This window comes from Grampus griseus, assembly GCF_964374135.1.
Source record: "Grampus griseus genome assembly, chromosome: 3".
Lineage (NCBI taxonomy): Eukaryota > Metazoa > Chordata > Mammalia > Artiodactyla > Delphinidae > Grampus > Grampus griseus.
In genome coordinates this window covers 85241607-85313695 of record NC_139019.1, presented here as the reverse complement: position 1 = coordinate 85313695, position 72089 = coordinate 85241607, and positions in this window count along the sequence as shown.

Genomic DNA, 72089 nt, shown 5'->3' with positions numbered 1-72089 from the left:
AGAGCCATGAGATATCAACCCACACCTGTCAGAATGGCTATTATAAAAAAGTCTACAAATGACAACTGTTGGCAAGGATGTGGAGTAAAGGGAACCCTAATACACTGTTGATGGGACTATAATTGGTGCACACACTATGGAAAACAGTATGGAGGTTCCTCAAAATATTAAAAATAGAACTACCATGTGAACCAGCACTCCTACTTCTGGGTATATATCTGAAAAAAAACCCCACTAATTCTAAAAGATAGACGCACCCCAATGTTCATAGCAGCATTATTTACAATAGCCAAGATATGGAAGAAACCCAAGGTTCCGTTAATAGATGTATGGATAAAGAAGATGTGGCATGTATATACAATATACATAATATACTATATATCCAATTATCCCATATATTAATTATAATATAATTATATTGTATATAATTATATAATGAATTTAATTGTAATTATACTATATATATAAATTTTATACTTATATTTATACAGTATATACAATGGAATATTACTCAGCCATAAAAAAGAATGAAATTCTGCCATTTGAAACAACATGGTTGGACCTAGAGAGTGCTATGCTTACTGACATGTCAGACTGAGAAAGACAAATACTGTATGTTATCACTTACACGCGGAATCTAAAAAAATAACAATAATGAATGTATACAACACAACCAAAACAGGCTCACAGATATAAAAAACAAACTAGTGGATACCAGTGGGAAGAAGAAAGGGGGAAGGGCAAGATAGTGGTATGGGATTAAGAGATACAAACTACTATGGACAAAATAGGTAAGCAACAAAGATATATTGTACAGCACAGGGAAATATAGCCATTATTTTATAAGAACTTTAAGAGGAGCATGATCTATAAAAATATTGAATCACTATGCTGTACACCTGAAACTAATATAATATTGTAACTCAACTATACTGCATTAAAAAATAACTATTAGTCTATTAATTAATTTATTCAATAATCATTAAAAACAAACTTTGTTTACTAGCCTTGGTATTGGATAAAATATGGTCTCTTATTTTCAAAAACTTATCACCTAACAGAAAAGACAGAAAACTATATTTCAAGTTGACAATCACTATGCTAATTATAGTCTTGTATTCATAAGAAAGACGGGACATATGAGAATAAACACTGATAACTACTTGAGGTATTTATTGTTCTGTCACCTAAAATCAAAGAGATTACTTTTAATCAGTTTTTACTGATTGCTAATTTTCTCATCTAAACAGGAGTTTCAGCAAGAAATGGAGGAGAAAAATACAAATGAGGTCATCTCTTATTAAAATCAATTCTAAAAACTGTTTCTCTAGAAACCAAAACTTCATTGCAATTGGATAATTTTGTATATTTTTTCACTAGCTTTTTAATGTCTTTATCAAAATCATGCTGCTGTTTGATTTCTCAACACGGGGCCTTATTTCTAATGCTGAGTTTATACCTAGGTTGCATTGGAAAATAATGTCATAATTTTTCAAGAAACAGATTATTTAAAACATATTAAAATGCCAAGAATTTTTCTTCCTCTTTTCCCTCCACTTACTCTTTCTATTACCACACCCTTTATTTTTTTCCTTCTCATTCTTCTTACTCTTCCTTCTTCTTATTTTCCCTTTACAGAGGCAAAGTGTACACAAAAGAGACAAAAAGTGATAAAAAATTGGAGAGTTAATTCACTAGGAAAACGTAGGTGATCTAAAATTGCTGCTGTAAAGATCATTTTCCCCCAAATACTAAACAGCTGCTTTTCTGTGATGACTAGAGATGAAAGATATTTTCACTGATATTTCACAAAACCACTGAAGTACATATTTTGAAAGCTGATTGAGTGTTAGAAAGTAGTCCTTCATTTTACAGATGAGAAATGAGAAGCTCAATAAATATAAGTGATTTTCTCAATTTCAAAATGAATCCCAATGCTTCAGAGTTCACCTCTAAAAGTTAAGCCTTTTTATTAAAGACAAGGTACAAGGTGAGGATCAAGTGGTAGATGGCAAGTCCAGAATAGACCATTAGAATAGCCACATTCTGATAACTAAACATTTATTTAAATATTCATTTTGTGGGTATCTATATAGCTATGCATAAAAAGTAAAATAGCTAAATAATTGAAACCACATTTTAAACCAGTTGGAACTGTAGAAGCAAAACATTAATATGATCAGGTAAATTTTGTTTCTATTTGAGTTGCAAGCACTTCTCTTTCAATAATCTTATATGTTATAAATCTGTGTTGGGATGAAGATATTTTGTGAACTTGATCAATTTTATGTTTTAGACAATTGAAAAATCTAATCCCAATCCTGATCATTTTCCTTTACACCTTCTCTCTAGGGAAATGTCTGTGGGAGCTGCTTTCCTGTTTAAAACAAACACATAAACAAACTAAACTAAAAGTATTTATTTTCATTTTCAACAGAAGCTTATTTTTTTAACTTCCAGATGGGTCACCTCTATTTCACCTAGTTTCCTTGCGACTCTCTTTCTTATAAGGTAGGGTTTTTTTTTACTGTACTTCAATATGGGTGTTTTTATAAGATTGAAAATAAGTAAGTGATCAGACAGGTGAGTAAGAGAAATTTTCCAGAATGGGCTTCAGAAGTGTGACTTACTCAGGACATAACTGAAACCTTATCCATTCCCCAGTCCTATTGTCATGGAGACCCTAAAAGCAAGCAATATCTTTTCACAGTTGTTAATCCAGACTTTAGAAATAGGTTGAAAAATGCATATGACGTGTCATCTCAGAATGAGAGATGGAACTTGAAGAAACACACAGGCAAGATTCCTACAGAGATGTGGGGCTTCCCTGGTGGCGCAGTGGTTGAGAGTCCGCCTGCCGATGCAGGGGACACGGGTTCGTGCCCCGGTCCGGGAAGATCCCACATGCCGCGGAGCGGCTGGGCCCCTGAGCCATGGCTGCTGAGCCTGCGCGTCCGGAGCCTGTGCTCCGCAACGGGAGAGGCCACAACAGTGAGGGGCCTGCGTACCTCAAAAAAAAAAAAAAAAAAAAAAGACTCCTACAGAGATGAGCATCTCATGACCTCAGCCCAGTTGATACCTCCGTTGTTTAATTCTCACTAGTATCAGACATTATGACCTCAGCTCTGCATGCTGAAAAGACGGTGTGTGATTAATATAACAAATTCATCCCTTTCTTAAAGAAATTTTCTCCCTTTTCTTCTGGTTTGATTATATGCATATACACATTGCTGTTTTCCATTTTGGAAAATGAAAGTTTTAATGTATTCTGTAGAATAAGAGCTTTTAAAATGCAGACAGGAGAGGTATATGCTTTGTACTTTTCTTTCAACTATAAAAATATATCTTTCTATGTAAGGACAGATCCAAGTTTTGGGTCCTAACAGTCATACAGTTTGACCACCTTCTTTTAGGAAAAAAAGGACAGATGCTACAGGTATGTAATTGCATAGGAAACAATATTTATTTAGACTGGGAAAAGGTGAGCCTTAAAAGGAGCTTCTGAATGGGAGAAGCCAGAAAGTTAAGTTTTCATGAGCTTCCTAGTAAACACACCTCTATTTCGCTGATAAGTATACTTTTTAAAATCTTAAAAGTATTAGTGTCCTTAAAATTATTCATTTTATACTGCCCTCTGAGATGTCAGAGAGCCTAAATAGCTTTATTAATTCCTACATGTTTTCCATGATAGAAAATACTTAAGGTAGTAATGAATTCAAACCAGAAATGAAAAAGTTCTAATGTACTTATTTTGTCAGATTTTTGTCTGGAAAGTGTAGACAATTGTGCTAATAATTTTCCAACATATAAACTTCATTTTTAGAATAAGTAGAAATTTAAACATTATTCTTCTCCTTAGATATGTAGGTTTATCTCACAGTTGTTAGCTGAGCAAAGTAAAGGATGCCTGCTTTTGTTGAAAAAGAAATCTGGAATACTTGACAGTTTCACACTGTGCAAATCTGAAAAGTATCATCAAGAATTTTCCTTTGAGCGCTGAAACATATTATTCCCAAATTTTGAATTAAAAGTGTTATTTACTTTGAAATTTTAGTTGTAGAGAAATAAATTGTGCAACCAAGTCTCTATATTATAAGAATTGTCTGTACCACCACAAATCCCAATTTTCCCTATTAAAAAGGCAAAGGAATTATTAATGTTGAAAAAGCAAATACTCTTTTAAGGATGGACGGATTGTTTTTTAAGCTATAGCCTTCTTCTTTGTTGACTTTTCTCACTTCCCTGAAAGTAAATTATAAAATATTTCACATCATTTTAAAAGATATAAATATAACTAAAATATTACCACAGTGTATACATTTTAGGTATTAAAAATTGTTCCCATATAGTTTTTAGATGTTTGTGTGGCAGGATATTTTTTCTCCACCAAATGTGTTCAAATAAACACCTGCATCATAATTACTGGATTGCTTGTTATACTCGTGGTGCCAAAGTCTGCTTCCAAACCAATGAACTAGAACCTTTAGGGGTAGGTCGCATATCTACACTTTTTTAAACAAGATGTTCAGGGAATTCTTTTGCACACTGACGTTCATGAACCACCATTAAAACTATAATCCTCTTACATTTTATTAGTAAACACTTAAAAATAATTATTTAACTATTTCTTATGTTTGGCTATAGATAATGAAATGTGACAGTAACCTTAGTTTAAAAAAAGAAATAAATCTTTACCAAAGTGCTAAAGATGTTAGCCATGCCCCATCTTTATATTCTAATAGAGTCTTTAGAGAATTTTAAGATTCTTTATCACTTATATATTTGGATATAGAATCCAACAATCACTTAAACTTACTTTTTCAAGTGTTGTGACTGATATTTACTTAATATTGATTACTCAAAAATTATGAAGATCCCATAATTCCTATTCTAGAAAGTATGATTAAATTAATAGTATTACCATAGGAGAGTCAGTATGATTTCTAGACAAAGCAGAGGTAAGGCATAATATTTGACAAAATCTGCCAAGTGTTGATAACAAATTTAGCTATGTAATTTAGGAGAAAATTAAGTTTTGAGTTAGTTTATATGAACCATTAGTTTACCCAATGATAAACCACAAAAGTATGTGTTAGAGTGCTATTTTAAAACTCTCTAGGCAAGTTCAAAGCTACCTGCAAATAATGTATGATTCATAGAATTCAAGCAGAAATATATTTTCTTACTCATCCACATATTAGTAATCTAACCATCATTTCTGTTTCCATTTCTCCCTTGGCACTATTCGAGTAAATGTAGATCAAAGATAAAAGTTACCTAGATGTTATCCAATCACAAATATACATAGATCTAAAACATGAAGAGATCAGTGACCTCCTGGTGGGTCTGTGGTTCACATCTCAAGAGTGAGAAGCAGCACTGAATGTTTTTTGACAGTTTTAGGCCAGTGTATTCTGTCCCATTGCAGACCCTGGACACCCTTCCTTGGCCAGAGTGACTGCTTCTAAAAGTAATTTTGGATTGAATTAGAGCTTTCTAAGACAGACAAAACATACTTTACAGTAGGCAAATTGAATTTCTCTGGTTCAGTGACTTGCTGTGCCACGGCGCCTCTCAAGAAGATTTTCACATTATTGAGAGCTGGTAGATTTCCTTGTAAAATAGCCATAGGCAGCTCACACATACTATGCAGCCGATTCTTTGCCTGCCATTTCTCTCAGAAATATTTCTATTTTTCTTTCACACATATACAAAACTATTTAAATGAAGCATACAAAGAGATGACATAAGTTATTGTCTCTGTCTTTGAAAAGAGTACATTTCAAGTGGTTACTAATTCATGAAGAGGTCTCGAAGGAAATGTTTAGCTCAGTACCTGGCATTGTGGAAATTCAAAGTAAATTTAATGGAGTGAAATGGAAGGAATATTTATTTATCTCTCACACAGCTATGAATGCAAAGTGTAGGATAAATAGATCTCTCCAATGGCTGGTACCACATAGTATTCCTAATCAAAACACTGCAAATATTTCCAATTCGCCAAAGAAATGAGCCTCATCTTTTTCATTTTCCCTTTTGGAACATTCCTAAAAGTTATAGGCTGATAACTTACAGCGAAGATTTTACTTTCTAAATATTTTTGTTCAAATGAAACCAGACCTTTATGTTGAGGGTTCAAAATGTACAGGTATAAATAAAGAACACTTTACTGCATTAGTATCAGAGGAATTGGCAGCACTTATAAGAAATAACTCCACATGTTTCAAGTTTCATTTTCTACTCAAAAATATTTTTATGATTAAAATAATTCATCATACAGGAAACAATTGTTTTCATAGACAGGACAATCATTTTTATTCATTCTTAAGTTGTTGATATTGTCTTTACTGCTGAAGCACATCACCTTGTTGGTGATTTTGCAGTCACATTACCCCAGGAAAAATATGCCTATATATTTTTCTAAATGGCATGAAGTGCCACAGTCCAATTTATACCACTTTATCCTACACAAAATGTCATTTTATACATCTCAGGTAAAATTTCATGCTTGGAAAAAAATGTCAGGGTCATTAGGCAATGAGGAACATTCATTTTGACATAGGGGAGAAGATTGTATTTAACCAGAATATGCAAAGTTCTCTGTGGTGATTCTTCACTCAGAGGTCCCTTGGGCTTAGAGCCCTAGGAACAGATGTGTTCTCAAGCCTGGTCTAAAGAGAACAGAGCCATGGATGGAAACACCTCCCTCTATCAATGAGGAAGCTTCTGCCAGGAGCAGCTTTCTCACCAGGAGGACCCTAGAACCATTGCCAAATTAGAATCTGCCTGGAGAGAAGTCACTGGGCATAAAATCTCCAGTGATTTGGTGCTTGTTCATTGAGCAGATCAGAAAGCATATGTGAAGAATTCACAGAAGGGCTTGTGTGCATGTGCCTCAGCCATTGGGGGCGAGAGGGAGGATGTTATTGGCTTTCCTCCTGAAAGCACTTTCTCAGGGTCTGCTTTACTGTTCAAAACCTCTGGCAAAACTTGGGTATCTAGAACATGGAGGGTGGGAAGGTTGATACTGTGCACTTTTTCTTTATTTCTGTTTGTCTCAATAGTTTGGTTTGTTTTTGTTTTGCAGGGCAGGAGTAACAAAACCATCTGGTTTCTATTTTTCTTTTCTTTTTTCTTCTAAAAGTATAAATAAGACCTTAAGAAGAAATTTGAATGCAGATTGTAATAATGCTTAATATGTCTAGCAAGATTTTAAAAGTGTTCTGTAAATAAAAGCATTAAATAAGATTTATTATAGATATGTTTTAACACTCACTTTAAAGAGTAAGTAACGGAACATTCAGGAGTTTGCCCTAAAGACTTTGGTGTACTGCAGAATTAAAAGTGACACAAGGAACTTGAAAGTAATAAATGTATTGATAGACTATACTACACAGTGCTGTGAATACACATTAGCAACCTGACTTGTTAGCATCTTAGATGATACTCTGTCAGAAAGAATGGCTGGAGCATTTTATTTTGTTTTGTTTCAGCAGCTTTGAGATCCCATGCATTGGCCAATTTAACAGCAAAAGCTACATTTTTACTGCTTTGTATATGAATCAGTTATTTAACATTCCTGGTGAAAATGTCATAGCAACACCTCCATTTTAATGGGACAGTGCAAAGATACCCTGGAGAATCAATTACGATGAAGGCCTATGAAACCTGTTTTGCTTTTCATTATTTTATGGGGCTGGAAGTACAGTTGATGAGGTAATGAGATTTGAAACTTTTCCAATACTTTTCAAGGAAAATAGAATAAAATTCAGTTGGATCCAGAAGAATTATTGAAGAGTTACTAAGTTGAAAATGTTGGTCTCTATAACTCAGAAGGCCTAGAAGCAGACTCCTGTTCCACCATATTAACAAAACAATGTGGAACACCTCAGGTGATGGTAATGATGCATTGACTAAATTAGTAGTTAAGTTCTGCAAGTTTGTCTTCAGAAAAGGAATTAATAAATAAAATAGTGAGTGACCTCAATTTCAGAATTACACACAAAGGAAATTTTTATCAGAGCTAGCCTAAAGAAAGTGAGCAAATAGAAAGAAATTTTAAAATTATCTGCTCAGTGTTACTAATCAGAAATCTTCAGTCTGTAGTTAAGAATCCTATTTTAATATCCCTTAGTTGGGATGTATCCCTAAGTGACTAAGGCAGTGCAACTGTAAAATTATCACTGGGACTATTCCTGAAAATGTTTCCACTAAATGCAGGTAAGAAAAGAATGAGATAAAAAGTGTTTTCTGAATCAATTTTGCAAGACCAAATGCAAGAGAGTTCCTTTTTAGTCATGTCTCAATTTACGTGTCTCCCAGAAATCCTTCTTCTAACCCCTGCTATTGAATTGCATATAAATAATTTCTGCTCCTGAACCACACTTTAAACGTTCTTGACTTGGTGCCGTTCCTCTGCCCAAGAGTAGAGTTCCTTTCCTTTATTTCCACTTGCCCAACGCATGCACAGCTTTCAAATTTCAGTACTTGTTTTTGCTTAAAGGGTCCCTAATCCTCCAAGCTGGTAGTAATTGGCAAAGGCCACCATCAATGCTGTAATAGCAATTTGTAAAGCTCTCAGAATACTTAGTACTTTCTGTTTTGTGTTATAGATATGTTTATATCTCTCCTGAATTCTACTAGACTCTAAGATCCTTGAGGATAAAGATCCCATTGTATAGCTCATAATACATAACACAATACCTTAAACTTAGTAGACACTTAGTGTAAGTTTGCATTGAGTAACTAGACTAATGGTACATTGAAAACTGTATTAAAAAAACATTGCTCCATTTCAATTTACATATTTAAGGAAACTTTCTTCAGAAAACTCACAAAATTTAGAGAAGTTTTAATTAGTGGCTAATGCATATGTAGAAACATTTAAATTGCAGAACTTTTTCCTCAAAAATCTGTCTGGTCTCACAACATTGTAAAGCAACTATACTCCAATAAAAATTAATTTTAAAAAATCTGGTCAGATGAATGAAAGTATGTATATCAAGTATAAAGTACTAAATAAAGCAATTCCTTTTTGGCAAAATGCACATTCTTCACTGATATAAGAAAAAATATTATTGTGTAAATTGAATCACAAATGTTAACATTTAATTTTTATCATGCTTTCTGGAAATAAAATGAAAAGTAAAATGATACAAATAAAAGTAACCAATAATCCAAAATCTGACTGAATTAACAAATCTAGGATTCATTAATAAATTCTTAGCATAGTTGAGAGCCACATTTGGATGGTGGCTGGAATTAGACATGATATGTACCATTTATATAACACTGGACAAGAAGGTTATTTCTGTAAGACTCAGAGAAGGCGATATGATGCCTCTCGATTTTCAAAAACTATATTGGAACAATAATTCCATATTTTTGTAATTTGATTTATAGATTACTTTGTAATACACCATTTATATCTGTGTGGTATTTCATTGTACAAATTCTGTGTGGTATTTCATTGTACAAATTCTTCATCATTTATGACAAATTCCTAGGTACTGGACATTGAGTATGTGCATATATAGTATGTAGGAATATACTTCAGGTAGGCTGGAAGCCCAAGGTTCTTAGGGGCTAGAGCACGAAGAAGACTTACCCTAAGAGACTGACCTTCACTTTAGCCTCACATAAGCACTCAGGAATGTTTGTTTCGTTACCACTTACTTGAAGCAACAGGCTGGCACAAACATATCCAAAGACTCCAGAACCTTCTGATGAATATGAATCACTTCTCACTGCTCCCCTGACCCCTACACACAACTCATGCTTCTTGAAAAGATCTGAAAGAGTGTATTGGCTGTAGCAGAACAGAGCTGTGGCAACATGAAAGAGAAAGGAGGCTTTCTTCCAGCCATGGAGGACAATGTCCTTGAGTCTCTTGCTTTGTACAATTATCTTCATGCAATTACATTTATACACATATGCATATATTCTTGTATATTTATACACACACACAAGTATATTTGTACACACACCCATGTATATTTATACACACACCCACATATATTTACACACAAAGGTATATAGTAAAACTTTATCCATATTTTCCATTATATATATGGTACTATCATTCTTTTGATTTATTTTTCTACATTCTCTTAATTATTTCATTGGAATAGATTCCTAGATTTAAAGTAGGGATGTAGATGGGGGGGTGAAAGGGCATGTATGCATTGTTTTTTGTTCTATCTATCTTAGCTTTGGTTTATGATTTTATTAAGTATGCCTTCTATAATTTTTTAAACACAGTCTGAATAAAACTATTTTTCTCTGTATTTTTGGATTTATGTTTTCCTATTCCTTACTCTTGTGAATTTGTATCTTCTCTCTCTTCTTATTTGAGTATGCCAAAAATGTTTCAAATAATTTTTTTTTCAATACACAAACTATATATTATGTGGGATAAGCTCTATAGTTCACTGATGGACTTGTTGGCATTTTCCTGGAGATATGTCAGTGGCTAATTACTTTTCTGGTTTTACAGAGATGACCTCAAGAATGTTCTTGGATCAGGCTATATTTTTCCCAAGAGTCTGAAGCTGATGGATCAGAACATTCTTCCTCCTTGAGAGAGGATGTAGTGCCCCTAGGGGTTAGTATTTAAAAATCTAACCCTCTGGAGTCTTGGTGAGCCTTTGCTGAGTCATTCTATAAATATAGTTGTCTATAGTCATTTGTAAAGCCACTCTTTAATTGTTTTCTGATGCAGCGATTCCTAAATTCATCTCAATTATTTCCTGCATTTTATTCATTTTAGACTTTACTATTATTTTTCTAGCTTTTTGTCCAGTGGATTACTTTTATCTTTTTAACTTGGCTTATTCAATGCAAGTAGCTTAGTTATAAAATTTCCCCTATTTTACTAATTTTGTATTTAATATTCTTTCCCCCCCATCTTTCTAGAGTTTTATTTGCTCTAATCACTACCCTCCACCCTATCTCTTTCTCTCTCCTCACCAGTTTCTCTTGTTGTTTTCCATTAAAAGCAAAATCAGAATTCTCTCTTCCATGACCTCTTGTGTTTTAAGATTTCTGTGCCCTTGTTCCTGCAGTCTCACCACTTACGACTGGGTTTGGTAATGCGAATTAGCAAGACATTGTTGCTACCATCTGGGACTCAATATCTAGTGTGGGGGAGACATGTAAACAGAGAACAAATACTCTAGTGTACAATGCAGTATATTCATAAAAATTAAGAACCAAAACGTGCACTAGCTCCCCTTCTGTGCCTATTAGACTTGCAGAGTTCTTTTTTTTAAAATTATTTTTCACTGAGGTAACATTGTTTTATAAAATTATGTTTCCTGTGTACAATATTACATTTCTACTTCTGTATATACTACAGCATGCTCACCACCAAAAATTTCATTTCCATCTGGTACCATACAGTTGATTCCAATTACCCATTTTGCTCTCCCCTCCTTTTTTCTCTGGTAACCACTACTCTCTTCTTGCATCTGTGTGTTTATTTTTGTTTGATTTCATTTGTTCACTTATTCTTGTTTGTTTTTTTATGTTCCACGTATGAGTGAAATCACAAGATATTTGTCTTTCTCTGTATGACTTATTTCACTTAGCATAATACTCTCAAGATCCATCCACCTTGTCCCAAATGGCAACATTTCCTCTTTTTTTTAATGGCTGAGTAGTTTTAACATTTCTATTTTCATCATTTTCTAAATAGTTTTTAACTACCATTTGATTTTTTCCTTGACACAGGCAATTAACTGAGTTGTTTTCAAAGATTTCCCTTGGTTTGCTTATCCTTTTGTGTTAATACTTAACATAATTACATCGTAGTCAGATAATGTTGTGTGTAATATTCCTTTTTAATATCTTGAGGTAGCATTGAACTTAATACACTACAAGTTTTTTTAACACTCCACAGACATTTTGAAATAATGCATTCTGTTTCCTCTGTATGGAATGAAGGATCTCTAATCCTCACATATTGGTATTATTAATGCTAGTCTATGGATAGGCAACTGAGACTCACACACTTTGAACTTCCTGAAGTGAACACTGGTTATGTTTGACATAATTGGGACTAGATTCCCTGCTTGACTCCAGTGGTCTGCTATCATTACTATTTTATAGGATCTTCCTTTGGGGTCCAGGAGTTTACAATACATAAAGCACTTAAAGTGGATGGAAGAGAGACACATAGATCATTGCAATACAGTGTCAGGACGTATGAAAGAAACTAAAGAAAAGTATTCCAAAACATTGGTACTATTATTATGGAGCAAGGGCTCACTGCCTGATGTGCATAGCAGCCAATACAACGGCACTGGCTTTTGAGAGAAGAAAGAGCTTTATTGAGAGGTTGACTGGCAAAGAGATAGGAGGCAGAACTCAAATCTGTCTCTGTACTTCAGGTTTCAAGGCAAATGTAAGGAGTTTGGGAAATTTCAAACTTGGAACTGATTGATTGGTCTTGAATCAGTCCATATAAGCTACTCATGCTGCTGGAAGGCAGATTTTCCTCATTGAAAGACTTCTCATTTTTCAAAGGGCTCCAGCGGCAACATTTCTCTTCTGAGTTAATGAAGATTCGGTTCCAGGATTACCTTGGAGACATGGATTCCCGTCGTGCACATGTGCAGTACTGTCTATAAAATATCTCAAGGTTTGTTTAATCAGCAGCCGATTTAAGGAGGCAAACTAGTTTAAGCTGGTGCTGTTTCAATTTGATTAATCAACAAGCTATGTAAGGAGGCAAAATCAGTTTAAGCTGGTCAATGTTTTTTCATACTATTTCACATTATCCATGTGAATGTCAGAAGGGAAAGAACTGAGCTCTTCTGAAGGTAAGGAACTCTAAAAGAGAGAAAACAGAGTATAGCCCTGGCTTTTCATATCTATCTTACTTCCTGTGTGTTTGAGGAAATGGTGATATGTGGAAGGAGACAACAATCTAGAAAAACAAAAAAGCCATTGAGTACTGGGGGGAAAAAGTCTGTGGCAACCAGGTTATCTTCTAAAATACTTAAATATCTTCATCTTAGAGATAGTCAAAAGTAGCAGTGAGAAATTGAAATGTATTTAATCGTAGAACACTTTATTATAAATATATATTTTTGTTTTAGTAAAATTATTTTGAAAAGGAATTTTACTTTGTATTTTTATCTTGCTTTTTGCCCCCAAAATGGGTTTTTATTTATTTATTTTTATTTTATTTTTTGACCACAGAGATTTTTAGATCACATGGATTATATGAAGGTGAGGAAGAATTCTGAATACATAAATGTGAAAATAATTAACTTGAAGAGTAAACACATGGACATGCTAAAAAAGAAGTTAAATGATAAAAAATAGCATATAATGAGCAATAACAGGACAATTTTTTGCACCCTCGCAATTTCTAATTGCCTATGTATAAGACTGTATTTAGAATTTTGTATCTTTAAATATCAACAAGCCTATCCATTGTGGTGGACTATTATGCTTGTGGAAGGTGGACAAAATAGCTTCTCCAAAACAAAACAAAATCAAGCACTATGAGTGAGGGAGAAATGTGGGCAAAGGGCAGCATGAATACCAGTGTAAAAGATGAGACAGCAGAGAGAACCATTTAATTCACAGAGGCCTTCTCTCTGCAGGGCTGCCAGGATCCCACATAGTTCTGCTTATTCACTTCTTGGCTGGTATCCAGTTTGTTGGTTTGGGGACCATAGGGAATTTTGAAGGCCAGGAGCACCTACACCAATGAGGACTGTCCTACGTGATACAGGTCAGTGTTATTCTATGCATCTATTGTTAGTAACTTGGAAAATGCTTTATACCTCCATTGCTAATAATCAGTACCAAAGCTGCCCTGTAACATAGGATATCTTGTCCGATAGAATATGACTGGCTAGAAGAAACAGGAAGCACTTCCAAGGACAGCAGGAGTCTTCATACTCACCAGACATTAATTTATTTAGCAATCGCTGATAGCCCTTGCCATTTTTTTTTTTTTTTTTGCAGCTGAACACCTTTCTGGGATAACTGTTGCAACTGAGATCTAGAGTCTTCCTGACCCCTTTAATTCTCTGACTTTAGAATGAAAATTCATTAATAATGAATAGTGAATAAATTTTTGAGTTAACATCAATACACATAGTGTTGTAATCCTGAATGCATTAACTGAAGTATATTTCTGCCTCCCTGTATTTTGGTACGCCTGAATAGAGGAAGAGATTCTTCTTGGCTTAGAAATGAATTTATCACATAGCTTTGTTTGTATTCTACTGTAATGGCTATTAGTTCCTAGATTGCTGTTTCCCTGATGTTACAGGAGCTGGGGCTGTAGATATATATACTGAAGAAATCCCTAGAGCCATATGTATTCTTGTGTTATGATAATGTTACCATTAGTCTTGATTGTTTTTGACAATGGTTACAGAATTGCCCAAAGCAAGAAGTTTAGTTTTGCTCACATTTTCCCCCTTAATTTGGAAGAGTGTTTTTATTTCACTTGTATTTGAAATGAGTTCCTGTGCTGTTATTATGGCATTTTATGTGGCTTGTCATTGTAGTAATCAGTTTTACATTTTCTTCATGCCAGTTCAACATTCTGCTCTTGACGAGCACTTTGTCATATTTACTAGGGTTCTCGTCATACATAGGAAAACACTTCCTCTATTTGTCTCCTAAATTTTCTTTTTCCCTTGTTAGTAATTTTGCTATATCAGTGTTCTGGCTGGTTGCAATTACGTTTTCCCAGCTGGGAGCTTGTAGCATTTTCTCAGTCTCTGCAACACGCTGATCTATTCTGATGTGAGTTTCAATTGTTTCACCTCTGTTTTATGCATTTTTACCATGCTTTGTTGAAAAGGAACTGTCAAAATTTGAAGGGGTAGAAGTCTGAGAGGTTTTTTGTTGTTGTTGTTTGGTTGGCTTTTTTTTTTTTTTTTGGTGTATTTCAACTGAGACAAACTTTGTATTGCTTAGGTATCTTCCCAGTGAGATGAATTCTTTTAGGCTGAGGTCTTGGAATTGCTGCCTAGAGATTTGTATTCAAGTTTAATCTATAAAAATGTCAAACACAAAAAATGATTAGTTTTAAATTTTGGATGAGAAACTAATTGACCCTGGCCATTGCAACAAAAATTTAAAAATTCTTACTTGATATTCAGTAATTGTGAAGATCTCTGTTGTGTGTGTGTGTGTGTGTGTGTGTGTGTGTGTGTGTGCACGTGCACATGTGTGGGTATATGTTCTCCACTGAATCAGTATTAATAATTTTCACAGATTGCTACCATTTACTGGTCTGGTTTTTTCAAAAATAATTCTGTTGACAGTGGAGGTGTTCCTCTAGGAGAATGATTTTCAAACTGCAAATCAGAATCACCTGAATGGCTGGTTAAAGCACAGAGATTTTGAGTTAAGGGGTCTGGGGTAAATTTGCACTTCTAATAAGTTTCCAGGTAATGCCAATGTTGCTGGTCAGGGGACCAAACCTCTCTAAGTGATGGGGCATTTGATTCTAATGGGTCCTAAGTTTCTAAGTCAATACCTTTCATATTTTTTAGAGCATGTCAACTAAAAAAAATACACAATGTGAGAGTTGTGAGTTAAGTTTTCTTTGGGGCAAAATGAAGATTATAGCCTGGGAGACAGCATCTCAGATAGCTCTGAGGTACCAGCTCCAAAGAGGTAGGGGGAGAGGTCAGTATTATATATGATTTTAGTGAAGGGGGTATGTGCAGTCAAACACACATTTTGGCAGAGGCTTGAGGCTAGTCATGAGGAGCACTTATCACTGTTAATGACTAGTGCTTTTCTAGATATGAGAAGATGCAAAAATTTGGGCTCGTAAAATCTCCTGAAAATATCTGTTTGAAGGCCTATTCTGCCAGTTTTTCCCAGAGCACAGAGTGCCTCATTCCTGATCTCTACCCCGAACTTTTTTCAGGGTGTGTTGAAGGTTGGCAGCTGCAGTTGCTAGTGACTTAATCCTTGTAGAGGCAGATAGCAAGCGCCAATTTTTAGTTGGCAAATATTATTTGAATGCTCGTTTAGGCATGATGGCAACCTTGGGAAGGACAGTAACGGCCATTACTCATAAATTAAAAATCCTCTAAGAGTCCAAAATTCTAAATTACACACACACACTCCTATGAAAAGTTTATATATTTGGATGAGTTGTTGATTTGACTTTAAAATGTCTTTCTGATATAGCATATGTTGAAAAACATATAGCATATGTTTGAAAACGGTACTTCAAAAACCTTATATAAGAAAGCAAACACACAACAGTGGAAGGAAACTTTAAGTAATAGCCCAATTTGAAATAACACTGAGGCAAGTTTGATTTTCTAATCAATGTCACTTTTATTTTTCATGTTACTATAAATTGACTGATAATCCAGTTATAAATAGTTTTCAGATCTGGTTAGGAAAAGTCAAATGATAAAAAAGTGTTCTATATGAGTATATTTTGCAGACTAAAGAGAGAAGTAAAGGCAAAATCCTAGATTAATAAGAGATCTGCAATTAATCATTTTATCTAAGAAATTTAAACTAGTTTAAATCAGCCATTAAAATGTTGACATGAAATATAGGAACTGAAAAACAGTTATAAACACTGTATTCATGACAGTTTTATCTTGCCTTCAAATAACCTGTATTTTGATGATAATAGAAGCAAAATCTTGGGGATGCTGTGAAAATGGCATGAAAAGTCTGGAAACAATATTTACTAACAGAAGAGCATTAATTTTGTTTTCTGGTTTGGGTTGTTTCATACATCTCAAAAGTAGGCGTACAAAGTTTTTGTTAAAACTGTTTCTAATACCATTCTAATTGTTTTCAGTTCCTTATCTAATTTCATTTTAATGGCTTAACTGAGATAAAATTGACCTACAATAAACATACATATTTAAAGTGTACAATTTGATTAGTTTTGATGCATGTATGTCTGTGAAATTGACAAAACAATCACTGTAATTAACATAATCATCATCACCCAAAGTTTATCCTGTCCCCTTGTAATCCTTCCTTCTCACCTTCCCTAACACTCTTTCCTGTCCCAGGAAACCACAGATCTGCTTTCTGACAGTATATGTTAAATTAAAATTTTAGGAAATGTCATCTAATAATATCATATAGTATGTACACTTTTTCTGGATTTTTTAAATTCAGTTATTTGGAGCTTCATCGATGCTGTAACATTTATTCAGAAGCTCATTTAGTGCACCTTCCTATTCTCGCATCCTCCTCACCATAGAGCATAGAGGGGGAAAAAGAAAGTAGTACTTGTCTGCTATAGAAATCAAGTTTTCAGAAGTATCTACAAAAGTAATATAACAGAAGCTGATTTAAAACATCTCGGGCTTCCCTGGTGGCGCAGTGGTTGAGAGTCCGCCTGCCGATGCAGGGGACACGGGTTCGTGTCCCGGTTTGGGAAGATCCCACAGGCCGCGGAACGGTTAGGCCTGTGAGCCATGGCCGCTGAGCCGGCGCGTCCGGAGCCTGTGCTCCGCAACGGGAGAGGCCACAACAGTGAGAGGCCCGCGTACCGTAAAACGGTACGCGTACCGCTTCCTTAGGTCTTTGCTAAGAAAGAACTCTGACAAGGAGCATTGAAACCATGGGAGAGTTAGAGGGGGAATACCAGAAAATTCTGGTTGAGTTTCAGAGATGGAATAGAAACCCCTGGGACGGCTCTCTACACAATCCTAAATCATGCTTGTGTTCAGTGGCCCAAGATATTTTTTTAAAAAGTAAGATAAAAGTCCATCTAATATCTGGGTCAATATGTAGCTAAAGAGCTCTGCCTATTGTAAATTAAAATCCAATATCTCTATTTTAAAAATTAAAGTTTATTTTTCAAATAAGTTAAACATTTTCATAGAATTTTGCTCTTGTATGTTTGCGTTATTTTATGCATACAACTTTGTTTTTAGAAAACCATTTCATATGTATCATTGGTTAGTCCTAGTGAGAAAATAATCAAATTTATAGGTTAAATAATTTGTGGAGGAAGGAGGAAGAGGAAACAATTAATTCTGTGATTTTATATTTAGCTCATTGAGCTATGCATTTTCAGTTTTACTACATGTCTAGTGAGCACTTATGGTAATCACTGAGAACCAACATTCTTTATTCTAAGTCTATCCCTATCTATCAATCCATCAATCAATCAACTTACCTTTCAACTATCTATCATTTATCTATCATCTATTATTTCTATCATTTTTTCCTAAATGATAGGTTACTCATTTATTCCATTAGGAAAGTTTTAAAGCTTTTTAAGTTTTGGGATCAATCCCCTCTTTAATCCCCAGGTATAGTACTTTATTCCTGAAAGGCTCTAGGACAAACCTAAATCAAATAAGTAAAAAAGGATAGATTTTTTCCTGATTTCCTATTGAAACAGTTTGTTAAAGCCTGGGGATAGAACAGCTGAATCATGTAACTCTGAAGGGAGGAGGGAACCTTCACATTATACTTTGTGAGTTATGTGTCTAATTATATCCAAGAGTTTGACAGTGCACTACATGTGTGTGTCTCTGTAACAACCCTGCCTGAATTTTTATTCAGAACCACAATGTCAGGTTTTACTTGTATTACTATCAGCAGTCATTATATACTCTGACATGTTTAATCCAAATGACTCACTACTTCTCACAATCGAAGAGTAACAGAACAATATGAAACATCATAAAACATAACATCATCTCTTCCTATTTCATTACATATTCTCCTTGTAACAGGTTGGCCAAAACATCCCTTCAATACGATTAGATAAGTGAAGAAATTATATTAGATTCAGTTCCCTGAAAGACCATCTGCAGTAAATACAGCAGTGGGTTTCAATTTAAATTAAAATTGATTGTATGCTTATTGGTTCTTCTAAGCTTTGGAACTGGAAAATTAAAAATTCACACAGCAATTTTGATTTGCTTCTGAGAGAAAGTTCTTGATTTAGACACTCAGCAGGCTGCCAATAGGTAAATATAATACTGAGGAAAATATAAAAGTATTTATTTGGGAGGCTATAGTAATTTTATGGATAGAACTGAAAGCAGAGGGCTTTTTAAATAATTATATCATAAACTACTAGTTGTTGTTAGTGTTCAATGCATCATAGAAGAGTTAGCATACCTCCCACTTTCCTCACAATTGCCCCAGTTTACATTCGTTATCCCAGTGTAATTTTCCCAGGCTCCAAATTATCCAAGTTGAGTGATAATTTACATCATTATTTTACATATTAGAAACTATTCATAGGAGCAGCCCAGTAAAAGAGCCTCAACAACTTGAAGCTGGGTTATTACCCATTTCTGCAAAGGTAAGTTTTTTCAGTGGTATGCTAGGATGAAACACCCTGAAATTTAAATCATATATTGTAGAATTGTATTTGGATTTCATAAAGACAGGTTTCCAAATAGTATTTAAGACTCTGAAGTTCAGTGATTCTACAATAATTACAGTTTTGATCTAATTGTAAATTTATGTGAATAATGAATGAAAGTAAAAGTGTCTTCAAATTCAAATCTGTCCACTTTTTCTGACCACCTGTTTAAAACTAGGTTTTTGAAGATCTGTTCTATATATATATGTGTATATATGTATATATATACACATACACATATTTAAATATATATATCAATATATATTTTTTAAGGGTTTAAAAATGGATAGGAAGAAAAGTGAGAAGGAAAATAAGAGCTCTATCTGAGAGTAATGGGCAATTAATTAGAAACCAAAGATTAGAATTAGGAATACTAAAATTTAAAAAGTAAGTATCACATCTAGTCCATCTAGAGAAATCTAGAGGAACTTTATCAAAATATTTCATAATTCTGAAAAGTAACAATAAAAGCTAATACTTACTGGGTACTTATATGCCAGGAACTGTTTTAAATCTCACCAGAAAATTTAGTAGGTACCTTTATTGCTTTCACATTACAGATGATGAAACTGAGGGACTGATAGATTTATTGTTACTAGAGGTAATGCTTTTAGAAAGCAGTGGAGCAAGGTCTGGAATCCACATGGTCTGACTTCAGAGGCTGCATTTGAACCACTACCCTGTACTCAAAAAAAAAAAAAAAAAAAAAGCTGTCATGCCTTTTATAGGCTAATGAAAACCTAGAGATGTCAAAATTGACAATTATATAACTTTCATAATGTCAATTATATAGAGTCCATAAACCTTTCCATAATTTGGTGTGCATATCAGCAACAGATTCATTGGTGTATATTTACCAAATTTATCTTTTTCTCTTAAAAATCACAATGTTAACCCACATTCTGACATGAAATACCTCACCTATTCTTCATGATTTCTCAGAAATTATAGATAATGATTTATAAGTTATATTTGATAGTTTCCTAAATAGGGACTTCCCTGGTGGTGCAGTTTTCAAAAATCCACCTGCCAGTGCAGGGGACACAGGTTCGAGCCCTGGTCAGGGAACTAGATCCCACATACATGCCACAAGCCACAACTAAGGAGTCCTTGAGCCGCAACTAAGGAGCCCACCTGCCACAACTAAGACCTGGTGCAACCAAATAAATAAAGATTTAAAAAAAAATAGTTTCACTAAATAATACCAAGTAAGTTCTTATTGTGTCAGTGCTATTACCAGAACTTGACATGTATTATATCATACATTCTCACCAGAATCTCAGGAAGAGGTTACTATAGTTATCCTAATATTTACAGATAAATCACTTGTGGTTTCTGGGATTCATGGAGAATTTCTAGATTCTTATTTTTGTAACTGACATGAATGTTAAAACTCTTTAAAAAATTTATCTCACTTAAACACCAAAAGAAACCCATGATTTAGATAGTATTATTATGTTGTTTTGCACAGCATATATAAAATATGGACACACGGAGAAGTGCAGTATTTAAATTTTCAACTACCGTGAATATTTTTCCTCTGTTTCTAATATTAATTCCATAATTTAAAGTAAGACAACTATTACCATTCTCATAAATAACCAACACATGATATCAATTGAATCACCTTATTCTAATTTATATCATTTAATAGCATTATAACATTAGTCTTAAGCACCTGTCTAATCTACGCCTTCTTTTCTGTTATCTTCTTTTAATATAAACTTAAAAACTTACTTTATTTTCTTTCAACATTTATTTTGCCCCACAGAAATCACCATATTCTAGGCTTTATTTTTTTCTTCAGTCTTAATAATTGATATCATTTCTATGTTTCTCTGTTGTTAAAAACAATAATATTAGTGAGAGAAATGTCTTCTTTAATACCCACTCTAAGTCTGGTGCTCACAAGAAATGAAATGAAATAATCAAGTTACCAAGGCTGACAGGATGAAAGAGGTCACAATCCCTTATTTCAGGCATCCAAATATGTATGCCCCCTACTAGAGCCAAAGGTGCCTTCTTTAACCTATCTTACATTGTGATTCACTTAATCTTCACAACAGTCTTGTATACTATTAAACTCTCAACGGATTGAATGAGAAAACAGATGCTTTGAGAATAAGTAGCTTGCATAAGCCCATGCAATTATGTGTATAGAGATCCAGGATTCAAATCCACCTTTGCTGATTTCTAGAACCTGTACTCCACTGATATCACCATACTGACCATCCCTGCCCTGCCCGTTGCTCTCCTCTGCCTTTTTCCCTTAAGACCTTGCTTTGTCTATCTTTCTCATATTCTAGACAAGAGGAGTAAAGTAAGCTATACCAGAGGGAACAAAAGGTTGAGAACACAAGCTCCATGTCTGTACCTTCCTCTCCCCCAAAATCTTTTCTGAAAGGGAAATTTCTGAAGGCTAAGTGTGACTTCAATTCAATGTCAGAAAGTTTTGTTATTGTAGAGTATGAAGGGCCTATAAGAGTTCATTTTATAGATGGAAAAAATGAGACAAAGCAGAGAAAGGATTTGCCTCAAAAATCACACATCTAGTAAAGGATAGAATTGAGTAGAGGGCCTTGGTCTTCTGGATCTTGTATTCACACTATTGTTTCCCAGATTATGGGGATATTGGATGAGTTACAGTTCTCAAGGTGATTTTAGCTGTACATGGCAACAGCATTAGATAGGAGTAAATCACATACTGAGAAAGTTATTCCCATTTCAATTCCTTACAATCCTTCAGTGAAAAAGTTTCAGTTTAATGCTAGTATGTCTTTTAACCCCACTTAAACGTTCCTCAACCCTTGCTTTCTGGTATTGAAAACATATAGTAAATTGTACAACAAATATCTTTGTCTTTCCTTTCTCTTTGAAAAACAAAATATCATGTTGATGCATATGGCATTCATTCATTATTTCTGTATATTAGTCTACTTGTCCATTGCTCTATTAATAGGCATTTCCTTGTCACCACGTTATTTTATTATTTTTTTTAATATTGCAGGCAAAGCTACTTTGGATAGTAATGTTCATGATGAATTTTGTACAGGTGCACAAGTTATTGTAACTTTGTGAAAATAAGAGAGTAATTACCAAGAAAGTCTTATGTCTATACATTTACTATGATTATGCTAATTTTTCCCCAAAGCTGTGATCCCAGTTTTATACTCCAACAGCATAAAATGAGTATTGTTAATCCTTGTTATGGTCATACTTTTTTAATTTTTTTAGTCTGAAGTAGTAAGTAATTGTGTCTTTAGTTTGGATTTCTCTAATATTAGCAAATTTAAGCATCTTTAATATGTTTATCTGTCATTTGCATTTTCTCTTGTGTTAATGGCATTTTCTTATGCTTTACCTGCACCCCACAAATATCTTACTTTAGATATTTATGTCCTTATGACTTGTAGATTTTCTTTTTTATATTCTAGATATAAATTCCTTGTTGGTTTTATATGTTTCAGCTATATTCTTCCAGCACTGTACTAATTTTCTTGACTTTACTTATAGTTCTTTTAGATAAACAAAGTTATTCATTTTAGTGTAGTCAAGTTTATATATATTTTTTTAATTTCAAGAATATTACTTCTTAGTTAAGACACTCATTTATTAAAATCTGAAATGTATTCTACATTCTATTCAAAACTGATGCAATCTCTTATTAAACATATGGAGTTTTAAAAAATAAATTTATTTATTTATTTATGGCTGTATTGGGTCTTCATTGAGGTGCATGAGCTTCTCATTGTGGTGGCTTCTCTTGTTGCAGAGCGTGGGCTTTAGGTGCATGGGCTTCAGTAGTTGTAGCACATGGGCTCAGTAGTTGTGGCGCATGGGCTTAGTTGCTCCATGGCATGTGGGAATCTTCCCGGACCAGGGATAGAACTCGTGTCCCCTGCATTGGCAGGCAGATTCTTAACCACTGCATCACCAGAGAAATCCCACATATGGAGTTGTACAGATAATTGTATCATCTGGAAATAATCATTTAATTTTACTGAAAAATCATTCATGGTTCTGCATGTAAGGAGCTCAGAGTGCATCACTCCACCCTAATAACAAGTAAAGAGCTGAACAGACTGAAATATCAAAGACTCTTCTTATATCTGTAATAGAGGGCAAACCTCTGCCCCCAAAATTGAGGAGACAGGTAGCCAATACAGGGAGTCACAGGTTGCTGGAGCCAATTAACCTGGGAAACAGTGTAGGGGTAGAAAAACCTGAACTGTAATTGACAATAATTTGGAATCTGGACATTGTTGGTTTATGGGAATAAACATTTATTAACTAAACTACATACGTAGTTTTTTTTACATGAACTTTATCAAAATGTGAAATAATTTAATTAATGAAAACAAAACTTTATTTATAAGAAATATGGTAAGCCTTCCCCTAGTGTTTTCTTTAAACTGAGCAAACTATCTCAAAGTGATATTTACAAAGCTATAGAAATTTTAAATTTAGTTTTCCTTTAAAATCTTTTCAACATGTTAGAGAAAGCACAAGGTTGAAATTATTTAAATGTGATATTTTATCACAAACTGTATTTTTAAAAATTTACTATACTTCTCTTTTAATTTTTTCTTATATCTTAGCTCTTTGTTAGAGGACAAAGTCCAAATAACTCCTTTCCTTTAGCCATTCTTTTCCTGCTTAAGATAGACTGGAAATATTCCGTGAAAAGTGTCTGCAGCTGTGCCTGAGGAGGTCTGGGACTTGCTCAAACCTCTGCTTTCCAAGTGATGTTGAGCACCTTTTTCGTGATTATATGCCATTCCTATATCTATATCTTATTTTGTGACACATTTATTCAAATCTTTTGCTCAATAAATATGTCTTATCTGGTTGCTTTTATTACTGTGGAATTATAAAAGGTCTTTATATATCCTAGATGCATGTCCTTTATCATATACATATGCATATATAGTGCAAATATTTTCTTCCAGTGGTTTGCCTTTTTATTTTCTTAAGAGTGTATTTCAGAAAGCATTTTTATTGTACTAAAGGCAAATTTATCATTTTATTCTTATTGCGACTTATTTAAGAAATTTATGCCTAATTCAAGATCATAAAGAATTTCTTATTTTTTTTCAAAAGTTCTATACACCTATACACAAGTTCTGTACATTCTGTATACAGGTGCTTACATTTAGGTTTATGATGCACTTCATGTTAATTTGGGATTTCAGTTAGTAATGTTAGAAGTTAGAAGTTCACATTTTTGTTTGTTTGTATATGCATATCTAATTGTTCTAGTATAATTCATTGAAAAAACCATCTTTTACCCAATGAATTACCTTGGGACCTTTCTGAAAAATCAATTGACCATATATGTGTTCATCTATTTCTGGAATCCCTAATCTATTCCAGTGATCTATTTGTTCATCCTTATACAATACTACACTCTCTAAATTTTTGTGGCTTTATTGTAAGTCTTGATAGCAGATAGTATGAATCATCTATCTTTCTTCCTTTCCAAAGTTGTTCGGCTCTCTGAGATCCTCTGTCTTTTCATAAAAATTTTAGAAGCAGTTTGTCAATTTTATAGAAAAGAGCCTGCTGGGATTTTGATTGAGATTTCATCCTGTCTGATCTATGAGCATAATATTTCTCTCCATTTATTTGGGTCCTCTATAATATTTCTGAGCAATATTTTATAGTCTTCAATATACAGGTTATATTCATATTTCATTACATTCATCCCTAAGTACTTGGTGTTTTTGATGCTCTTATAAATGCTCCTTTTAGAATTTCAATTTCCAAGTATTCATTTCTAGAAATGGAAATACAACTAATCTTTGCACATTGACTGTGAATCCTGCAACTTTCCTAAATGCACTTCTAAGTTACAGTAGTTTTTCTAGATTCCTTAGGACTTTCTAAATAGGTGATCATGTTGTTGGAAAGTCAACAATGTTTATTTCTTCTGCACAATCTGTATGCATTTGTTTATTTCTTATCTATTGTACTGACTAGTACCTCCATTACAAGGTGAGTAGAAATAGTGAGAGCAAGCTTCCTACTCTCATTCCTGAGTGTATAGAAAAGTGTACAGTCTTTCATTTCTTAAAGTTAAGGTTAAATGTAGGTTTTACAAAGATGCCTTTTATCAATTTGAGTCATTTTCTTCTAAATTATGGAGATTTTGAAAAATCATGAATGGTCACTGAATTTTGTTGAAGGTTTTTTTTCTTATTTACTAAAAATTGTCACATGAATTCTCTTATTTAATCCATTTATATAATAATTTAATTTTTTCATATGTCAATGACAATTTTCCAACCTAAGATGAGCCTTAATTGCTGATGGGATATTATCTGTCTAATGTGTTGTGGGATTAAGGACATTTGCCCAGAGGGATATTAGTCAATAGTTATATTTTCTTGTAATGTCTTTGAAAGGTTTTGTTGTCAGGATAATGCTGGCATCATCAAAGTATTTTTTAGTGATCCTCTTTTATTCTATGGTCGAGTTTGTATAGAATTGGAATTTTTCTTTCTTAAATGTTTGATAAATTTGTACTATGAGGCAACTGGACATAAATAACGTTGTTGTTTTAATGGGAAAGTTTCAGTTCCTTTAACAGATAACAGATACAGGCCCATTCTCGTTGTCTATTAGTTTTTTAATGAATGTTGGCAATTTGTGTTTTTCTTCAAAGATCTCAAATATATAGGCAATAATTTTTCATAATATTGACTTAGTATTCTAATGTCTATAGGCTTTGTAATTCTCTTATTCTTTTCTGACATTGGTAAGTTTTGTTCTCTCTTTTGTTTCATGATCAGTTTTCATGATGGAATTTATTAATTTTATTTGTCCTTTGAAAGAAGCTATTTTTGGTTTTATTGTTTTTCTCTATTTTTATTGTTTTTTATTTTCTTTAGTTTTCTTTATTCTCTCTATATATTTGTATATATTATATATAATGTAATATATACTTACTTTATAAATATATGTAAGCTTAATATTTTTCTTAATTTCTAATTTCTTTAAATAAAAATTTGAGCATTTATTTGAATTCTTTCCTTTTTCTAACATAAGCATTTTATGTTATAATGTCATTCTAAGCATGACTTTAATGGCATTTCCCAAATTTTGACGTTATATTTTCAGTTTTCAGTTCAATTTTTTAAAAACAATTTTCTTGCGACGTTATTTGACTCATGGCTTATTAAAATGTATAGTTTATTTCCAAATATATGGACAATTTTCAGATATCTTTCCATAATTGATTTTCAGTTTAATTCCATTGTGGCCAAAGAATAGACATATTTTTCCAAGTTTGAACTTACTGAAGGTTTTTTATGTAAAATATTTTCTGTCTTAGAGAGTGATCTGTGTGTCATTGAAAAGAATGTATATTTTGTTATTTTCATGAGTGTTTTCTAAGTATCAATTAGTTGAAGTTAGTTGATAAAGTTCTTCAAGTCTTCTATATTCTTACTGATTTTCTACTTGTTATAATAATTATTCGTACTGCAGTGCAGCAAAATCCAAGTATACCTGTAAATTTGTCTGTCTCTTTCATTTCTATCAGATTTTGCATATTGAAATTATTTATTTCCCAAAATATTTAAGATTGTTATGTCCTCTTAATGAATAGAATTGATTATTGCTATGAAATTCCTTCTTTATCCTGGTAATATTTCTTTTTCTGACTTTTACATTGCCTTTTATTAAAAAGTCACCTCAGCATTCTTTGGACTAGTATTTGTATTATGTATTTTTATTCTATTCTTTTATTTTTCAAGCACTTTTCAGGTAACGGATATTTTAATGTCTGTTTTAAATATGCCTTTCTATTGTCTTTTGGTTTGAATATTTTCTGACATTATGTACTTGGATCCATTTCTGGGTTATATATTTTGTTCCCACTGGTCTTGTGGCTATTCATGTGCCAATACTACACTATTTTAATTATAGAAGCTTAGTATGTTTTAAAGTTTGGCGGGGATAGTCTTTATTATTATTTTTTCTTTCTTTATAGTGGTTCCCGCTACCTCCACTCTACTCCCAGTAATTCCTTGGCCATTCTTTTTTTTTTTTGGCCATTCTTATATGTTTGTCTACCATATGAATTTTACAATCAATATGTCTAACTCCATAACAAAGTGTGGTAGTTTCTTTACTAGAATGATATTAAATTTACAAATTAACTCAAGGAGAACTGGCATCTTTATAATGTTGAACCATCCTATCCAAGAACAGGACATGTCTTTTCATTTGTCTAAGACTTTAGAGAGTTTTAAACTTTTAAAGTTTCCCTACATAGGTTTTACACATTTCTTATTAAAGGTTAAGAATTTTTTTGTGTGTAGTATTCGTTTAAATGATATTTTTCATACACTTAGATTCTTTGATAATTTATTGTTTAATATAAGAAAGCTATTGGTATTTATTGACTTTATATGTTGGAACTTTACTGAATTATTTTATTGATTGAGCTAATTCTTTCATTGATGTCCTATATATTTCTAGGTATACTATCATATCATGTATAAATAAAGATAATTTCTCTTCTGTGTTACAAATTTGTATGCCTTAGATTGATTTCTTTCACCAAATTGGATTAGCTAATACCTCTAGTACAATATTTGATAGTAACACAGTTAAGTGTGCATTCTTGCCTTGTCTCCCTGATCTTAGTGGATATATTTCTTGTTTCCCATTGTGCCTTGGAAGTTTAAATATGTATTTGTATAAATTTAATATATTTAACAAGTATATTTACATATTGTATTTATTTATATTTTTATATTTGCATTTATATATTAATTTAAGAAATTATCACTCAATTTCTCTCCTAATATCCAAATGGCTGTTGAATTTTTTTTGAAGGCTTAGCATCTATGGAGGTAACCATATAATATAGATGAAACTTGTTTTTTACATTTATTAACATTGTAATGATATGAATAAATTAGTCTTGGAATAAAATCCACTTGATCATATCATATTCTATTTTTAATGTATTGTTAGATTCTGTTTGCTGATATATATATATATATTTTTTGTGGTACGCGGGCCTCTCACTGCTGTGGCCTCTCCCACTGTGGAGCACAGGCTCCGGACGTGCAGGCTCAGCGGCCATGGCTCACGGGCCCAGCCGCTCCGCGGTATGTGGGATCTTCCCGGACCGGGGCACGAACTAGCGCCCCCTGCATCGGCAGGCGGACTCTCAACCACTGCACCACCAGGGAAGCCCTGCTGATATTTTATGTAATATTTTTGAATCAGTATTATTGAGTGATTTATATCTGTGTTTTTCTTTTTTCTCCTTTCTTTAGCAGATTTAGGTATAATGCTATTCCTATTTTATAAAAGTATTTAGGATGGTTTCTTTCATTTTCAGTGCTATGGAATAATTTATAGTACATTGGGACAGTACCATATTTGAAGACTTGGTAGAATCCCTGTTGAAAATATTTGAACCTGGTTGTTTTTTGTAGGGCAGTTTCTTCATACTTTCTCCATTGATAGTATAGCAGTTTCTCTGTTTAAGATGTCTAAATTTACCAGGATCAGTATGGTTATCTGTGTTTCTCTAGGAAAGTGTTCAGTTCCTAAATGTTTTCAAATGTATTTGCCTAGTTTTCTGCAGATTAACTTTTCTGATTTCCTCTGTTTTAGTGATTATTTGTGCCTGATAATTCTTATTTAGATCCAAATTTTTATCTTATATTATTTCTCTTCTACCTGAAGACATTCTCTTAAAAATTTCTTGTAGTGCATTTCTGCCAGTAATGAAGACTTTCAGCTCTTACATGTATCAAAACCTTTAATTTGGTTTTTTGAACTATTAACTATTTGTAATTATAAAATAGAAAAATAGGATAATTTCTTTTTATTTTGCCTTTTCAGTTTATGAAAGATATTTTATCTTCCAGATCATATTGTATTTGATGAGAATGCTATTGTTATTATAAGCTGTGTTCCTTTGTCATTTTTCTATGGCTGCTTTTAAAGTAATCTCTTATTGGTTTTTAATAATTTGGTTGCATTGTAATTTGGGGTAACTTTCTGTTTGTACTACTTGGTGTTTGTTTAGCATCTTGAATCTGTGAAATAATAGTTTTTATTAAATTCAGAATTTTTTTTACTATTATTTCTTCAAATATTGTATTCAACAATTTCTTCTGCCCATTCTTTGTTTTTAGGTCTTTATTCACAGATTTGTTAGACTTTTTGATATTTTTAAGTCTTTTCTCTATATATTGAATATGATTCTTTTTGGATAGTTTATACCACCATGTCTTCAAGTACACTTATCTTTTCTTATCTGTACTGTCTAATCAGCTGTTAATCCCAGTTTGTGCATTTTTTTCCTTAATATATTTTAATTTTTGTCTCTACAAGTCTTATGGTCTTCAAGAAATAGTTCCATTTTATATTTTCTATTTCCTATTTTTTTTCGACACCTTTTCCTGGAATATTACTTTGCACCTCTTCACATTTCTCCAACATGAGGCTTTTTTTTTTTCAGAAACATATTTGATCTTTGATTCTTATTTAGCTTTCCAAGTTCCTGTGCAGTCTTCCAAGATGCTTAGAATTGTTTAGATTCTTGTTGCCTAACTTACTTGCCTATCAGTTTTTTTCTCTGTGCACACTCCCCCTATAATCTTTTTACTTTCTTCTCTGTGATTCATGACAAATTTCCAGGTTTGTTCTCCAAATTATGATTAAAACTTCTATAATGTCAATATTACTCCTTATTGCCTTTTATTTAACTTTATTATTGTAATTTAAGTTCTTTACTTTTTGTATTTTATTCAATTTAATTCTATTATAATTAATTTTCTTAGCTTGCAAGACACTGTAGTTTGGTTAGAGTAATTTAAATTTCTACCCACCTTATGCTTTATGTGCTCTTACTATAGAAACTGGATAAGTTAGATTAATCTGTTTTCTTTGTAGCTAGATGTGACCATAGGGTACAATCTTAACCAGTGAGGTGATGGCAGAAGTCTATTGTTGCTTCTTGATGTGCAAGGAAAAATGAATCTGCATCAATCAGGGTGAGAAATTAATCAGGAAACAAAAATTACGGCACATATTTTAAAACATATAGAGAAGTAAAATTAATTTATTAACTAGATATAAGTCTTTGTTAACTGGTCATCAAAAAACAAAAAAAGCCAAAATGTTTTCATGGAGGTATTAGCCTAAAGCAAGTAGCTACCATCCCTATGGGTGAGGAAGTAAAGGGAATAACCTTGAAAAGCTGAAATTCAGCCTACTTGGGTGATTCTGTTGTCTCTAAGGGGACACAGGGAAGTTGGTTCTGTTTGTAAAGACAAAGTCTGCTCTCTTCACCCACTGCTACAGGAACAAATGGCTACTCTCAGATTAATAATAATAATAATTTTAAAAGATCTGAAGTAATGCTGAGAGGAAAGAGAAAATCTCTTCTTTCTCAGCCATTCAGTCTCTCTTTAATGCCCTCATTGGTAGATTATGATAGGGAACCAGTTGACAAATTAGAAATATGTTTTGCAGAGTTCTGGTCCAGCATCACAATGCTGACTAGATAAGTGAAGTTTTGGAGCTGTGAAAAAAAAAAAACACCTTATTAACTGGCACATCAATAAAAATTATTGAAAATGGCAGGGTGCTTTTTCTCATCCAGATGTAAAATTCAGAGCAAGCTTCTATGTAGTAACTAAATCTATATCTATATATGTACACATCTATACATCTATCAATCTTAATTTCAAAGCAAAAACATGTAGTTAATATTTTTATATGAATTGGAAATAAAATAATACTTTTTTTCCTCATAGAATTTCAGTATAATATTGTTGATTTGTATGACAGTATTTACTGACTTTGCCAGTTAATTTTTATGGCAGATACTTTCTTTAACTTGAGTAAACTAAATCTGCAGAACTGAAGTTAGTTTTAATATAGGTATACACACACACACATGTTTACAACATTTTCTAAATATATCAGGGTAAAAAAGTTGCCTTTAAGTGAAAGAGTAATAGAATCAATATATACTTGTTAAAAGCTTTTTTTGTTTGTTTCCAAAAACTCAGAAAATTAATGAATACAATGACTGGTAATAAATTGTTCTGAAAGTCAGTTTTCTTCCAATGGTTTAATTTTAACAGAATTGAAAGAGGATCTAATTGAGTTTGCAGCAGATATATTTGAGACTATTTTTTGGTCAGATAGGTCACTATGTGAATTTTGGGCTCTAACTTATTATGGCTTTAAAGAATTTTATGACAAAGATTTTTTTTATTCCACAAAACCACAATTTCCATCCAGTTATTACTGTGCAAGAATTCTTAGAACTTATACTTGTCACATGAAAAATTAAGGATCAAAAAATGGACTCTTATGGTGGTGCCAAACTCTGCTTGATGGTCAGTTTTATGTGTCCACTTGTTTAGGCTAGTCTCCTGTTATTCAAAAGCTAATTTGGGTTTTGCTGTGAAAGTGTTTTATAGATGTGTTTAAGGTCTATAATCAGTTAACCTTAAGTATGGGAAATTATCTAGATAGTCTGGGTGGACCTGATTCAATCAACTAAAAGGCTTTAAGAACAGAGCCTCTCTGAAGAAGAAAATTTGCCCAGGATAGCAGCTTCAGCTCCTGTCTGAGTCCCAGGCTGTCTTTCCTGAGAGCCGGCCTTTCAGAATGGAATTCCCACTTGCCTAGTCAGTCCCCACGATCCTGAAACCAATTCCTTGCATTTAATCTCAATATATGTTGTCTGTTGTGCTTGTTTCTCTGGTTGAACACTAACTAACACATCCTATCTCCTTTGAAAAAGAAGTGATTTTACCCGTGGATATAGAAATTCACTGAAAAAAAATAGCCACTTTTATCTCATTAAGAATTATTTTCCAATTAAGAAGTTACCATTATTTCAAAAATGTGTAATGTGTTTTTTATTATTATATTTTAATACTTATAAATATGACTAATTAAGACATTTTTACATTTGTTCAAGTTATAGGGAACATTAAAAAATTCAATATAAAAATACTTTATACGTATTTATCTATTAATACAACAGATAAAGAAGCAAAGATCATGAAAGCACAACTTGCCAAAAATGAAATTAAATATGAGAATAAACTACCTTTTTAACTAAAATTAAAGATGCACAAATCAGTGCAATACATATATAGTATTTATATATATATTAAATTGATAAAAATATTTCCATTTCTGCAAAGTATGATAGTGAGGTATAAACATAATGGGCCTAGATAGGCTAATGGTATTTAGACATGTATTTCAATGGCCTAAAAAAACTCTGACCCTGCCAACACCTTGATCTTGCATCTCAGGCCTCCAGAACCGTGAGACAACAAATTTCTATCATTTAATTTACCCAGTTTGTGGTACTTTGTGGTGGCACCTCTATCAAACTTATAAACCAATGAATGTGAAATGTTTATATTTTTTTGTGGATGGTCAGCAATATATGGTTTAATCTAATTCCTGATTTTTGTTCAAATAGTAAAAAACTTTGATTACTTATTTATAATACTAATTAAAAACTGTTTATTAAGCTAAAACCATACTATTTTATATTTCAATACACAAGATACTGAACATAATATATAATACTGCAATATTTCAAATTCAGAATTGTTTACTGATAACCACATTGTCATGGATCAATTCAGAACACCAATAAATGGTCTTCCTATATTTTGTAATTGTTATTACTTGCACACTGAGATGCAGAAGTAATCAGAAAAACAGTAGGCAAATTATGAATGATTGTGGTGTACTTAATCAATGAGTGAGAATAATTTGAATCTTTTGGAGTAGAAAACTGAATACATCTCTGGAGGAGACTAAGAGATATAGTTTAGGAAAAAATGTGAAAAGAATTCCTGTTTCAGGCGTTTGGAAACTAACTGCTTGGAGTCAGGCAAAGGTAAAGTGAATGGTTAATATCACGCAGTTTGTATGGAGTGCTTACAACTTAAAATCTAAAGTTCACATTTAGTATCAAATATATATAGTCATACTAAAATGCTGATGAGATGAAAATAATGCAATCAGTCTGTATTATCATAAAATATATCTGTTTAATTTAAAGGGAGGATACCATCCTTAAATGTGTATATGAAGGCATTACAGCTTAAATTAATGAAATAAGTATAGACAGATAATTTAGCACCTATATTTGATGAAGAATTGATGAAGTGTTATGGTAAATTACAGGTAAGAATTTAAGAAAATACTTAGCAATGTATTTGGAGGTAATGAAAATAGATGTGTAAATTTTAATTATATAAAGAAGTAACATTTAACATGAAGTTAAGCTTCTTAGCTATAATATTATACATTATTATAAAAGACAATTTTTGTTCATATTCCTGTTGATTTGCATAACAACATTTTCGTCAAGTTTGGAGCCAAATGAAATCCAAACATCTGTCTTATGGCAAAATTTGGTCTTACTGTGATTCCAACCAAACCACAAAGTTTCTGTTGAGTTTTGCACCTAACCACAGAAGAGTTTTGAAAATGTCAGGTTCTATTGTAACCTGAACTAAGTTTATTCAAAAGGTGTATGAAATTTGGCCTAAATTTTTTCCAATTTGAGAATGGATTTTATATGGTACATTGCAAATCAAACAAGAATCCTTGTTCAAGACTCTCCATTATGCCTTCTTCTCATGAAAGTTTAGCATAGGGTTAAAAATTGGAAGAAAGGGACAAATGTAACAGACATGACCTGTCATCTTCATCTCCAGTAAGTGACGTATTTCTCTTAGGTCAGAGCCCAGATGTCACCATTCATCATACAGTTATAGAGGCTATGCCTTTAAAAAGTGCAGAAAATGACTCATGAGACTTCTACTGGCATGAGCATAAAAATAACCTACTCTCTAGAGTGGCAAAACAGTTGGGATTTTTAACTTCCACTTCCAACTTTAAAGAGGAATACAAAAGAGTTGAATGCGGAAATTTACATAAATTTAAAAAATCAGTATGTTTTTAAAAACATTAATAGTGCCACGAGAAGGGAAAAAAAAGGCTAAAATGATGCCCCTTCAAGAATTCCAGTATCTTAAAGCAAATGCAAGTCTGAATGTAAAATAAACATCCATCCTTTTACTCTTCTTTTGTTACAATAGTAATCTCCTGACACACAGTAAGGAATATACACTTGTTAAAAGTGGTTATATATTAGGCCTCTCACTCAACCTCATTACCATTAAATGGCCTTTGCTGATGTTCCATTCTAAAAAAGAAAATAGGAGTTAATTAAGGCAACAGATTCAAAACACCCCTGTTTTGTCTCCATGATGCCTCTTTTAATTAGTGAGACATTAAATTTACCATTGTGTACCCATTTTACTTCAAAATTACTCTGAATTTTATTTTTTAATTTTTTTTGATTATTTGCCCATGCATTTGTTCAATTTTTTTAGCCTTTGAAGACCATAACAATTCTCTACCTTTTGTTAAGAACTACTATTTACACATACTATTAGATAAGAAATTAATTTTATTTTTGTTTTACATTCTTCTCTCAAGAGTGAAATACAGAATCTTATTTTTAATTATATTAAATGATATTGAGAATTTTCTTTGGGGAGTGTAGAGTATGCAAAAGCAATTTATTGCAAAGTCTTGTGTTAATACAAACACATATTCATACAGTCACAAGTGCTCTGGTTAAAATTAACATATAATGATTATATCATGTCTTATGATTCATAGCTTTCCTGTAGTTAATGATGAAATCATAAGGCTAAAAAGAAACATTTTATGGAGAAATCAATCATCCTTAATCCAATGTGTTTTTATATCTTCTAGTTTGTAGTCTAATATACCTACAAAAAGCATCTTACTAGCTTCACTCCCATTATTGTAATAACAATAATAATCTATCTGTGTATGAATTATTATTAGCAGACCATTAATCATACATAACCATTTTATTTAATTCTTATAATAAACATGTTATAAGTATTGTTATTTCCCTTTTTAAGGGGAGAACTGAAACATAAGGTAGTTAATTAATGGCCCCTTCTATGCCCTCCTCCTTCTATGACATTTTTAAATTCATGCATTCATCATTTGTTCAACAAAAATTGCTGAAGTATTTAGTATCTGCCAACCATTATTCTAAGTGTTTGGCATTTATGTCTGAATCATGTAGGTGTTCTTTCTGAAATGAAAAGGAGGTGAATGTGCTTGATAAAATGAAAAAGATCCTTGGTATTATAGTGCATTAAACAGTAAATTTATTTATTTCTGGCTGTGTTGGGTCTTTGTTGTTGCATGCAGGCTTTCTCTAGTTGTGGTGAGTGGAGACTACTCTTTGTTGTGGTGCATGGGCTTCTCATTGCAGTGGCTTCTCTTGTTGCGGAGCAAGGGCTCTAGGTGCCTGGGCTTCAGTAGTTGTGGTGTACGAGCTCAGTGGTTGTGGTTCGCAGCCTCTAAAGCTCAGGCTTAGTAGCTGTGGCACGCGGGTTTAGTTGTTCTATGGCATGTGGAATCTTCCCAGACCAGGGATCAAACCTGTGTCCCCTGCATTGGCAGGCGTGTTCTTATCCACTGTGCCACCAGGGAAGTCCCATATATTAGTTTTATACTCATATTTAATTTGCATAGTACTCATGAAACAACTGAGGGAAAGTAAGAGTGAAGAGCAGAGGCTCCTTCTGGGTTGGAATCTCAGTCATTCTTTCAGTGATTTTGGATTCTGAGTCTCATTTTTGCCATGTTTCAAGAGCGAATAATGATAGTAGGTTTTATGAGGCTGAAAATTGCTTGACTATGCCTGGCTTTTCCTACACATTGGGAAAACCTGTACCTCATCCCCAAAAGAGACATTCTCCTTCTGTATTCCCTAATATATTAAATACGGCCTTCTTTATCAAGTTACTCAAGCTACATTGAACGTTTTCAGCCAACTTTTATCTCTCAGTCCTCCATTAAGCAGTCAGTCATCAAGTCTGGCCAATCCTACTTTCTATATTTCTCTTAAATAGAATCTTTACTTTATTTTCTCATGGCCATTGACTTAATATAGATCCTTGCCACTTTTAATTGGACAATTTATTTAAATTAACCAATCAATAAACATTTATTTAACATCAACTAAAAAACTTAGTCTCTAGGATTATATGGGAAAGGAAGAATTTGAAGCTACCATTTCTACTCTCTTGGAGCTTAACATAAAATTGGAGAAACTTGATACAAATGTTTGAAGTTGCAAATAATAGTGTTTTAAAAATAATCTTCAATGTATTGCTGCATTAGATTTCACAAGACATGTATGATTAATTGACAAATAGACAACACAGACCATAATTAACACAGGAGTCTTGAAAATCAGAGATAACCATTGATTAAAGGATTTTAGGAGGGCTTACAAGTTAGTAGAGATCCGATTTAGTTATCTTTTGATCAGCCAAGAAAGGTGAGCATGTTATTACTAATTGTAGAACTAAATGAGTTAAAGTAGCATTGCTTGATATATTTAAAATTTACATCTTTTTGAGATCTTCTTCCTTCAACCCTAGGCAATGAGGGCTTCATTTCTTTGGCTTTGGTATTTTTTGTGTCCTCTGAAGCAGTTTCCAGGAAATACCCACAGTTTTGGCAGCTGGCATGATGCATAGCCTTCAAAGTCTAGCTTAATCCATTGTACAGGATAATGGACTGTACCAGAAGTTATTTGAAATCATCTATCTGTTTGTCCCCTGTGTAAACATATGTTTCAAATAACTGAGTTTAATAAGATTTGAAATATATATTTTGTGTACCTGATAAGTTAATTAAATAAAATTTGAAACTAAAAAATATATATATACTGATGCTGGAGAACAGAATACTAGACTGTCTTGATTGCTAATTAGTTCTGTGACTGAGTGAAACTGGGGAGCCAGCTCAGAAGTGTTATCTCACGGAGGTCTTTCCTATCACTTCCAAGGCACTGTTGGCCATTCCCTCTTACACGGTACACTATACCTAGAATATACCTAGTTTTCAGTCTTGACACTAAATAGTATATATTTGTTAATATGCCTACCTTCCCAATTTAAAAAACAGGTGTGTAAAGTCAGCAGCACGTTTGTATTGTTTTATTTCAGTTTTATTGAGATATAATTGACATAGAGCACTGTATAAGTTTAAGGTGTACAGCATAATGATTCGACTTACATACATCATGAAATGATTCTCACAGTAAGTTTAGTGAACATCCATGATCTCATATAGATACAAAATAATAGAAAAATTTGTTTCCTTGTGATGAGAAAAACTCTTAGGATTTACTCTTAACTTTCATATATAACATACAGCAGTGTTAATTATATTTATCATGCTGTACATTACATCCCTAGTTATATATAAGATAAATAACTTATATTTATCTTATAACTAGAAGTTTGTACCTTTTGACTACCTGCTGGTTTTGGTTTTAATTTAGCACCAGGAAGCATGCATTAGTAATCACTCAGTAAGAGACTTTGACCACATAACTTTACATTGTTCATCACTCATATTTGCTTTATCTAGATGACAATATAGCAAAAAAATGCCTTTTTTTTTTACTGGACTGATTTTTTTATTGAATTGAATTGATGTGTGTGTATTTACTAGGTATAGCTCTATTTTGAGTAATAGCTATACTAAGTTGGTTTCAACTGATAGCTGTTTTCCATGTCCTATAAGCATTTTGATTGATTTTTACAATACTTGGGTTCTTTAAATTTGCCTGAACACAATTCTTTCTCTACACACATCAAAGAACACACACAAAGAACTAGGCTTAGTTCCTTTTAGTGAAAAAATATACTCAGAACTATGATCTGAATGCTAGGTATCCCTATTTCTTTTTTTGGGGCAGTGCTTCTATTACCTCTCAGTCTACCTCTCAGAGCTAGTAAATTACCTCTCAGTCTACCTCTCAGAGCTAGTAAATACATGCACACACACAAAAATATACACATATATACATCTATATTTATTCATTTATCTATCATTCTGTTTAAAATAGATCTTACATGAAATTAACAAATTTCTTGAAATATACAACAAACTGAAGCTGTGAGAAGAAGAAATTGAAAAGCTGGATAGTTCCAAACCTATTAAAGAATATGCATTTATTATAAAAAATTTTCTATAAAGAGAACTCTAGATACAAATAGCATTCTTGGTGAAAGCTTCTTAAAATGTAATGAAAATAACTCAACTTAATCTTAAACTCTTTCAAATATAAAAGAATGGGATATTTTCCAATTTGCTTTTTGAGGCCAGAATAACCTTTATTCTATACTATAAAAGACCTAACAAAAAAAGATCAAGAATGCTGATAAACTTAAATAGTAATAAATTTAATAAAAGGAAAAGTTAAAATTTTGTACGTAATTATATTATCAAATCAAGTTTTATATATATTATATGTATGTAATATATATATTATATATATATAAAACTCAGAGTTCTCAAGAAGCACAAAATTACATGTAAAATCTATGCTCATGGCTATTTTCTATAGAAATTCTAATTGGATTTTAGCCAACATGCTTGTTTTATTTATACAGCTCTGTTCCTTCAATATTGTTTGTCTTTCTGATTTTATGCCTTAAATAATTAAAATATATATTATTTTCAAAATGTCTATTTTTTCATTATTTAGTGTGTCAATTAACTTTTTTGTTAAATTTGTTGATTCTCCCTCAAAGTAATGCTTTTGTTGGATGTCTACTGTTGTATTTCCTCTCTGTTGAAGTCCAGTGTGCTCTGGGCTCTGAAGATGTTGCTAGGTAACAGTTTTGAATTGGTTGGTACTTCTCTGGTTTCAGAATCTTTTTTTGTTTCTGGAACTTGGGAGTTTCTCCTTTTGTCTATTGAGATCTGTTTTCTATCTATACATCCATCTATCCATCCATCCATCTATCCATCTATCAATAGATAGCCTCAGTATTTGTAACTAATTGTATTGGAAAGGGACTCATCTTTACCAGCCCAGCATACAATTTTGCATTTCCAATTTTGAAATTATAATTAGAATTTTAAAACCCATAAATTCTAGATACTATTCTAGGCACATTGTTCGTACTGATTTAATGTGACAAAAGTCCTACTTATGAGATACTTACCAATATTATCTCATATTTAAAAAAATTTCCTCCTTTGCTCAATAAGGAATCTGAAGCAAAGAGGGGTTTGATAACTTGTCCCATATGACATTATGTATTAGAAGCAGAGACAGAATTTTGGACTTACATATTCAGATTATAGAGCTTATACCATTAATATACCATACCTGTTTTCTAATTTTTTTTTAACTTTCTTCCCTTCAATTAGATTAACTGATTCTTATGGATAGAATTTTAATTGGAATTTTAAAATACACGTTACGTTTAAAAGAACTGAAATTTGAAATTTTCACTTTGTCTTCTCGGATTTCTAGGAAGTCTTTGGTGATAGATTTTGAATATTTTTCTTGTTTATGTAAAGTAGTATGATTATCACCATCTTGGTGCTACAAAGTTCAGATTTTGTTGCCAAATAATTCTATTTGTTATTTGCAAATGAACAAAAATTTATTTCATCTTCTTTCTTACAATGACACCTATTTCCTCCTTCACTGGACAGCTCTGACCACTATCTCTCACACAAGTAAGACTGTCTTATATCTGTTGATATTTTTAAAAATGTCTGAAGAGGAAAACCTGTACTTAGCACTTTCTCATATATGTCTACCTTAAATACTTTTTTAAGTGTGAATTCTGAAAGTAAGTTCAAACAATATATTGAGTTTGTTATACAGAGTCATACATCCCTAAGTTGCTGAGAATGACTTAATCAACAGGAACAGGTTAATAGAACATTGCAGAGCATGTCCACAGAGGAAAGACATGCTTAAAAACAGCAACAAACACAAACTTATCCAGCATTTAAAAAGTTTATTAATCAACTATTTATTTTCCATCTATTCATTAATTTGCTAATTCATTTATATATAAACTACTACCTACTACTACATGCCAGGGAATATTTTAAGCAGTAGGGATACAATGATGATCAAGAACCATAGAACATAGAATCTGGGCACACATGTTGTAAACATTTCTAGGAAGAAAACCAAATAAATGAAAAGTATATTTATAAATGATCACTACTGGAAGAAAATTCTCCATGGATTTCTTGGCTTTGTGTACAGGTCAAGTCTGAGCAGAAGATAACTTGGAAGAGCAATCAGCCTTGGAAGCTAGAGGGAATGTTTCCCTCTGGAGAGATTTAGAGATATACTCGCATGGAGATGTCCATGGTAGTAAAAATAAAGCTCTCTCTGTCTTCTTCCCCGAGACATTTGCTTATATTCCAGAATGGTAAATCTAGAGTGCTTTTCCTCTCCCTCCAGAATATATGTATATATCCCTGTGTGTGTGTGTGTGTGTGTGTGTGTGTATCTGTATCTGTAACATTCTGGCTGGCTAACTAGTTAGCAAGTAGGTTAAAAACTCAGTTCCTTTATGGTTGCTGATTTAACGATCATATGTGCTAGATAGAAATGATATAGGGTAAGATAAAGGAAATATATGGCTATTTGGGTGGGGATGAACATATTTAAAGGAGGTAAGAATACAGAAATACTGAGTGGGTTCAATTCCTTGGAAGTTTTTTTTTTTTTCCTATGAAAAGGTGCAAAGAGAGAAGTTGAGTGATATATAAGTTCAAGTGATTTCCTTCACATATTACTTTTTTTCAAGTTAGGGTTTTTAAAGAGGAGAAGGGACAATCATTGGGTGGTAATCTTTGACTGTTAAAAATCTTCTGGCTGTTAAAGGAGATGTAAATCTATGCAGTGGAAAAACACTGAACAATATGTCCAGAGTCCTAAACTTAGTTCTGGATCTTCTACTCATTAGCAGTGTTACCTTGGACTAGTTATGACCTATCTAATACTCAATTTCTTCATCTGTGACATCAGAAAATATTTTGTACCTGCATAGATACTTGTTGTAAGATTAAAATGTGTTTAATGATGAAAACACATTTTCAAAACCAGTAGAACCTATATAAATATAAAGATTTATTTCACCAGTTTATGCAAAAACAAAAGAAAAAGTAAAACTACTTGATATAATTAATAATGCATCAAATAAAACCATAATATGCAATAGAATGTGCTTATTGAAGTTTTTAAAATATAATTCATTATCTTATTTTAGTATAGAAAAACGCAAAAATTATATAAGAATAAGGGCAATGCTATCAGCTCTTAGCCCATCTTCATTGTATCTCCATGTTGGTGTATCTCCATGCTTGTCCAAGAAATTGGACAAAATACTGATTTAGCAACTATAATCTCTCTTAGATATGAAACATCAGAGATTCATAGTAGTTAAAATAGTTGAGAAAAGTGTAATGAATTGTGTTATTATATTTTTATACTAGGATAGAAAGGGTACTATTATTTTGATATTCAAACAAACAACTTTCTAGGCTACAAGTGTGCTTTATGAAAACCTGATGTTATATTTTACCTAAGTTTTTAAATGGCTTGCTATCCCTTTAAAGTGAATAAATTGCAAAGCATTTTAGAGAAAATGGTACGAAGTACTTTTGGTAAAGCTGACTCTAACAAAAATAAATGACGACAGCAATCCATAGATTTGGAAATATCTAAATATTTAACTATGTCTTTCAATATTGTTTAGTATTTTCTAGATGTAGGCATCATCTAGAAAATTGTAGCAACCAAGAGCTTCTCAAATTTCATTGTGGGGTTATTGGTTCTTGAGCTTATCAAATTCAATCACATATGTTAATGAGAAGTTCCCAAACAAAAAGTAAAGAGAAAATATTTTTCTCTCTTTTTCCAATTTCAGATTACTGTCCTTTCCCATTTAATTCTGGAAATAGAGCACTGGTTTGGGATGAGTGGGAAAGGAGATTTTTCATATTTCCAAACTCTTTGGGCATATTTTGTTTCGTATCCATACAGAAAAAGGGCACAAATGTTCTTCCTCCATGAATTTATTCAAATGTCACCATTCTTTTCTTACTAATTTATAAAATCTTATTATTTTACAGTTTTTAAAGATGTGGGGTTAAGCCATACATTTTGCATATCTGTAAGGACAGTATATCAACTCGCCTTTGGCATTGCTTTTCTCTCTCTTGCTATCAGTCTGCCCCTCCCCACTTTACTCTTTCTAAGATTTCTAAGATTCCTCCATAGTGGTGATAATAGCTGCAAAGTTTTCCCTTCAGAGACTCTATAATCAACACCCTTCCCCACTGCTCATTGAACAAGAAAAAGGGAAAAGTAAAGGACCTATTACAAGAAGAGATTTTAGGCATCTAATGTAAGTCATGCAGTTGTGTATTTTTTTAAAATACTTTGAAATCATTGATTGAATTGTTATAGTTCTAATCATGTATATGACAGAATATTTTGTTTCATTCTTCTACACAAAAATTAGGTAGCCCAAGCTAAACCTCAGGATTTTACTCTGTCAGAATTTTCAGAATCTATTACGTCTATATTCACTGGTTTAAGGATAATACATTGGTCCCTATGGCCTGCTAGTCATCAAATTGTTCTTTTTTTATTTCTGTCACACTTCTTCTGAGATACTAGATATTATATATTTGATTAAATACAGTTTTGGAGAAATAGAATATCTATTTGATGGAACTAAGAGACAGCTGTTAAATGTTTCCTCTCAAATAGCTACTCTAACTTCTTTACTTAGTACTCAAAATTTTATACATGGAATACAACAGAATTTATTACGGGTCAAGTTTGTGATTATAAAAAAAAAATTTTCCCAATTGAAGGATATTAAGTGTCTAACATAAACATGGAAGGTTTACATCTTTTATCTGCCATTAATTTTACTGCTGGTATAAATGGAAGTATGTTTTTCTTTAAATTCATGAATGTACTTGGCAAGGAAGGAGTTAAAGTGTCTGACCTGAGATCCATTTATTCACTTCACCAGCATACAACCCCAGGGGAAAAGAAAAGAAAAGATGGCAGGTGACCTGGCCTAATCTCCTTGTCAACTGGACTTCTGGGTAAATAGACTAATGATATTTGCTAGGAGGAAGAGGCCTTATCTATAGAACCCCTTAGCAGAATGTCCCCAGCCGAAGGATTACTTATAGTAAATAAAATTGCAATCACCAGATTTATGAGGAATCGTTCCTGGAGAATATCATCTAAGTCATACAACTCTGTGGGAATAAAATAGAGATGCTATTTAACTTATATGCCTCCTGCTATGTTAGGTAAAACCACAAAAACTCCTTTGGAAACCTCATCTATTATTCTGGGTGAAAGAGTGTGTCTAATACTGGAAGAAAGGATCTAGTTGGGTTGCCAGATTTAGCAAATACAAATAGAGATGCCCAGTTAAATTTGAATTGGAGAAAAACAGTGAAATCTGTGTGTTTGAAAGTATGTCCCATGCAGTATTGGGGAGTTATTTATACTAAAAAATGTGTTTGTGTCTCTGCAACTTAAAACATGGGATGCCCAGTTTAATTTAATTTGTAACCCCATTCTGGAGAAACAGTTGGGATGTCTCAGACATTTAATGTTTATCTTCTTCTTTATCTTTGTTCCTGAATTACCTACACATTTTTGAAATCATTAGTAAGTTTGATTCTGGGTGACATCTCTGATTCATGTCTTATTTGACAATTTGATCCTGTGTATAAGCACAGCAGAATATATATACAGATACATATAAATCAGTTTTACTCAGTGCGTCACTACTATTTTTTTTTTTTTTGCGTACGCGGGCCTCTCACTGTTGTGGCCTCTCCCGTTGTGGAGCACAGGCTCCGGACGCACAGGCTCAGCAGCCGTGGCTCACGGGCCTAGCCGCTCCGCGGCATGTGGGATCCCCCCGGACCGTGGCACGAACCCACGTCCCCTGCACCGGCAGGCGGACTCTCAACCACTGCGCCACCAGGGAAGCCCCCCATCACTACTATTTTTAATTTGCTGACGTAATTGTTCATGAACCACTCACACATTACTCTGCTTACATATCAACCAGGAGCCATACTTGTGCTTATGTTCCTGCTACACAGATTTACAAAACTTGCATCCATATCGACTCACATGTTATTTTCACTTACGGAAATAAAAATATGTCCACATAGAAAAATATTATCTAACACTTAGAGGAAAATATGAATGCTTATTTCTTCACTGTCACACTGGAATATTATTATTAACATCTTTATTGGAGTGTAATTGCTTAACAATTGTGTGTTAGTTTCTGCTTTATAATAAAGTGAATCACCTATGCATATACATATATCCCCATATCTCCTCCCTCTTGCGTTTCCCTCCCACCCTCCCTATCCCACCTCTCTAAGTGGTCACAAAACACCCAGCTGATCTCCCTGTGCTATGTGGCTGCTTCCCACTAGCTATCTATTTTATATTTAGTAGTGTATATAAGTCCATGCCACTCTCTCACTTCGTCCCAGCTTACCATTCCCCCCTCCCCGTGTCCTTAAGTCCATTGTCTATGTCTGCGTCTTTATTCCTGTCCTGCCCTGAGGTTCTTCATAACCATTTTTTTTCTTAGATTGCATATATATGTGTTAGCATATGGTATTTGTTTTTCTCTTTCTGACTTACTTCACTCTGTATGGCAGTCTCTGGATCCATCCATGACTCTACAAATGACTCAATTTCATTCCTTTTTATGGCTGAGTAATATTCCATTGTATATATGTACCACATCTTCTTTATCCATTCATCTGTCAATGGGTATTTAGTTGCTTTCATGACCTGGCTATTGTAAGTAGTGCTGCAATGAACATTGGGGTGCATGTGTCCTTTTGAATTATGGTTTTCTCTGGGCATATGCCCAGTAGAGGGATTGCTGGGTCATATGGTAATTCTACTTTAAGCTTTTTAAGGAACCTCCATTATGTTCTCCATAGTGGCTGTATCAATTTACATTCCCACCAAGAGTGCAAGATGGTTCCCTTTTCTCCACACGCTCTCCAGCATTTGTTGTTTGTAGATTTTTTGATGATGCCCATTCTAACTGGTGTGAGGTGACACCTCATTGTAGTTTTGATTTGCATTTCTCTAATAATTAGTGATGTTGAGCAGCTTTTTGTGTGCTTCTTGGCCATCTGTATGTCTTCTTTGGAGAAATGTCTATTTAGGTCTTCTGCTCATTCTTGCATTGGGTTGTTTGTTGTTTTAATATTGAGCTGTATGTGCTGTTTATATATTTTGGAGATTAACCCTTGGTCCGTTGATTTGTTTGCAAATATTTTCTTCCATTCTGAGGGTTGTCTTTTCATCTTGTTTGGAGTTTCCTTTGCTGTGCAAAAGCTTTTAAGTTTCCTTAGGTCTCATTTGTTTATTTTTGTTTTTATTTCCATTACCCTAGGAGGTGGATCAAAAAAGATCTTGTTGTGATTTATGTCAAAGAGTGTTCTTCCTATGTTTTCCCCTAAGAGTTTTATAGTGTCCGGTCTTAGATTTAGGTCTCTAATCCATTTTCAGTTTATTTCTGTGTTAGGGAGTGTTCTAATTTCATTCATTTACATGTAGCTGTCCAGTTTTCCCAGCACCACTTATTGAAGAGACTTTTCTCCATTGTATATCCTTGCCTCCTTTGTTATAGATTAGTTGACCATAGGTGTGTGGGTTTATCTCTGGGCTTTCTGTCCTATTCCATTGATGTATATTTCTGTTTTTGTGCCAGTACCATATTGTCTTGATTACTGTAGCTGTGTAGAGTGGTCTGAAGTCAGTGAGTCTGATTCCTCCAGCTCCGTTTTTTTCCCTCAAGACCGCCTTGTCTATTTGGGGTCTTTTCTGTCTCCATACAAATTTTAAGATTTTTTGTTCTAGTTCTGTGAAAAATACCATTGGTAATTTGACAGGGATTGCATTGAATCTGTAGATTGCTTTGGGTAGTATAGTCATTTTCACAATGTTGATTCTTCCAATCCAAGAACATGGTATATCTCTCCATCTGTTGGTATCATCTTTAATTTCTTTCAGAAGTGTCTTATAGTTTTCTGCATACAGATCTTCTGTCTCCTTAGGTAGGTTTATTCCTAGGTATTTGATTCTTTTTGTTGCAGTGGTAAATGGGAGTGTTTCCTTAATTACTCTTTCAGATTTTTCATCATTAGTGTATAGGAATGCAAGAGATTTCTGTGCATTAATTTTGTATCCTGCTACTTTAACAAATTCATTGATTAGCTCTTGTAGTTCTCTGGTAGAGTCCTTAGGATTCTCTATGTATAGTATCATGTCATCTGAAAACAATAATAGCATTACTTCTTCTTTTCTGATTTGGATTCTTCATTTCTTTTTCTTTTCTGATTGCTGTGGCTAACACTTCCAAACCTTGTTGAATAATAGTGGTGAGAGTGGGCAACCTTGTCTTGTTCCTGATCTTAGTGGAAATGGTTTCAGTTTTTCACCATTGAGAACAATGTTGGCTGTGGGTTTGTCATATATGGCCTTTATTATGTTGAGGTAAGTTCCCTCTATGCCTACTTTCTGGAGGGCTTTTATCATAAATCGTTGAATTTTGTCAAAAGCTTTTTCTGCATCTGTTGAGATGATCATATGGTTTTTATCCTTCAATTTGTTAATATGGTTTATCGCATTGATTGATTTGCATATACTGAAGAATCCTTGCATTCCTGGGATAAACCCCACTTGATCCTGGTGTATGATCCTTTAAATGTGCTGTCGGATTCTGTTTGCTAGTGTTCTGTTGAGGATTTCTACATCTACATTCAACAGTGATATTGGCCTATAGTTTTCTTTCTTTGTGACATCTTGGTCTGCTTTTGGTGTCAGGGTGATAGTGGCCTCATAAAATGAGTTTGGGAGTGTTCTTCCCTCTGCTATATTTTGGAAGAGTTTGAGGGGATAGGTGTTAGCTCTTCTCTAAATGTTTCATAGAATTTGCCTGTGAAGCCATCTGGTCCTGGGCTTTTGTGTGTTGGAAGATTTTTAATCCCAGTCTCAATTTCAGTGCTTGTGATTGGTCTGTTTACATTTTCTCTTTCTTATTGGTTCAGTCTTGGAAAGTTGTGCATTTCTAAGAATTTGTCCATTTCTTCCAGGTTGTCCATTTTATTGGCATATAGCTGCTTGTAGTAATTTCTCATGATCCTTTGTATTTCTGCAGTATCAGTTATTACTTTTCCTTTTGCATTTGTAGTTCTATTGATTTGTCTTCTCCCTTTTTTTCTTGATGAGTCTGGCTAATGGTTTACAAATTTTGTTTATCTTCTCAAAGAATGAGCTTTTAGTTTTATTGATTTTTGTTATAATTTCCTTCATTTCTTTTTCATTTATTTCTGATCTGATCTTTATGATTTCTTTCCTTCTGCTAACTTTGGGGTTTTTTTCTTCTTTCTCTAATTGCTTTAAGTGTAAGGTTAGGTTGTTTATTTGAGATGTTTCTTGTTTCTTGAGGTAGGATTGTATTGCTCTAAACTTTCCTCTTGGAACTGCTTTTGCTGTATCCCATAGGTTTTGGGTCATCGTGTTTTCATTATCATTTGTTTCTAGGTATTTTTTGGTTTCCTCTTTGATTTCTTCAGTGATCTCTTGGTTATAAAGTAGTGTATTGTTTAGCCTCCATGTGTTTGTATTTTTTACAGTTTTTTTCCTGTATTTGATATCTAGTCTCATAGCATTGTGCTCGGTAAATATATTCGATATGATTTCAATTTTCTTAAATTTACCAAGGCTTGATTTGTGACCCCAAAATATGATCTATCCTGGAGAATGTTCCATGAGCACTTGAGAAGAATGTGTATTCTGTTGTTTTTGGATGGAATGTCCTATAAATATCAATTAAGTCCATCTTGTTTAATGTATCATTTAACGCTTGTGTTTCCTTATTTATTTTCATTTTGGATTATCTGTCCATTGGTGAAAGTGGGGTGTTAAAGTCCCCCACTATGATTGTGTTACTGTCAATTTCCCCTTTTATGGCTGTTAGTATTTGCCTTATGTATTGAGGTGCTCCTATGTTGGGGGCATAAATATTTATAATTGTTAGGGCTTCCCTGGTGGCGCAGTGGTTGAAAGTCCGCCTGCCGATGCAGGGGACATGGGTTCGCGCCCCGGTTCGGGAGGATCCCACATGCCACGGAGCGGCTGGGCCCGTGAGCCATGGCTGCTGAGCCTGTGCGTCCGGAGCCTGTGCTCCCCAATGGGAGAGGCCACAAGAGTGAGAGGCCCACGTACCACCAAAAAAAAAAAAAATTTATAATTGTTATATCTTCTTCTTGGATTGATCCCTTGATCATTACGTAGTGCCCTTCTTTGTCTCTTGTGATAGTCTTTATTTTAATGTATATTTTGTCTGATATGAGAATTGCAACTCCAGCTTTCTTTTGATATCCATTAGCATGGAATATCTTTTTCCATCCCCTCACTTTCAGTGTGTATATGTCCCTAGGTCTAAAGTGGGTCTGTTGTAGACAGCATATATACGGGTCTTGTTTTTACATCCATTCAGCCAGTCTATGTCTTTTGGTTGGAGCATTTAATCCATTTACATTTAAGGTAATTATTGACATGTATGTTCCTATTCCCATTTTCTTAATTGTTTTGGGTTTGTTATTGTAAGTCTTTTCCTTGTCTTATGTTTCCTGCCTAGAGAAGTTCCTTTAGCATTTGTTGTAAAGCTGGTTTGGTGATGCTGAATTCTCTTAGGTTTTGCTTGTCTGTAAAGGTTTTAATTTCTCCATCGAATCTAAATGAGATCCTTGCTGGGTAGAGTAATCTTGGTTGTACATTTTTCCCTTTCATCACTTTAAATATGTCCTGCCACTCCCTTCTGTCTTGCAGAGTTTCTGCTGAAAGAACAGTTGTTAACCTTATGGGGATTCTCTTGTATGCTCTTTGTTGTTTTTCCCTTGTTGCTTTTAATATTTTTTCTTTGCATTGAATTTTTGTTAGTTTAATTAATATGTGTCTTGGCATGTTTCTCCTTGTATATTTCCTGTATGGGACTCTGTGCTTCCTGGACTTGATTAACTATTTCCTTTCTCATATTAGGGAAGTTTTCAACTATAATCTCTTCAAATATTTTCTCAGTCCCTTTCTTTTTCTCCTCTTCTTCTGGGACCCCTATCATTCAAATGTTGGTGTATTTAATATTGTCCCAGAGGTCTCTGAGACTGTCCTCAATTCTTTTCATTCTTTTTTCTTTATTCTGCTCTGCAGTAGTTATTTCCACTATTTTATCTTCCAGGTTACTTATCTGTTCTTCTGCCTTAGTTATTCTGTTATTGATTCCTTCTAGAGAAATTTTAGTTTCATTTATTATGTTGTTCATCATTGTTTGTTTGCTCTTTCATTCTTCTAGGTCCTTGTTAAACTTTTCTTGTTTTTTCTCCATTCTGTTTCCAAGATTTTGGATCATCTTTACTATCATTATTCTGAATTATTTTTCAGGTAGACTGCCTATTTCCACTTCATTCGTTTGGTGAGGTGGGTTTTTACCTTGCTCCTTCATCTGCTGTGTGTTTCTCTGTCTTCTCATTTTGCTTAACTTACTGTGTTTGGGGTCTCCTTTTTGTAGGCTGCAGGTTTGTAGTTCCCGTTTTTTCTGGTGTCTGCCCCCAGTGGCTAAGGTAGGTTCAGTGGGTTGTGTAGGCTTCCTGGTGGAGGGGACTAGTGCCTGTGTTCTGGTGGATGAGTCTGGATCTTGTCTTTCAGGTGGGCAGGACTGAGTCCAGTGGTATGTTTTGGAGTGTCTGTGAACTTATTACGATTTTAGGCAGCCTCTCTTCTAATGGGTGGGGTTGTGTTCCCATCTTGCTAGTTGTTTGGCATAGGGTATCTAGCACTGCAGCTTGCTGGTTGTTGAGTGAAGCTGGATGTTATCATTGAGATGGAGATCTCTGGGATAGCTTTCACCTTTTGATATTATGTGGAGCTGGGTGGTCTGTGGTGTACCAGTGTCCTGAAGTTGGCTCTCCCACCTCAGAAGCACGGGCCTGACACCTGGTTAGAGCACCAAGACCCTGTCAGCCACATGCCTCAGAAAAAAAATGGGAAAAGAAAGCAAGCAAGAAAGAAAAAAATTAAAATAAAGTTATTAAAATAAAAAATAATTATTAAAAAGTAATAAAAAAAGAAAAAAAGGAAAGAAAGAAGAGAGCAACCAAACCAAAAAAGAAACTCACCAATGATAACAAGCGCTAAAAACTATACTAAAAAAAAAAAAAAAAAAAATGGACAGACAGAACCCTAGGACAAATGGTAAAACGAAGCTATACAGACAAAATCACACAAAGAAGCATACTCATACAAACTCACAAAAAGAGAAAAAGGAAAAAAAAAATACATATCGTTGCTCCCAAAGTCTACCATCTCAATTTTGGGATGGTTCGTTGTCTGTTCAGATATTCCATTGTTGCAGGGTACATCAAGCTGATTGTGAAGTTCTCATTCCTCGCTCCTGAGGCTGCCGGGAGAGATTTCCCTTTCTCTTCTTTGTTCACACAGCTCCTGGGGTTCAGCTTTGGATTTGGCCCCACCTCTGCATATAGGTCGCCTGAGGGCATCTGTTCTTCGCTCAGACAGGACGGGGTTAAGGGAGCCGCTGATTCATGGGCTCTGGCTCACTCAGGCCGGGGGCAGGGAGGGGTACAGAGTTTGGGGTGAGCCTGCAGTGGCAGAGGCTGACCTGATGTTACAACAGCCTGAGCACGCCGTGTGTTCTCCCAGGGAAGTTGTCCCTGGATCACGGGATCCTGGCAGTGGCGGGCTGCACAGACTTCCAGGAGGGGAGGTATGGATAGTGACCTGTGCTCGCACACAGGCTTCTTGGTGGCTGCAGCAGCAGCCTTAGCGTCTCATGCTCATCTCTGGTGTCAGTGCTGATTGCCGCTGCTCGGGCCCATCTCCAGTGCTCGTTTAGGCAGTGCTCTGAAACCCTTCTCCTCGCACCCTGAAACAATGGTCTCTTGCCTCTTAGGCAGGTCCAGACATTTTCCCAGACTCCCTCCCGGCTAGCTGTGGCACACCAGCCCCCTACAGTCTGTGTTCACGCCGCCAACCCCAGTCCTCTCCCTGCGATCCGACCTCCGAAGCGCGAGCCTCAGCTCCCAGCCCCCGCCCGCCCCAGTGGGTGAGCAGACAAGCCTCTCGGGCTGGTGAGTGCTGGTCTGCCCTGATCCTCTGTGCGGGAATCTCTCTGCTTTGCCCTCTGCACCCCTGTTGCTGCGCTCTCCTCCGTGGCGCCAAAGCTGCCCCCCTGCCACCCCCTGTCTCTGCCAGTGAAGGGGCTTCCTAGTGTGTGGAAACTTTTCCTCCTTCACAGCTCCCTCCCACTGGTGTAGGTCCCATCCCTATTCTTTTGTCTCTGTTTTTCCTTTTTTCTTTTGCCCTACCCAGGTATATGGGGAGTTTCTTGCCTTTTGGGAAGTCTGAGGTCTTCTGCCAGCATTCAGTATTTGTTCTGTAGGAATTGTTCCACATGTAGATATATTTCTGATGTATTTGTGGGGAGGAAGGTGATCTCAACGTCTTACTCCTCCACCATCTTGAAGGTCCCCTCCTGGAATATTATTTCATAGATACACCAAGGGGTTATCTAACTCTCTACATGAAAGTATGTTTGACTTCCTACTTATACTTGAATAGAAGCCAGACCCTATGGAGTTTCATGTTAACTTGTAGATGTTTTCCTGTAGAAATGAAAATAATTTCTGTCTTATAGAAAAGGTAATCTTAAACTCTGTGTTATTACTGTCCTGTAGGAGAATAACTTGTTTTGTATTTGACCTAGACATCTTATAACTGCATTCTTTCTTTCAGGTGCATATATACTCACTCTCTCAAGTTCTCCTTTGAACCAGCTTTATCATCTTGCCTTTTCTCTTATCAGTGTGATAAATAACACATTGACACAAGTTCATTCTCTGTTTGTATGAAAATCGCATTCTAAACTTTTTTGAAAATAATACTTTGACATATCTGAAACTAAAGAGATTATAGTTTGTTGGGGAGACTTACAACTAAATAGATTAATTGTAATATTATGTTCTTCTGGAATTACTAGTTTATGTACTTCTTTCATTAGACAAGATGTTTGAGGACAGTGACTGCATTCAATTGTTTTTGCATTTAGGAAGTGACTGATCAAATCCAGCCAGTTAAACTTATCGTTCAGTGTGGTGTAGATGGTAGATGATTAATAAGTCAGTCTTCAATTGAAATATTTGGTGGTTAAATGACATGTTCCTCAACATACTGTATACAGCTAAAAGAGGACTGTAACACCAATAAATTCTGATAGCATCCAAAGATGCTCCGAGATGTGATATGTTAGATCAGTTCTTTAAAAAGGAAGAATGAATAATGACCTGTCTTTTTGTCTCAGACTACCTCTGTCCTACATAGCTTTGATTTTACCTTCTGGATCTACTCCTCACACTTCATTCTAGCCTTTGTCCCTTAAGGCTGACCTGTATAGAATTCTTCAACCAGTTCACTTGCCCTCTGGATTTAGTTTGCTCTCAGCAAATGCTGGAAGGAACCGAGAAAGAAACCCTTTGCACTACCAGTGGCAGTAGGTCACGACATTATTCTTATGTGTATTAGAGTTAGTTCAGCACAGAACTGCCATTATATAAGATGATTTAGAAAAGATCTTAATTCCTTTAATGTCATATAATTAACTGATTGATTTATACCCTATTGTTTTCCAGAAGGATATCAGATTTTGTACTTAAGAAACATTTAAAAATTACAAAATTATACAATATAAAAGAGGTGTATGAAAGAAAAGATAAAAATTAGAGTGAAGGAAAGTGATGTGAGTTTTGGGATAAAGATAAAGTACATATCATGATGATCTTCACCTATACAATTTTGGGGAGTCACAAATTTGTGTAAAAAAAATCTTGAAGAGGAAAATTGTATCCATTGCAATTCATTGTGTCTAAATATTCCTTGAAGAAATTCAACTGCTCATAGGACAAGAAATTAATAGAAAAATTTTCTCTAAAGCCTTCATCAAAATCTGTAATGTTAGATAACACATTTAACAAATCATTTTATATAAGTACAAGTTTAATAATACTTTTGTTTTATAAGGGCTTTATTTTGTTTTGCTTTTGTGGTAGGTGCTCTTTGTGTTTGTTTATAACAATAGTACCGTTATAAGATGGACAATTTATATACAAGTGCAATTCCTTTGTAAGTACAAACATTTTGAGAGAAAGACTGAAAGTGAGAGAAGGAAGTGTAATAGAATGCAATGTTGTCACCCAGGGGAATATTTTAGAATAGGCGAACTGAATTTAACTGGATTTTAGGTAACTCTTGAGCTATGCTAAGCATGAGATTTAACTCTGTCAAATGCCTCACTCACCAAAGTTGCAGTTTGCCAGTTGAGAAGAGACTCTCAAGTATAGATGTACTACAGTCACTGTGGGAGAAGAGTGAAGATCTTTTTTGAGGAGGTTCAGAGGCTAATGATGACTTGTGCCTGCAGAGAACTCCTTCTCAGTCTGCCCTGAACTGAGTGCTGGCAAGGCCATGTTTCCTCTTAGAAAATTATTTTAAAACAACTTCACCACACAGTCAAATGGATAAGAAGGGCAGAAAAGTTTGACCCTTAGAGCCAAGAAGTTGTAACTTTGTAATTTGAACCTAGCTCTATCAAACTACTCAGCCTCTGCTTTTTCTAACGCATCATTAATAACCTTTATTATTAGCTATTAGCATTAATATTAATATGAACATTATTATTGCTAAGGCATGCTTGTAAATACTGATGTTTCAAATAATGATTTGACAACCTTAATAAATAATGATGCTTTTCAATATTGCTCCAAAATGAAGTGGCTCTTGAAAATTAGATGTTTTCACATTCCCTACTAAGTGTCCAACTGCTCATTAAGAATGAAAATGTGTTTCACATATGCTGGTCTTTGACCTTTCTATTTGTAGAGGATTTTACACTTATGATTTCATTACGTTCTCCAAATCCCTGGCAATGTTTGGCAAGCTTTAAAAAATTGTAACATGATCAGCTTGCCTTAAGGCCACCCAGTAAGTCAAGAGCAGTCAAATAAGGGCAAGACCCCAGGAATTGTGACTCTCTTTTTTCCTACATTGTATAACAATATTTACATATCAAAAATGTACTTTTTCCTTAGAAATATATTTCATATATATATGGATAAGCTAGTATTATTAAGAAATTATATGAAGAAAATTTGAGAAAGTAAAACAAGTTTATAATGCTATAGATTCTGTTACTAAATATTTTAGCTATTAGTACCAGTAAAGTAGAATTTTCTGCCTCACAGTTACAGACTGAAACTTATGATTGATAAGCAGCTGCCAGAAATACTCAGTTATAGAGGAAATATTTTACAACTTTTCCACTAAAAGTAATCTTTAGTACATATCTTCTTAAATGAATATTTACTTTTTCTGAAAATTACCCTGAAAAAGCTGAGACTTATTAAATTAACTCCATAATTCATGAGATTATTTGCATAACCATTGCAATGAAGCTTTCATTCCTCATGCTAAATCCATTCCAGAGATAATTGTAGAATAAAATCATAGAGCTTTACAAGCAAAGAGCCCATAGAGGTAATTGCTGTCCTTGCTTTGTATGGAAAGAAGTTGAGGTCAAAAAGATTAAGTGACTTGTTCAAGGTCACACAACTAATGGGTGAGTAGAATTTAGAGATCCTGACATACACTCCATAATGTTGTGTTTATGATCTATTTAATAGCTTTCTGTGCAAGAGCAGTAAATAGCTTAATCACTTGATCACAAGGGTACATTGACTTGACAAGTCAAATATGGCACAGCTTAAAAGGTTCATTTTATGAAAGATGTTTACCTTATCCTTGTTTACACAACAAGGAACTTTGAGGAGTTAATTTCAAAACTGTAAGCTGCATGAATCAACTCTGATGAAAAATATAGAAAACCAAAACAACCTCTAAATATTCTAAGTAGATAAACTTAATAATATAATTTAGAAACATGCCATATTATATTTGCAGCCCAATGAAAGCGAAGTTGATTTGAAATTCTTTTTTTTTAACAGCTTTATTGGAGTATAATTGTTTTACAATATTGTGTTAGTTTCTGCTATATAACAAAGTGAATCAGCTATACGTATAAATATATCCCCATGACCCCTCCCTCTTGCATCTCCCTCCCACCCACCATATCCCACCCCTCTAGCTGGACACAAAGCACCGAGCTGATCTCCCTGTGCTATGTGGCTGCTTCCACTAGCTATCTATTTTACATTTGGTAGTGTATATGTGTCCATGCCACTCTCTCACTTCGTCCCAGGTTGCCCTTCCCCCTCCCCATGTCCTCAAGTCCATTCTCTACGTCTGCGTCTTTATTCCTGTCCTGCCCCTAGGTTCTTCAGAACCTTTTTTTCTTTTTTTAGATTCCATATATATGTGTTAGCATACAGTATTTGTTTTTCTCTTTCTGACTGACTGCACTCTGTATGACAGTCTCTAGGTCCATCCACCTCACTACAAATAACTCAATTTCGTTTCTTTTTATGGCTGAGTAATATTCCATTGTATATATGTGCCACACCTTCTTTATCCATTCATCTGTTGATGGACACTTAGTTCAAAATTCTTAATGTCAAATCAGCTTACCAAAAAAATCAAGAAAGTAGAAAATCCAAAAGTTTTTATCCAACTAACAACAACAAAAAAAACCCCACTGTTGTCACTCTAAATAAAATTATATTTTTTTCAACTCTTTTTTTCAAGGAGAGTAGTAAGGGAATAAAATGAAAGATATGTGATCTAGGGTAAAAGACAAATATTCTCATTTTACAAAGAGAGAAGTCAAGAAGTGCTGTCTATAGTTGATAGAAAAGGAAATAAAAGTTTAGATTATTATTCCATGTCAGATATTTGATCTATGGAACTAAATAGAATGATAAAAATATATAAATGAAAAGGACAGTTCAAGTGTGTAGTTAAGACAAATTCTCTTGCGCTACAGTATGTATTCAACAGCTAATGTTTAAACTTCATAAATTAATAAAGAAAAGCATAGTATATTGTTAGAAATAAAAATTGGCCACCAACAAAAGAAGAAACACTTTAAAATAGTTGCTAATAAGAATATGCTGGGGAATGGGCAAAATAGTTTTCCGTTATATCCTTTTATTTTGTAAATCATATCTATATGTTAATAATTTTAGGTTTGGTTGTGAGTTCTCCATTAAAATAATAATTATATAATCACTAGCTGTGACTTGTTGTTACTAAGATAGTATCTAATCTGTCACGAAATTTCACTAAAACTAATTAAAAGTATAAATATATGACCATTTCAAAGTACATCCAGCTAATATATTGCTGCAAAAATAGCCTGGGCCTTGGCATAAACTTTATTGTGGAATTGATAGTCTTTAGTAATATTTCAAATTAAGTCAAATAGTTCACAAAGTACCATGGTTATTGGGAGCAAACAGCTTAAGTGCAAACTTAGTTGATGTTTGACTATATTGTTGAATTAAATTCCACTCTGCATTCTGTTAGAAAAGTCTTTCAGAATTGAAAGACAACATATTTCAAATCTAGTTGTAGACTATGCCTATATTTAAAGTTGATAAAAATGTTAGACATATTGGGAAAATAGTTTTATGTACTCTAATAATTATAATCTTATAAATCTTTATTAGTCCCTCACTGGGAATATTTAGTATTAGGAATGATATTTTTAAACCAATGAAAACAAATGAGAACCATATATTCTAAGCAATTAAAATTAACCACGTATTATTTTAACATTATTAATGGTATAATATGTCAGTATGCTATAGTCAGCATACTTAATGTATTTTTGAAAGGTAGGTATAGTTCAGTTTTGATTAACGGTTTTAGTAATGATAATATAAAGTGGTAGAATACATTTTAAGCCAGATTTTAAAATCAGAAATGATACCACATTATAAAACCATCTTAGATTATTGGAGAATTCAAACAATGCATGTGGATTATTTTGTACTGTAGGTAATATAATATTAATACAAATATTTACATGGGAGGTACAAGTTATTACTTGAGCATCAGATACATTTCCTAAGCTGTGTTGGTTGTAAGAAATCTTAAATTTAATTTCAGCCAGCAAGTTATGCAACTGTTGGTGAGTCAGTAATTTCTCTGAGCTACAGGTTCTCATGAAGCTCACATTGTGAATTCTAAAGAATGAATTATTTTTACCTTTTTAAGTTATCTCTTAGAAATCTTATTATCCTTCAACTTACAAATACAAGCAACTAAATTACAAAAGTAAAACAAATGATTATGTAATATTAGTTCTATTTTAGTGAAGATGACAGTAGGCTAAAAGATTCTCTAAAAACTTACAAGGGCTAAGTGAGCAGAAACATACTATAAATGAGTTGAGTAGGAAGAATGTGAAACAGTAACAGTTAGTGAGCTTTGTTGAGCTACAGAGAGCATTTTTCATCAAAAACGGCAGTCACCACATAGATTAACACATTGATTTTAATGTTTACATTACTTTCTCTTAGAATATTTCCTTTTTTCTTTTTTTTTTTTTTTTTTTTGCGGTACGTGGGCCTCTCACTGTTGTGGCCTCTCCCGTTGCGGAGCACAGGCTCCAGACGCGCAGGCTCAGCGGCCATGGCTCACGGGCCCAGCCGCTCCATGGCATGTGAGATCTTCCCCGACCGGGGCACGAACCCGTGTCCCCTGCATCGGCAGGCGGACTCTCAACCACTGCACCACAAGGGAAGCCCAGAATATTTCCTTTTAATATTAAAATTAAAAGAAGTTATTCTTTAAAACATATTTAATGATTTGTCTTGCCTTAAATTAAGGTAATATGTGATTGAGGCCCATTACCAGATTCTTGAATTTATAACTGCATTTTATTCCAAAGACTTTCACATACATTAGCTTTTAGCATGATCAGAAACCATATCATCTTTGAATCCTAAGGGAACAGAAAATTAAGTATAGAGTTGGTGAGGTAAATATGTTTTTAAAGTAATTCTATAGGGCAAATGAAGAGTGGTAATGTAGCATAATGGAGTATGGAAGCTTTCCTGTAGTTCCATTTGAATATATTTGAAGTAGGAAAAATGAATGTATCCTACAATTTCTCATATTAAGGAATAAAAATGTAATATTTATAATGTTATCCAAATTTCCAAAAGCTAAGTTACTATAAGCACACATACACACACACACACACACACACACACACACACACACACTCATGCTAAATCTAAACATTAAACTAAGCTTGTAATGAGAAAATTTCGCTGGAAGCCACCAATATCTTGGCCTCTGATACTGATAGACCCCTGTGGGTAGTGTGTGTGTGTGTGTGTGTGTGTGTGTGTGTTTATGTATATGTGTGCAGGGTGGGGTGTGGTTGCGACCCACTGTTATACCTAGTGCCTACAATATTGACTGATACATGGTATGTTCTCAAGAAATATTTGTTTAATAATTAAATTATGTTGATGGGTTCTTCCTGGAACATTTTTCACAAATGTGGTTTTGTCTCCCATACAAGCATACATGTAAAATAGCAATATTAAAGAAATTGTTTAGAATTGTAGTAGAAAAACTGCTCCCAGAAGCATAAGCACTGTGGTAGGGCAACAGCAGAAAAGATGGTCTCATAGGCCATTTGCACAGAAGGATCTGAAGGTGAAAGGAGTACACTATTTATATAAAAAGAATGAACCAAACAGGTCATGTGAATTATCTACACTAGAGAAATAGAACAGCTTTTCTATCAGTGAGCTTACTGTGTCTTCTATGTTTGTTTTGAACTAAAAGATTGAAAGAGTACTGTGTTATTCAGGTTCAAACCCTTCACTGACCTCTCAACTTTTACAAGATGCCTTAACAACTTTAGACTTTTTGTTATTGGTTCAAATATAAAATGTTATGGGTGTGCACAGGATTTGTCCCCTCAGTTGCAAATAAATTGAAGCAAAACTAAATTCAATTTAATTTTCCTCTGGCACAGTGGGTGATCATTGAGAATGGCCATCTGCAGTTCAAAGAAACTGAACTATGCTGTCTTTCTGTATAAAAATGTTTCTAGCCATATGTCTTCTATATGATGAACTTGTACCATGATTAAATTATATTTCTTCTTACTCCTAGTAGGATAAGGATTATAACTTCAGTATGATTTTGATATTCATGAATGAAAATGTTTATTTTCAGTACGATTTTTCAAATAGATTGCAACATATCTTAACTCCTGCAAAGCTAGTGGTGTCCACATTTCCACAGCTTTTTTTGTAGTTGTTAAAAATGCTAAATCCTTTCTTATCTACATTTTATAGTATTAAAATAGCCTCAATTTATCAGTTTTATCCTAAACTCTGGAAAAAGTAAAAATATTTTTAGTTACTAAAACAAGTTCACTGTCTAATTTACAAAAATCAATATTTCTCTATATAGATTCCATAGTGTAAAATGTGTCTCTTGATTTCTCATCATTTCCTACTTTTGTCCCATACAGTGGATAATTGCTATATAACTTATCACAAAACAGGCATAGCAGTCATTAGAAAAAAGTTTGAATTCTAACTCAGGGAGTACAGAAATTACATTCTGTTACTTGCTATGTCAAACACCCAACTCATAGACCCTTAGATCTGGCCAGAGACCTTGCATAGCATTTTGGATCAACTCATCATTTACATATTATGAATTTACCAAACCAATTCCTGGCTCATTTTATGAGGCCAGCATTAGCTTGATATCAATGCCAGACAGAGACTACAGGAAAATAAAACTATGGACCAAAATTGCTAATAAGTATGGACACAAAAATCTTTTATCCATATTAGTAAGTACAATTCAGCAGTGTATTAAAAAGATACTGGGTTGGCCAAAAAATTCATTTGGGTTTTTCTGTTACATCTTATGGAAAAACCTGAAAAACTTTTTGGCCAACTCAATAATAAACCTTGACAATATGGAAGTTATTCCAGGAATGCAAAATTAATTTGACATTTAAAAACCAGTCATTATAAATCAGCCTATTAGGCTAAAAGTTAATGATTAGCTGCATAGATGAAGACAGATATTTGACGAAATTCAACATATGTACATTATACAAACTTTCAGCATCTAGTAATGGAAGAAAACTTTCTCAACCTAATAAAGGTATTTATGGGAAATATACTTATTGATACATCGTACCTAATGGTGAGAGACTGAATACTTCTCCCCTAAAATCTCAAGGCAATGATGTTCACTTTCATTGCTTCTATTTAACAATGGACTGGAGGTCCTAGCTGGTGAAATAATGTCAGAAAAACAAATAAAATAATAAAGGTTGAAAACAAGAGCTAACACTGTGATTGTGTGTGTGTGTGTGTGTGTGTGTGTATGTGTGTATGTGTGTGTGTGTCAGAAAGAGGGAGAAACACAACATGAACAACTACATAGAAAACCCTAAATAATCTGGGGGAAAAACACAAGTCACATACACTAATAAACGGGCTCATGCAGGTTTCAGAATGCAAGATCAATAAAAAGTCAAATGTGTTCTAGTTATTAGCAATAATAATTAAAAGCAGTAGAAAAAAACAATATTATTGATAATGGTATTAATAAAATAGACTTAGATATAAATCTAAAGCAAATATGCAAAAGAATTGTATGCTTAAAATATAAAACATTGATGAAATCATAGTGAATCCAAACAAATAGATATTTACTGAGTTTATGGAGTTAAAAATTCAATGCAATTACACTTAAAATATCAGCAGGGTTGTTGTAGACATTGATAAGCCAATTTGAAATTTTATATGGAAGTGTAGAGGAGCTACATTAACCAAACAATTTTTTAAAAACTTACTATAAACTGCAATAATCAAGTTAGCAGAGACTTAGCAAATAAATAGACATCTAGATCAATAAAACAGAATACAGTGTCCAGGAATAAATCTATATAAATATTGTTTTTTACAAAGAGAAGGATGCTAGGAAAAATCTTTTCAACAAGCAAATGATGCTGGATCAATTAAATATTCATATGAAAATATACCTCAACTCATATGTTACCTCATATATAAAATTCAATTTCAGATGGATAATAGACCTAACTGTGAAACTTAAAACTATAAAGTTTCTTTAAGAAAATATGGAAGAAAATCTTTGTGACATTTGATTAGGAATTGATTTCTTCCATATGAAACAAATAGCATAAACAATTTTTAAAAAGTAATCAAATGGACTATGTCAAAATTTAATACTTCTCTTCTAAAAGCATCAAGAAAATGAAAAGGCAAGCCATAGACTTGGAGAAAATAATTGCTAAATATATTTTTGAAAAAGAAATTTTATCCTGAATATATGCAGAACATTTACAACTTAATTAAAAAGTAATCCAAATAAAAATGAAGATATCTGAATAGACAAAGAAGAGATGATTGGCAAATAATAATGTAAAAGTTGTTCATCATTAGTTATTTGGAAAATGCAAACTAAAACTATTGTGAGATATTATGCTATACCTATTAGAATGGCTAATATTCAAAAAATAGAAAGTGTAAAATTTGGCAAGGATTCAGATCAGCTAGAAATATTGTTCATTGCTAATGGAAATGCAAAATGGGGCAACCATTATGGAAGAGAGCATGGCAGTATCCATCAGCTTACGCATATCAGAAGATCCTAAAATCCTACTTCTAGTTATTTACCTAATAGAAAGGAAAACATGTTCACACAAAGGCTTGTATGTGAATGTTTATAACAGCTTTATTGACAATAATCCTAGACCAAAAAAACCTCAGATGTTCATTAATTTTGTATTGGATTAAAAACATTGCAGTCACTGCATACTCATTACAAGTGAGAAATTAAAAAGTAATAATGCTTTACTGGCATAAGCAACAACAGTGCTGAATATCAAAAACATGCTAAGTTAAATAAGCTAGCCAGAAAAGTCTACACATTACAGTTACATGACTTTCTAGAGAAGGCAAATTGTAGGGACAGAAATCAGTCAGTGATTGCCAGGTCCTGGCTGAGGCAATGATGGGGAGTTGATTGCAAAGTGGTGTTTGGGATGATGAAAATGTATGTCTCAATTGGGGTGGTGGTTATACCACTGTATAAATTTGTTGAAACAAATTGTAGTATACACCAATAGATGGTGAGTTTTATTGTGTGTAAGTTAAACCTCATGAAATCTTAGAAAAAGTAAATGGAGTCTCCTTAGAGATGTAAAAGTCATACATATTGCTGAATAATCCTATGGAAAGTTGGAAGTATTAGAGAGAGAGTCTGTGACAGAAGTTGGATTCTCTTCATCAGCAATCTACTTCTTCTATAATTACACATGACTAAGAGATCTTTTAGTTTTGACCTTGAGCATAAATATTACACTTACTTAAATTAGAATAATTAATTTATATATAAAGAAGTAGAAAATAATATTCTCTTCCTAGATTCAAGGAATGTAGCATAGATAGCTCAAAGAAACATATCTTCTTTTTGTTATTTACTTTGTTTTAATGACAAAATTAATATTAGTTAAAAATTAAACAAAATAATATAAATTAAAAATGAAAAACTCCCCAATATCCCTTTACTACAGTCCTTCTGCCACTGCTTCTTAAAGGTATTTGTTGTGGAGACATGTAAACAGCAATTTTGGACATCTAACTCCATGTCTGCTCTCTACAGATATAATATGTTAGGTGTACCTTGTAAAGTCAACTATGTTAAATGTACTGTGTTCAGATTGAGTTGGTATCCTTGTTAAATGCACCTACACCTATCAAACCTGGAGGGATAAAGAGTGGCTTGACAAAGTTAGGCATCCATCTCTCTGACCACTTAGAGTTCATATGGGCTTTGAGACTCTCCAGATGTTAAACACTTCTTCCATGCCCATTGGTCACTCTTCTGTACCTACCTCCTTCAAATCAAGTAGACTATTGACCCTGCGTATTTGAACTTAATTTATTGTATGTAATCCAGAAACCTAACATTACTTGTATATTAAAATAATAGCCCTCAGAGTTAACCATAGTTAATTAGACTTCAAGATATTTGGGGGAACAAACAACTATTAAGAAATCTGAAATATTTGAATAAAATTGAACTAAAGGTAAATTTTAATCTGGTATGTCTGGAAACAAATCACTGACCCACACATTGAAATGCTAATGAAAACCAAAACATTTTCAAAAGGTCTTTTAATATTGAGGAAGTGATTTTTCTATATGTATAGAGATTTTGTTCATGCCTAACAATTGTAATTAATCATCTAAACTTTCATTTATCTTAAACAGTTTGAACTTGACCACAGTATTTTGCCAAAACAATTATTTTCTAAACATAATGAAATAATATGTATTTGACTCCAAAATATGGACTATTTTAAATAATTTTATGCATTAGATATATGGAAACTTCATATATCTAGATATTTAATACACTTCTAAATTAGATATTTCATAATACGTTCATTATGAGAAATCCTTTCTGTTTATGAGAGAGTATTGATATTTTACTTGAATTATAGTTTGTATTTTCTCTTCACTATGAATAACACTTCAGCAATGCTGTACAAAGTAGTATTTCATCTGATGTATGAGAAATTAATATATTCACTTCCAGATGTGTATGTATGGAGATGCCTTATTTTTCACTCAGACTTCTGGAAGTATGGCCTCATTCTTTCATTATACCAGGAAAAGCCATCCAGGTCATAAGCTGACATGCAGTTGTAGCTGTTTCACAGCCTTCTTGGCTCTGGGAAGGTTCAACGGCTTTCTTTGCTTACCTGAATCCATCACCAGGCCTGATCTCTTTCTAACACCCTACATAGCCATTTTACTCTACTGTTCCCACACTATTTGTAGTGAGACGGATTATCTTGAATTTGTCAATTCCCAGAATCCCGCACAAAGTGTGGGCACAAGTCTTTTCTACTAGAGTCTTAAATTTGTTTGGAGATCCTACCGCCTCAACTTCAAATTTGGAACAGAGTACAGAGAAGTACGCAGGTCCATGGGTGGGTAGGTGTCCAACATTCTTGGGGCATTCCCTTCAAACCTCTCCTTTAAAGAGTAGTGGTAGTGGCAGGGGGGTTGTGAGGTAACTGCTTATGCCTGATCTTGTCTTCCCTGCATATTATTTTTATTTTATTTAAGCTATATCTTTTGTGGAGAAAGTCTATTTTTCAAACATAAAGCTGTGACTTTGGCATTTTGATCCAATATTTACCCTAAGACCACTCCCTTCCCTCAGGCAATGCCATGGTCATATCTCATAAGCCCAAATAAGGAAATAAAAGAGTTAATATGGAAATTGGGAAGGAAATTAATACAACTGGCATTTGTTAGTACTTCACAAATTGTCCTACCATGCACTATTCTTTTCTTAGACATTTCTGTGGAAGTCATTATTGAGACTTTCCACTTCATGTTTTAGGTCAAACCTCCTTCTTAGTGTAGCCTTATTCATTACACATAACACTTTTATTAAGCCATGAAGCTAAAATTATAACATGTCATTAATATGATAATGCTTCTTGAAAATGTAATGAGACTCTAAATACATACTGAAATAATATTTTCATTTTATTTGAAGAAAGCCTTAATCTAGCACTCTACAGTGTGAAGGACTTAAATCACACATATATGTGAGAAGTGGTAAAATATTAAAATATTGAACACTGTTCTGTAAATTATTTGGGCATGATTATTTTTATGTCAAACATGCAAAAGTGCCCCATGTTGTACTTGAGTTCACTCTACAGAAGACTTTTTATCTCTCAGTAGGTTCATTGATGGATTGGCACTGAGAATTAAAGAAAAAGGTGAAAAAGGCAAATTTCAGAAAAATAATACTTTTTTTGGTTAAATAATTATTAAATCACTAGGGATGAGATTAGCTAACAGCATGAAACTTTCCAGAAGAAGCGTGCCTTAAATGGATTTGGAAACATTCAAGGTGCCTCCCTGGATGCTATTATGAAGTAGTCAGATTAAAACGTACTAAAAAACAATTTGTCAGATATGTTATTAAATAACACTTACATTATGTAGCATGATTTTGTGATGACAGATGCAACAGTCTCTAAGCTATTGAAGCTGTAGGGAGAACTGATGATTTCTAGATCAATAAGCTTTTTTAGATAAAGGAAACTGAATCATCATTAACTACCTTAAAAGCTTAGAAAAAGAGGAAACTAAGAGGATCTCAGAATAATAGGATAAATGGTAAATAATTGTAACTATAACATTATAAAATCACCACATTTTTCTCTAGTCAGTCATCAGGTGAGTAGAATCAGGATAGATTTTTGAAAATTTTTCCATTTATTCTTTTTAGAATTACTCCTTTCAGCAGGTGTTTACTGTATCATTTTACTTTTCACATTGGATCTTGGTTCGAAGGTAATGAGTCAGAAACTGGGGAAAAGAAAAAAAAATAAGAATTAATAGTTTGGGTGACATCTTTCCACATTATTCCAAGACTTTATTGACATGAAACATTTTTTTTTCCTATTTAGATTGCTCTATTTTGTCAGCATTTGGGAGATGTAATAAAATTTTTTGGATATACCAACTTACTGTACTAGAAAAATCAAATTTTAACATTAAGACTCATCAACCTTAAATAGACTGAAGAGCAATTTTTAAAATCTGTTCACAGTATATTTTTGGATTCATACTACCTTAAGGTGTATGAACTATAATAGATTGCTAAATTACTTAAAGTAATGTCAGTCATTTAGTTTAATTGGTATTGTTGTTACTTAAGAGAGACTTGTCTTATAAGAATGTCTATCTATATAAAAACCTCTGCAACAACTGTACACATTTATATCTGTCTATATATAGACATACATATATATATGTATATGTATGTCTATATATATCTGTGTGTGTATAACATAGGTAAAAATTGGAACAAAGAGACAAATGGTTGGAAAGATAATTTATCTTTCTTTTTAGAGTGTTTATTTAAAATTCACTTTGTAGTCAAGCCACATAAGAGGCTTTGATTTGAAAAGGTTTCCTTTTGAAGGTGACAAGTTAGCTTTCACTAAAACATTAATCCTCTGGCTATTTATCAGAAATGAGAGACTGTAAGGACATTGGAGACTAGAAATGTTATACTCAGAAAATAAAGAAAATCCTAGTACTTCTTGACCTCAAGGATTTTTTCACATTACACAAAGTCATTTAGAAAGTATATATTTGGAATTAAAATGGAAGTGTGAGCCTTCAATGATTTATAATGAATAGATTACAGAAAACTATCATTTAGTGGATTTCTCTTTAAATGTTTTTTAAAGCTCAAGAAACTGCACACACACACACACAAGTGCAAAGAACAGCTTTAATAGCTATGACAAAAGAAAAGATGATTTAAAAGTTTTAGTCATTATTTCTTTCTGATATCACTAAGTTAGTCCCTGGGGCAAAATAAAGAGAATAAGCATAGTACACAGAAGAGATGCTCTCCTGGGAAAGCCAGTCAAGGACGTTAAGAATAGATGAGTGTACAGCAGTAGTCAGATATGTTTCACAAATCTTGAGTCCTCCCTATTTATGTGCCCAGAGCTATAAGAGATTTCAAGAGAACAGACAAAATGTCATATCAGGAAGTCAGTATATTCATGAGGAAATAAAATCGTCCCTATGAAACAGATTTTCAAAATTGTTGCTTTTAGGTTTTTGAAAGTAGGGATTGTCAAATTCAGCTGTATCATCTACTATGTCTGCTAGTGAGAATGCTGAAATCCAGAATGGTGCATTATACAAGGTAACACAGATGCAAATTGAAGTGGCTGCTATGTTGTGGAAGAGGTACTGGCCACACAGTAAAGGGAACTGAATATTAATTCACTAAATTAGCCTTATTAAATAAAATACTTTTCTCACCTTTCATTTTTGTAGTTGTGAAATTAAAATGGTTGGACTAAAAGGTAGCAATTAAAAGGAATAAACAAAACATGTATCAACATGTCAAATCTTGAGAAAATTTTTCAGAACAGCACACACAGTCTAATAGTATTTATTTACATTTAAAACCCTCAACACACTATTATATATGTTTATGGACAGACATATGAATGTAAAAATTAAAAATTAAATAGATGAATATATACCAAACTCATGCTAGTGGTTGCTTCTGAGATAAGGATAAGAGAAATGTGATTGGAGTATGTGGTCAAGAGAAACTTCACCAATATCTAGGCTTCTGTTTTTCTAACTATAAAGTGTGTATAATGATAGTAGGTACCTCATAAGGTTGCTGTGAGTATTAAATGAGCTAACATAGTAAAGTGTTATAGTAATATATATATATTTCAATAGCCAGCTATTTTCCAATAAAATATATATTATAGTTATCTTGAAAGAAAATTCTCCACTTCTATAATTTTAATGAATTATGAATGATGTTTATTTGAAATATGATTTTTAAATTCACTACTTCACTCTTCCATCCTCTTATATTTTAACTATACTTGTTCAGTTTTATGTTTATAACAGATATATTGATTAGAAGTAGGTGAAAATATATACTCTAAAGAAGCTTATTTCAATGTTGTAATAATTTAAAATCCTAGTCTATCAGTAAATAAATGAAAATATTATTTGCATTTCCTAGTTATAATTTAGAGATGTGTTTAATCAAATGAAAGCATTTTCACGTTAATTTTTAAGACTAAGTTTAAGACTAATCAAGCAATGGTATCTTGATTCCTCAACAAGTGATATTATGGACTCCAGAGCAATTATTTAAATGTGGCACACAAATTGGCAGTAGTTTAAATAATATATGCACCATTGCACATAGTGAAAAAGCAATAATTTTACTTTATAACTCCAAGGAATTGAATTTTAATGATCACTAAACTTTTAAGCAATTATTGTCTCATAATAAAAGATCGAGTATTTTTCCTGTTATTGATTTGAACAATAGTAGAGATTTTCTGGTTTTAGTCAAATTTTATATATAAAAGAGTAGTTCTGGATCTCAGCTTTTTGTACAAATTTAGAAACTTATAAAAAATACTTAAATTTTTCTATAATCCTCATTGCTGTGATTCATTAATTTAAAGGACCATGTGGTCCCTGTAGGCAGAGATAATTTATCCTGTATCCCTAATATAGGGATGTGTCTTGGTACACTGAAAGCACTAAACAAAAGTCTGTTATATTTTAATTAATGAAAAAAATTAATTGCTTTATATATGTGTAGATTTGATCTATGTCTCTGAATTGTTATTGCTTTAAATGGAGAATTTAAAAGGAGAGAGAAAACACCTCTCCACATTTAAAAAGGGGGCAAAAGAAATGATGGAATTGGACAATCAGATCCACGTTTGATCCAATTATACTCTACTATTCTCTGCATAAATCCTGAAATATTCTTTATAGTTGGCAACATATGAAACATGATGGGTGACAGAAAAGTAATGGAAGATGATATTCTGTTTCTGGTTAATATGAGCCCATCTTATTGTAGATATTCATGTATGTGGAAATTTAAATATTTATTGCTTGTAGAATAAAACCCAAGCTACTCAAACTATGCCAAAGTTCACAGTAATTAACATCATGGACCCCATATCTTTTAAACAAGAAGAACATATTATTTGATTTAGATTAGTCATACAAGACAAACTTTTTAAATGCAATATATTTTATATACGTGATAGACCAACAGAGAAACATCTTCCCCCAAACCCCTACTTACTCCTGGATGCACTGAAATATTGCTCTTACCGCAAAAAATTCTCCAATTTACAAGAAATCAAATCTCATTGTCTCTCTAGAAAGAATAAATGTTGTCTAGAAAAAAATAACTCTATAATCTCAATTATAGAGGAGAAACCTCCTTTTTTAGAAAGTCCCTGTCCTGTTGATTCTTAGAAACATGAAAATGCCTCCAAATGGTTTTTAGAACAGCAAGGATTAGGTCTGTGAGCAGAAACCACATACGTTTTTCATCTTTTTGGCAATAAAATAAATAACATATATGTGTCTAGAGGAAAAAAAAAACTAAATATACTTGCAAATCTATTTTTAGTACCATGTTTGCTATATATTCATGGTGGGATTGGTCAGTGTTTCCCCAGAGACAACGGAGACTACATCATTTCCACGAATCATGGCTTAATTTGGGAAATATCAGAAAACTTTGACTTACTAAATATAGAGCTGTCACACCTGGACCATCTATTTATATATCTGAATCACTTTGCTGTACACTTGAAACTAACACAACATTGTAAATTAACTACAACTTCAATTTAAAAATGGTTAAAAAATAATAAGAATATAGAAAAATACATACAATGCTAACACCAATAAAAGCAGCTGAAGTGGCTATATTAATAAGAGACAAGGTAGAATTTAAAGTAAGAAATATTATCAGGGATGAAGACAATTTTATAATGATAAAGCAATTTGTCAAGTTGCCATAATAATCCTATCAAGAGAGGTATTATAATCATAACAAACCTAATAAGAGAACTTCAGGATATATGAAGCAAACAATAAATAAAGCTAAAAGGAGAAATAGAAAAAGACACAATTATAGTTAAAGATTTCAAACCTCCTCTCTCAAAAAATGATGATAATTAATAGAAAGTAACTAAAAAAAAGTATAAACCACCCTAACCTAATTGACATTTATAGAAAACCCAACCCAACAGTAGTTCTCTTCAAGTACACATGGAATGCATACCAACGATAAACATTATTCTTCGACAAAAACAAAACAAAAAACTATCATGTCTCAATAGGTTTAAATGAAATAAAATGCATACAGATTGGGAAGGAAGAAAAAAACTCTCTTATAGAGTTCATGATCGTCTACGTAGAAAATCCTATGGAATCTACTCCAGCAAAAAAAAAAAACTACCAGAACTAATAACTGAAACACTATATCACTATACAACCCCCCCAATTTTTCATATATTAGCATCGAACAATCAAAAAGTAAAATCATAAGTACAATATTATTTAAAATACCATCAAAATATAAAATAAGGGATAAATTGAATAATAGATGTACGAGATCCACACAGTGAAAATCACAAAGTATTCCTAAAAGAGACTGAAGAACTAAAATGGAGAGAGATACTGTATAACATGTTATGCAAGAATTAAAATCTGAGTAGGGCTTCCCTGCTGGTGCAGTGGTTAAGAATCCACCTGCCAATGCAGGGGACACAGGTTTGATCCCTGGTCCCGGAAGATCCCACATGCCACGGAACAACTAAGCCCATGAGCCACACTACTGAGCCTGTGCTCTAGAGCCCGCTAACCACAACAACTGAAGCCCATGCGCCTAGCCACAACTACTGAAGCCACCGCACTGCAATTAGAGAAAGCCCATGAATAGCAGCGAAGACCCAACGCAGCCTAAAATAAATAAATTTATTAAAAAAATAAAAAATAAAATCTGAGTAAATGTGATTAATTATACCTCAATAAAGTTTATTTTTATTGAGATATAATTTAGATACTTTAACATACCCTTTTCAAGTGCAACTCAGTGATTTTTTTGCTATATTTAGAGAGGTTGTAAACCATCACCATTTTCTAATTCAAAAATATTTTCATCACCCTAAAAAGAAATCACAACTTATTAGCCATTCTCTCATTCTCCTCTCCCTCCAGTTTCTGAAAATTAATAATAAACTTCCTGTCTCCAGAGAGCTGCCTATTCTGGACATTTCATATATTAATACATGGAATCATATAATATGTGGCCTTTTGCATCTGGCTACTTTTATTTGTCATAATTACAATGTTCATCTATTTTTTTTTTTTGGACTTGAAGATGTATATTTAATCATGGATGCTGAGCACATAATACAGTGATATTAAAATATTCAAACTTTCAAATCAGCTCAATGCTGGGGCTGTATGTTCTAAATCTAAATGAAAACATTAAATACATGCCCAGACCTATATTATTCTTCTAGTTCAAATACCATAAATCTTGAAGAATTGAAATGTAAACAGTAAAGTTTATTTTTACAGTGCTATACACTTCCTCCAGATTCACAACTAGTAATCCATCACTGAATCATTCCCAGACTCTCCTTTTGACTTCTGGGTTCCGCTGGAACAGTCAGAACAGTAGCTCTGCGAGATCCTTGAAGACCTTAGAGGCAGATCAACCCCCCAATTTCAGGCAGGTGTCTCTTAGAAAGTCCCAGTGGTTCAGTGGAAAAGTTCCAGATTTACAATCAGATGACTTGTTTGAGATGTGCTTCAGTCAGCTATGGGCTGGAAAGCCTTCAAAAAGCTACATAATCTCTCAGAACCTCAATTTATTCATCTGTAAAATGGAAAAGTTAGAAAGTCACTCTTTCTTTGCCAGGAGTATTTTATGCATACTTATAATAATAATTGTTTTATACTTTTGGATAGTTTTTGCTATATGTTCATTGTAGAAAATTTTGCAAATACAGAATAATATTATATCAGAGAAAAATATCACCCTTAACACCATCCCCAAAGATAATACTGTTAATAAGTTGAACATTTTCTTCCTGACAAATTTTTTTTTGCATATCTGTATATATAGTTAAGAACACATATGTACAGGTTTATATAATTTAACATTGTACTGTTAACATTTTACCACATTATTTGAAATTATTTATAGATTCTTTAAGTGATTAAATAATATTACTTTGAAATGATGTACCATACTTTATTTAAAATCTCC